The following is a 52,965-nucleotide window of genomic DNA, read 5'->3' on the forward strand; positions in this document are numbered from 1 at the left end:
AAAATATATACTTTTTTTAATGTTCAAATGCCACTCCTGTGAAGTAGTGACATGCGACATACACCTAGTGTCTTGAAACAGGTCACATAAATTAATTATGTATACAAATTGATTCTTAAAGAATGTAATTTATAATTGTCTGATGATCTTAGTTTAAGTGTCACAACTGCAACAAAAAAAAGATGCTTGTTTTACTTCAATGTTTGTAAACAATGTAAATAAACACTACATACCCTCAAAACATGGTTAGAGAAATAATGTTGATGGCATCCATCCATATCTCTGTCTATGAATCTGAGAGTGGGTTACATTTCTCTTGGCCCATCCATCAGCGTTTGACCAAAACAGAGGCGGGGTGATCGCTTTGTTATTGTTATTGTTAATGGCATGTTTCTTTGAGAGTTATTAAAGGGATACTTTGAGAGTTATTAAAGGGATACTTTGAGAGTTATTAAAGGGATACTTTGAGAGTTATTAAAGGGATACTTTGAGATTTATTGAAGTTACCATATTGTTAGCGCAATTGCTGGAAGTCTCTTGGTGCCTTAGCCAGCTCCTCTCAAAAGCAGGGAAATATACCTTCTATCTACTTCAAAGCTGGGTGGTTTGTCAATAGGAATATCCAATAAACACAATAGACTAACAGGGAAGGTGATTCACCACAGTTCAAGTTCCACAAAAAGATCTACGACGCTGATATTTTTTGCAAACTCTTCATATTTGTAATCTGTGGGCGTCACCGAGTTGGCTGATACCCCATTTCATGGACCCCGGATCCATAGGTAAACCTGTACATTGTAAAATAAATAAATATATACCCTCAATGAAATTCTGAAAACTGATTGATTGTCTTGTATTGAATTGATATAACCACATTCCGACCTTGTTTAGTATTATCTTGTCCGATTTCACTATTTTTTTGCGTCACTTTCAAGGGGGGGGGGGACTTTTATTTTGAAGGCGAAGCGCCGATTCCACTATTGTTGCTCACCTGTTGTTCTCGACCATAGAGATAGATAGAAGACTAATATTTATTTCTGTGCCATTATAGCGTATGTGACAGTTTGGGCAGCGCCATTGAGGACACAACCCATAGGAATCCCCCCTGAATTCTGTCCCGTCTAATGGCTGATGGTTCTAGACTAACGTGCGGATAAGGCCACCAACTATTTGTTGTTGAACAGGAAATGACTGTCTTGGGACAGAACCAGATACTGTTCCCTCACTGGTTGCTTTGATAAACATAATGTTGTCCTTACACTGTACACAGTCATTTAAAAATCCACATGAGTATAAAACACAAAATTGTCCGCCTTTGGTCCTGGATATTTACTGGATTTGAAGACTTTTGTTCCAACATTAACAAACCTCATTACAATAAGAAGCATTTTACATTTGTCCATTAAAAAAAAAAATCATTTAAAAATGTTTATTAAAGTTGTCTTCATTAGTAGCTGTACCCTAGCCGACTGTCGTTCCTTTAGGTTATAAGGTCAACGACGTTCCGTTCTCTTAGGTTATAAGGTCAACGGGTGAATGACGTTCCCTATGTGGCCAATAGAAAAGAGGAGCTGTAACCTCTAACATAAAAAATTTAATCTAACTAGGCAAGTCAGTTAATAACAAATTGTTATTTACAATGATGGTAACAGTGGGTTATTAACTGCCTTGTTCACTGGCAGAACGACTTTTTTTTTTTTTTTACCTTGTCAGCTCAGGGATTTGATCCAGCAACCTTACTGGCCCAACGCTCTAACTACTAGGCTTCCTGCCAACCCCTACTTCACATTCCCACTATGCACATGGAATAGGAAACTATGTGAATTATATTAAATCAAATGTATTTATATAGCCCTTCTTACATCAGCTGATATATCAAAGTGCTGTGCAGAAACCCAGCCTAAAACCCCAAACAGCAAGCAATGCAGGTGTAGAAGCACGGTGGCTAGGATAAACTCCCTAGAAAGGCCGGAACCGAGGAGGAAACCTAGAAAGGAACCAGGCTATGAGGGGTGACCAGTCCTCTTCTGGGTGGAGGGGCAGTGAGTCAAAGCAGACATTATTGCCTCGCTAAAAAGTAAAACCTTCTCTAACGGAGGACTCAGCTCTCAAACTACAAAACCCAGGACAACTAACTGAACGTCGTGAATGATCTAGCTACGCACGGTAGTTATTTGATACGTGGAACGTCGGACAGAGACTTGCTCGTAGCTAAATATAGCCATGGATCAGGTGAGTTAACTAGCATGCTATCTAGCAATGTTACTCGTTTATTCTGTTGTGGGTTCTGCTCTGACGATAGATTTACTTAAATGAAAAGTTAGCGTCAAAATAATCACCCATAGTTAGGGTAGCTATCTTATCATTAAATCGCCATTTTATGCATCCGACCGATTTACTAGTTATCTCGGCATTTAGCTTAATAAACCCCTGGAATGTGGAACAGATGCTCACTCACTATCTGGCCTAGTGGCAAAGACAGAAGCCCCATTTAGTTCAACTATTTATTTTCTTAAAATCAGAAAAAAGCCTTAACCACACTGCTAACCCTAACCTTCAATTAAAGGCGCTACACCTAATTTATCCCATATGTGGAAACTAGGTGGGTTACAACAACACGAGGCTTCATTCAAAACAAATCTCCTCCCTTTTCCCCTGTAACATGGCGGAGACTTGCTCTTGAGCCTTTTCCTTTCGGTTTTGGTCCACCAGCTTCAAATATCTGTTATTGAAAAGATATTTCACAGCGATTTCATGGTACAATGATTCCCTATGTTATTCAGTGCTTGAATTCACGCACAACTGAAATTGAGCAAACAGTGTTGAATTTTACCAACCAGGAAATTACTTTTTCGACATTGGGCGCTTGACCCGATTTCCACTATATAACACAAACACAACAGCTTTCCCATTTTGACAACAGATGCAGGACGGGTGGGAGAAATTAATATGCGAATATCACAGCCAATCACAACACTGGTGGGTAAGTAACATTGTGAAACACTATCATTCCACTATTATTGCAGATATACGAAGGACATTTTCAGAAATTAGAATGCATTTTTAAAAATATAAATATGTGTAGCACCTTTAAAAGACCAAAACCCAAATGTTTGTTTCCATACATTTCTATGATCTACCCTTTGACTTTGCAGCTTGGCCATCTAGTGGGAAAGGGAGAGGCTATACGGACACGCCTGCTGGCCAAATGAATGACGTATGTCGTGCAGCTGAAAGTCGTGGAGACGATTGGATTCGGGTTCAGTCAGGCGTCCTGAAGAGCCCTTCCCCACTTCCCAGCAAGCTAGTTTCTGCTCGCTAGTAACCATATGGGTGTCACCATGACCAATTAGCTAATGTAACGACAATCCGGTGTGAATCAGTAGTGCAATGGGGCTTTTCGGAGGTGCTTGATAACAGCTTACATGAGAAATAACTTGTAATATTGGTAGTAAACCATCTGCATATCACCGTGATAGGCTACTGCTCAGTCGGGAGAGTTTGCGTTGCAAGCCGGTAACACGACAACACGTATGGCAGTGTCCTCCTGCTGACCGCAGTAAGGAGAGAGGGGGAAGTAGCTAGACACTGTAGCCAATATCAGGCCAGGGTGGAGTGCATTTATTGTAATGATTTTCACTGAAAATGTTAAACTACGGCATCAATGTCTATTAAAATAAACACATACTAACAATTACTCCGATTTAAACACGCTTCCAAGTCCCAACTTCAACAGACAAGTTTCAAATTCTGCCTGAAGTTGCTACCCACATCTATAAACTAGCTAGCTGGGAAGGGCTCATCAGGACAGCTGAATGAACAGAATCTGTTTGTCTCCACTCAAATCTCGCAGTAGAAACGCGAACGTCAACTAGCCTATTGTATAACCCAGGACAACTTTTTAGAGCTCCATTTTGTCCCACACTGCTACAGTCAATATAATACCCCCTAAATGGCCCTTCAAAAAGTACTCTAATAAAACCAACACTTTGTTTGTCTACAGTATCATCAAAGATGGTTTAGTATGAAGATATGTAGAAACTGCTTATCCACCAGAAATCCTTGATCGTGCTTATAGACGATATCAGGGCGACGTTGGCTACCTAAGCTCATGCGCAGAAACGCAATCAAAGCATTGAGATGCAGTACATTCTGTGGTGAGAGTGTCCATGGGGGCTGTATGGAATGTGAATTATCGTTAAACATTCCTCCCCTTCTGTGGTTTCCAGGACAACGCTAGCCCGCACCCTTCCGCCCTCCCGGAATCCCCGAGTCGCGCCTCTCCGAGTAGCGCCTTACTGCTGGGTCTGAAGAGGGTGTCTGTGCGGCTGGTCGACTGCAGGAAAATAACGGGGCTGAATGGAACTACGAGAGGAGGAGACAAAGCGGAAGATTTGACTGATCAAAGTAAAAGACTGCTGGGTCTGAAGAGGGTGTCTGTGCGGCTGGTCGACTGCAGGAAAACAACGGGACTGAGTGGAACTATGAGACGAGGAGGAGGAGAAGAAGAAGATGATGAGTGAGATTTGACTGATCAAAATAAGTAGGAGGGTTATGTAGGAGCAGAATGTGTTTACTTTGGACTTCAACCTACACATTAATAATATGGAGAAGAAGCAGCTGCTATCCTAGGAGCATGAACAACGACTCATCTCCTGGTGGCACACACAACATTTAAAATAACATGTTTTTATAATAAATATTCTGCACTAGCATTTAAACAAAATACAAATATTCTGACCATTATGAATAACTTCATTGTGTTGTAGATCTTAAATAATCCTTAAACGTGATTAGGAAGTGGAATCTGGTCCAGTGGTGAGAATCCTCATTCAACATAAACGTGATTAGGAAGTGGAATCTGGTCCAGTGGTGAGAATCTTCATTCAACATAAACGTGATTAGGAAGTGGAATCTGGTCCAACAGGTCTTACAGGAAGTACAGGTCGTAAAAACATTGTCTTGAGGCACCATGATACGTCAAGACACAAGAAAACTATATTTAGGGAACTATCTTCAAGACATTTTCCAGGCCAACTTTTCTGGACCTCTCTTCCCGACAGCTAAAGGGATTCTTTACTTTACGCTCAGTCTCTGCTCTACTCATTTGGCTAATCAGAGAACAGGCTACTCTGGGGAGAAAAGTTAAATCAAAGCTCAATCATTGTCCTCAAGATTACATAATGATAGGATTCTACATAACATAACCGAATATAAACAGAACACACTGTGTGTGTGTGTGTGTGTGTGTGTGTGTGTGTGTGTAAAGTAGAGAATCCCGTACATCCACATGTGCAGAAGCTTCAGGACATTTAGCTGTCGGGAAGAGGGGTCCGGGACAGTCGGATCTGTAGCCTCTCCGTTGTTTTTATATTAGTGGTTTGAGAGGGATACCATAAAATGTTTTCAGACACATTTGGAAGACATGTCTTGATACATAATGGCATCTTAAAGATGTATTTTTTAATAAGTATCTATGTCTTGAAGCGTCTCAAGATTTCTCAACTTGTGATGGCTGGGTATGTAGGTTTATAAACGATCAGAAACATGTTTTCTCAGTCTTCACTTTGGGCTTCCATAGTCCGATTGTGATGGCTGGGTACGTAGGTTTATAAGCGATCAGAAACATTTTTTCTCAGTCTTCACTTTGGGCTTCCATAGTCCGATTGTGATGCCTGGGTACGTATGTTTCTAAACGATCAGAAACATATTTACGCAGTCTTCACTTTGGGTTTCCATAGTCCGATTGTGATGGCTGGGTACGTAGGTTTATAAACGATCAGAAACATATTTACGCAGTCTTCACTTTGGGCTTCCATAGTCCGATTGTGATGCCTGGGTACGTAGGTTTATAAACGATCAGAAACATATTTACGCAGTCTTCACTTTGGGCTTCCATAGTCCGATTGTGACGGGAGGTAATAAAGGGAACAACGACGGTGGGATGAACGTATCTTCTGTCGTTGGCTTTGATCCTTTTTATGGAAATAGGGAGAACGTGCATTTTTTCTGGCTTATAAAAGTGTTGGAACATTGTCGGACGGTTCTGAATGACTTAAACATCAGCTCTTTGCTGTATTCGTTGGAGTCGTTCTCTAGTCATGTTTTTAAACATTTTGAAATCTCACAGTATCCAGTTTGCTGTGCGTTCGAGGTTTCTTTTTACAGTCTGTGGCTCGTGGAAGCACAGATCACTGTGTCTGCAGTTATCTGATTGGCCAGCGGTAGGCCTATAAGTGCACTTGATTTGCTCTCTGGTCCTGTCAGGTAGGCGTAGTTCTACCTTCAAACACATTAAATGGTTAAAAATGGGAACACGTTGCCTTTTCGGTGCTAGGGCTGTTGAATTTGGGTGCACATACAACCAACAGCGTGCAATAAGTAAATAGGAACAGAATGTTTTTATTTTCTTTACAGAAATGTTTAATGATCAACTAGGAATGCCTTGGAGATCGACCAGTCGGCGACCACTGTAGTAAGATGTTCTCTCAATTGACAAGTCTGAAAAGACTCCAGCGGACACACACACTGGAGAGAAGCCATACCACTGCTCTGACTGTGGAAAGAGTTTTGCTAACTCAAGAAGCCTGAGAGTTCACCAGACAACACACACTCGAGAGTTTTTCACAAACAAGTGAGCTTAAGGTTCACCTGCATAAGGTATCAACTTCAGAAACACAGATGGGAGAAGCCTTACTTCTGCTCTGAATGTGGGAACCACTTTTCACAATCATAAGCATTAAAGATGAGAGAACAGACACTGGAGAGAAGCCTTAACACTGCTCAGACTGGAAAGAAGTTTTCACAATCAAGTGGGCAAAACTGCAAAGATATTGATATATGGGGCTTTGGTGACAAAACGGATGCCACTGTGATAGACTGCATCCAATTAGTTGAGTAGGGTGTTGGAGGCTATTTTGTAAATGACATCGCCGAAGTCGAGGATTGGTAGGATGGTCAGTTTTACGAGGTATGTTTGGCAGCATGAGTGAAAGAGGCTTTGTTGTGAAATAGGAAGCCGATTCTAGATTTAACTTTGGATTGGAGATGTTTTATGTGAGTCTGGAAGGAGAGTTTACAGTCTAACCAGACACCTGGGTATTTGTAGTTGTCCACATATTCTAGTCCGAACCGTCCAGAGTAGTGATGTTGGACGGGTGGGCAGGTGCGGGCAGCGATCGGTTGAAGAGCATGCATTTAGTTTTGTATTTAAAAGCAGTTGGAGGCCACGGAAGGAGAGTTGTATGGCATTGAAGCTCTGAAGCTCGTCTGGAGGGATGTTAACAGTGTCCAAAGAAGGGCCAGAAGTATACAGAATGGTGTCGTCTGCGTAGAGGTGGATCAGAGACTCACCAGGAGCAAGAGCGACATCATTGATATATACAGAGAAGAGAGTTGGCCCAAGAATTGAACCCTGTGGCACCCCCCATAGAGACTGCCAGAGGCCCGGACAACAGGCCCTCAAATTTAAGACTGAACTCTGTCGGAGAAGTAGTTGGTGAACCAAGCGAGGCAATCATTTGAGAAACCAAGGCTGTTGATCAATGAATAAGGCTGCACATTATTGTTTCTTATCAATGGCGGTTACGATATCATTTAGGATGTTGAGCGTGGCTGAGGTGCACCCATGACCAGCTCTGAAACCAGATTGCATAGCAGAGAAGGTACGGTGGGATTCGGAATGGTCAGTGATCTGTTTGTTAACTTGGCTTTCGAAGACCTTAGAAAGGCAGGGTAGGATAGATATAGGTCTGTAGCAGTTTGGGTCTAGAGTGTCTCCCCCTTTGAAGAGGGGGATGACCGCAGCTTCTTTCCAATCTTTGGGATTCTCAGACAGCACGAAAGAGAGGTTGAACAGGCTAGTAATAGGGGTTGCAACAATTTCGGCAGATAATTTTAGAAAGAAAGGATCCAGATTGTCTAGCCCGGCTGATTTGTGGGGGTCCAGATTTTGCAGCTCTTTCAGAACATCAGCTGACTGGATTTGGGAGAAGGAGAAATGGGGAAGGCTTGCTGTGGGGGGTGCAGTGCTGTTGACCGGGGTAGGGGTGGCCAGGTGGAAAGCATGGCCAGCCGTAGAAAAATGCTTATTGAAATTCTCAATTATAGTCGATTTATCGGTGGTGACAGAGTTTCCTATCCTCAGTGCAGTGGGCAGATGGGAGGAGGTGCTCTTATTCTCCATGGACTTTACAATGTCACTGAACTTTTTTGAGTTAGTGTTGCAGGAAGCAAATTTCTGCTTGAAAAAGCTAGCCTTGGCTTTCTAACTGCCTGTGTATATTGGTTAGATCACAGCTGAATGGTGCTCCTTAATGAATGGTGCTCCTTAATGAATGGTGCTCCTTAATGAATGGTGCTCCTTAATGAATGGTGCTCCTTAATGAATGGTGCTCCTTAATGAATGGTGCTCCGTAATGAATGGTGCTCCGTAATGAATGGTGCTCCGTAATGAATGGTGCTCCGTAATGAATGGTGCTCCGTAATGAATGGTGCTCCTTAATGAATGGTGCTCCTTAATGAATGGTGCTCCTTAATGAAGTTAGATCAAAGCTGAATGGTGCTCCTTTAATGAAGTTAGATCAAAGCTGAATCCATGTCTGCAAGATCACATTATGATACACAGCAAAATAAACAGGTAGGCTTTGGTACAGTAACACACGTCTGCTCTAAAATTCACTGTACATCATTCAGAACATCACTGTAAATCATTCAAAACAACACTGTACATCATTCAGAACAACACTGTAAATCATTCAAAACAACACTGTACATCATTCAAAACAACACTGTACATCATTCAGAACAACACTGTACATCATTCAGAACAACACTGTACATCATTCAGAACAACACTGTACATCACTCAAAACAACACTGTACATCATTCAAAACAACACTGTACATCATTCAGAACAACACTGTACATCATTCAGAACAACACTGTACATCATTCAGAACAACACTGTACATCATTCAGAACAACACTGCATCATTCAGAACACTGTACATCATTCAGAACAACACTGTACATCATTCAGAACACTGTACATCATTCAGAACACTGTACATCATTCAGAACACTGTACATCATTCAGAACAACACTGTACGTCATTCAGAACAACACTGTACGTCATTCAGAACAACACTGTACGTCATTCAGAACACTGTACGTCATTCAGAACAACACTGTACGTCATTCAGAACACTGTACATCATTCAGAACACTGTACATCATTCAGAACAACACTGTACATCATTCAGAACAACACTGTACGCCATTCAGAACAACACTGTACGCCATTCAGAACAACACTGTACGTCATTCAGAACAACACTGTACATAACTGCATGGTTGGTATGCAGATGCTGCATGGATGTTTTATCCATGAAACTTTATAATTCACCATTGAATGCAGTGGCGTTTTGCCTTACAGTAATGTTATACTATGCTGCTATTATATTTCTCTATATGTACAGTGCCTTGCGAAAGTATTCGGCCCCCTTGAACTTTGCGACCTTTTGCCACATTTCAGGCTTCAAACATAAAGATATAAAACAGTTTTTTTGTGAAGAATCAACAACAAGTGGGACACAATCATGAAGTGGAACGACATTTATTGGATATTTCAAACTTTTTTAACAAATCAAAAACTGAAAAATTGGGCGTGCAAAATTATTCAGCCCCCTTAAGTTAATACTTTGTAGCGCCACCTTTTGCTGCGATTACAGCTGTAAGTCGCTTGGGGTATGTCTCTATCAGTTTTGCACATCGAGAGACTGAATTTTTTTCCCCATTCCTCCTTGCAAAACAGCTCGAGCTCAGTGAGGTTGGATGGAGAGCATTCGTGAACAGCAGTTTTCAGTTCTTTCCACAGATTCTCGATTGGATTCAGGTCTGGACTTTGACTTGGCCATTCTAACACCTGGATATGTTTATTTTTGAACCATTCCATTGTAGATTTTGCTTTATGTTTTGGATCATTGTCTTGTTGGAAGACAAATCTCCGTCCCAGTCTCAGGTCTTTTGCAGACTCCATCAGGTTTTCTTCCAGAATGGTCCTGTATTTGGCTCCATCCATCTTCCCATCAATTTTAACCATCTTCCCTGTCCCTGCTGAAGAAAAGCAGGCCCAAACCATGATGCTGCCACCACCATGTTTGACAGTGGGGATGGTGTGTTCAGGGTGATGAGCTGTGTTGCTTTTACGCCAAACATAACGTTTTGCATTGTTGCCAAAAAGTTCAATTTTGGTTTCATCTGACCAGAGCACCTTCTTCCACATGTTTGGTGTGTCTCCCAGGTGGCTTGTGGCAAACTTTAAACGACACTTTTTATGGATATCTTTAAGAAATGGCTTTCTTCTTGCCACTCTTCCATAAAGGTCAGATTTGTGCAATATACGACTAATTGTTGTCCTATGGACAGAGTCTCCCACCTCAGCTGTAGATCTCTGCAGTTCATCCAGAGTGATCATGGGCCTCTTGGCTGCATCTCTGATCCGTCTTCTCCTTGTATGAGCTGAAAGTTTAGAGGGACGGCCAGGTCTTGGTAGATTTGCAGTGGTCTGATACTCCTTCCATTTCAATATTATCGCTTGCACAGTGCTCCTTGGGATGTTTAAAGCTTGGGAAATCTTTTTGTATCCAAATCCGGCTTTAAACTTCTTCACAACAGTATCTCGGACCTGCCTGGTGTGTTCCTTGTTCTTCATGATGCTCTCTGCGCTTTTAACGGACCTCTGAGACTATCACAGTGCAGGTGCATTTATACGGAGACTTGATTACACACAGGTGGATTGTATTATCATCATTAGTCATTTAGGTCAACATTGGATCATTCAGAGATCCTCACTGAACTTCTGGAGAGAGTTTGCTGCACTGAAAGTAAAGGGGCTGAATAATTTTGCATGCCCAATTTTTCAGTTTTTGATTTGTTAAAAAAGTTTGAAATATCCAATAAATGTCGTTCCACTTCATGATTGTGTCCCACTTGTTGTTGATTCTTCACAAAAAAATAGTTTTATATCTTTATGTTTGAAGCCTGAAATGTGGCAAAAGGTCACAAAGTTCAAGGGGGCCGAATACTTTCGCAAGGCACTGTATGTAGTTCTGTCCTTGAGCTTTTCTTGTCTATTAATGTTCTGTATTGTTTCATGTTCTGTGTGGACCCCAGGAAGAGTAGCTGCTGCTTTTGCAACAGCTAATGGGGATCCTAATAAAATATCAAATATATACAGGTTGAAACCAACAAGCTTGTCAGTTCCAATTCCCAGTTACATCTTTTGTTTTCCAACCTTATCGAACATTCTTAACTAATCCCCTGTCAAATCTACCTCTGTTATAATCTACCTTCTGACTGGTGCTGGGATAGGCAGGGTAAGGTCACAGGTGTGGAGCCTCCCTCCTGCTGGGAGGTGGACTAAACTACTAATCTACCTTCTGACTGGCGCTGGGATAGGCAGGGTAAGGTCACAGGTGTGGAGCCTCCCTCCTGCTGGGAGGTGGACTAAACTACTAATCTACCTTCTGACTGGCGCTGGGATAGGCAGGGTAAGGTCACAGGTGTGGAGCCTCCCTCCTGCTGGGAGGTGGACTAAACTACTAATCTACCTTCTGACTGGCGCTGGGATAGGCAGGGTAAGGTCACAGGTGTGGAGCCTCCCTCCTGCTGGGAGGTGGACTAAACTACTAATCTACCTTCTGACTGGCGCTGGGATAGGCAGGGTAAGGTCACAGGTGAGGAGCTCCTGCTGGGAGGTGGACTAAACTACTAATCTACCTTCTGACTGGCGCTGGGATAGGCAGGGTAAGGTCACAGGTGAGGAGCTCCTGCTGGGAGGTGGACTAAACTACTAATCTACCTTCTGACTGGCGCTGGGATAGGCAGGGTAAGGTCACAGGTGTGGAGCCTCCCTCCTGCTGGGAGGTGGACTAAACTACTAATCTACCTTCTGACTGGCGCTGGGATAGGCAGGGTAAGGTCACAGGTGTGGAGCCTCCCTCCTGCTGGGAGGTGGACTAAACTACTAATCTACTTTCTGACTGGCGCTGGGATAGGCAGGGTAAGGTCACAGGTGTGGAGCCTCCCTCCTGCTGGGAGGTGGACTAAACTACTAATCTACCTTCTGACTGGCGCTGGGATAGGCAGGGTAAGGTCACAGGTGTGGAGCTCCTGCTGGGAGGTGGACTAAACTACTAATCTACCTTCTGACTGGCGCTGGGATAGGGTAAGGTCACGGGTAATAATCTAGCTGATGCCCAATCGCAAAACAATTTGTCAAATTGAGGTAAAAACACATTTCACTCATATTGTTAGTCAATGTCTTTTTTTATTGACAACTTGGAGGTAATAGATAACTGATTAACTCTACATGTACACCGGCACAGCAATAAAGAAAATGTAGTCTTTTGATGAAACCCAAAGTGACAAGATACTATTCCCATAGGACTCTGGTCAGATGTAGTGCACTATATGTCCTAGAGAATAGGGTTCTATTTGGGACTATGACTGTAGCTTTATATGTCCTAGAGAACAGGGTTCCATTTGGGACTAAGACTGTAACTTTATATGTCCTAGAGAATAGGGTTCCATTTTGGACTACAACTGTAGCTTTATATGTTCTAGTGAATAGGGTTCTATTTGGGACTATGACTAGCTTTATATATATGTTCTAGAGAATAGGGTTCCATTTGGGACTATGACTGTAGCTTTATATGTTCTAGTGAATAGGGTTCTATTTGGGACTATGACTGTAGCTTTATATGTTCTAGTGAATAGGGTTCTATTTGGGACTATGACTGTAGCTTTATATATATGTTCTAGAGAATAGGGTTCCATTTGGGACTATGACTGTAGCTTTATATATATGTTCTAGAGAATAGGGTTCCATTTGGGACTATGACTGTAGCTTTATATGTTCTAGTGAATAGGGTTCTATTTGGGACTGACTGTAGCTTTATATACATGTTCTAGAGAATAGGGTTCCATTTGGGACTATGACTGTAGCTTTATATGTCCTAGTGAATAGGGTTCTATTTGGGACTATGACTGTAGCTTTATATGTTCTAGTGAATAGGGTTCTATTTGGGACTATGACTGTAGCTTTATATATATGTTCTAGAGAATAGGGTTCCATTTGGGACTATGACTGTAGCTTTATATATATGTTCTAGAGAATAGGGTTCCATTTGGGACTATGACTGTAGCTTTATATGTTCTAGTGAATAGGGTTCTATTTGGGACTGACTGTAGCTTTATATACATGTTCTAGAGAATAGGGTTCCATTTGGGACTATGACTGTAGCTTTATATGTCCTAGTGAATAGGGTTCTATTTGGGACTACGACTGTAGCTTTATATGTCCTAGTGAATAGGGTTCTATTTGGGACTACAACTGTAGCTTTATATGTTCTAGTGAATAGGGTTCTATTTGGGACTATGACTGTAGCTTTATATATATATATATATGTTCTAGTGAATAGGGTTCTATTTGGGACTATGACTGTAGCTTTATATATATATATATATATGTTCTAGTGAATAGGGTTCTATTTGGGACTATGACTGACTGTAGCTTTATATATATATATGTTCTAGTGAATAGGGTTCTATTTGGGACTATGACTGTAGCTTTATATATATATATATATATATATGTTCTAGTGAATAGGGTTCTATTTGGGACTATGACTGACTAGCTTTATATGTCCTAGAGAATAGGGTTCTATTTGGGACTATGACTGACTAGCTTTATATGTCCTAGAGAATAGGGTTCTATTTGGGACTATGACTGACTGTAGCTTTATATGTCCTAGAGAATAGGGTTCTATTTGGGAATACAACTTTAGCTTTATATATAAACATATACTACCGTTCAAAAGGTTGGGGTCACTTAGAAATGTCCTTGTTTTAGAAGGAAAAGCACATTTTGTCCACTAAAATAACATCACATTCATCATGACAGTGTAGACATGGTTAATGTTGTAAATGACTATTGTAGCTGGAAACAGCAAATTTTGTATGGATTATCTACATAGGCGTACAGAGGCCCATTATCAGCAACCATCTGTCCAGATGCATCTGCACAATGTGTGCCTGAATACCTCCGGGGGTAGGCAGGAAGATCTGATCGCAACGTGTCCTTTAATTGTCTACACCCGGTCTTAAAATGTGGTCACAATCAGAATGTGGACCAGATCAGGACAAAAGGATGCATGTTAGAACCTGGTATAAAACAGATTTTTAGAAACATCCTAAATGTATAAACAAGTCAACAACATAACAATTCAGCTTGTAAATGCTGGGGGGGGGGGAGTATCTAACAAATCAGGGTAAACACATTCTGAAATCAATTCAAGAAATATAGCCTTGAAATTGGCACCATGTTACAACACTCAGCAACAAACCCATATTAAATAACAATATTGAATAATAAAAGTAATAAATGTTATTATGTGCCATTAACACTTTACACCCGAATACAGGTTGAAATCGGAACGCAATGGCTGTTCAGTAACATGTTATCAATGTGGCCTAAAGTACAGAAAAATATCAAATCAACAGTAATGTTTGGATTCAGTCTTGTGTCAGGTGAACTGTTGTGTGCTCAACATTTTCTTTCAATTGCTACCATGCAGTTCATATTTAAATTTGTAAGACATTTCCATTTTACCCTAGGCCTGGTGTGATTGGTTGATGGATAGGTCCTTCAACCCCGAGGCCTAGGGTGATTGGTCGCTCGAGGGCTGGTGTATCTCCTACATGTGTTTTCATGTGTTTCACCAGGCACCTATGATAGGAGAACCTCTCACCACATGGATCACACCTATAGGGCTTCTCTCCTGTATGTGTTCTCATGTGTGTAGCCAGAGTATCTGACCTGGGAAACCTCTTCCCACACTGACCACAGCTGTAAGGCTTCTCCCCAGTGTGTGTAAGCTGGTGCTTCTTCAGTGCCCCGGAGCGAGCAAAGCTCTTCCCACACTCAGAGCAGTGGTACGGTTTTTCCCCGGTGTGCGAGCGCTGGTGTAGAGTCAGGCTTCCCGATTCGGCAAAGCTCTTCCCACACTGGTCACAGACGTACGGTTTCTCTCCTGTGTGTGTCCGCTGGTGTGTTTTGAGCTGAGTCAGGGTGAGGAAGTTCTTGGGACAGTCGGCGCAGTGGTGAGTCTTCTCCCCGTTGTGTGTTCTCATGTGTGCATTGTAGATGTCTAGAGAGTAGTAGCCCTTACCACACTGCGGGCAGAGGTGAGACCTCACTTTAGCATGCGTCTGTTGGTGTACTTTCAGGTGGCCCATTTGGGAGAAACTCCTCCTGCACTGGGAGCATTGGTAAGGCTTCTCTCCGGTGTGAGTCCGCTGGTGTGCCTTAAATGTGGCCCTGTGGCTGAATGTCTTCCCACAGTGGGAGCACTGGAAAGGTTTCTCTCCTGTGTGAATCCTCTCATGGCTTTTCAAGCCAGACTGTTGGCGGAAGCGCTTCCCGCACTGGGAGCAGAGGTGAGGTTTCCCTCCGGTGTGGATTCTCTGGTGAGTTCTGAGGTCTGCCGACGAGGTGAAACTCTCCTCACACTGATCACAGCCATAATTAGTTTCTCCAGTGTGGACCCTCTGGTGTAATTTCAGACTATATTTTGACGAAAATCTTTTCTCACACAGTAAGCAGCTGTAAGGCTTCTCTTCTGTGTGGGTTCGCTTGTGCAATAACAGCTGACTTGAGGTACAAACGCTTATCCCACAGTCTGAACAGCTATAAGGCTTCTCGCCTGTGTGTCTCTGCAGGTGTACTTTAAACTGGCTTGAATAACAAAAACTCTTTCCACATTGATCACAGTTATAAGGCTTCTCTCCTGTGTGTGTACTCTGGTGTACTTTCAGTTCTTGTAACTGAGCAAAACTCTTCCTACACTGGGAACAGCTATAAGGTTTCTCTCCTGTATGGATTGTCTGGTGTTTTTTTAGTGCTGATGAAGATTTGCAACTCTTCCCACAGTCAGAGCAGCGGTGAGGTTTCATCCCTGTGGGTTTCCATTCATGTTTCTCAAGGTGTTCTGATCTGGAGAGACTTTTCTCTGCCTTGTCAGCGTCAGGATGTTGTTGAGGCGCCCCAGAGGATCCAGGATAGTCATGTCTCTCTCCTGTGTAAACAAAACAATGTATAAAACAATTAATACAGTGTAAGTCTTCATCATAAACTATCAGTCCTAGAGAAGTTGAATCACACAGCTGTGTTGTCAAAACAATATTACTTCCTCCTACAGACCACATTATTAATGCTCCAACACACCCCTTAACAATCCAGACCACATTATTAACACACCACTAAAACCTCCTACTTACTTTGATCAGTCAAATCTCCCTCTTCCTCCTCATCTCCTCTCACAGTTACACCCGGGCTGAGTGGTTTCCTGCAGTCGCCCAGCCACACAGACGCCCACTTCAGACCCCGCAGTAAGGCACTCCTGGGAGAGGTACAACCCAGGGACTGGAGGGAGGAAGGTGGCGAAGTAGGCTTGTCCTGGAAATATAAAAAAATAGAGACTAGATGAAGCAGGGAGGGAAACAATCCTATTTATTAAAAGAAGTGGTCACCATGCCAACGATAAAGCCTTGTAACTCCTGTTTATTTAAAGAAGTGGTCACCATGCCAACGATAACCATGCCGGTACCATCAGTGAAGTAATAATAAAAAAAGCACATTATTTAAATTTATGCTCAGCTTTGCCTTGCAAGTAAATACATCAACTGATCTCAAGTTCTGAAATATAATATGGCCTGAGAAAAACAATATTGGCAGGCCAAACATAGCCAATATGCTGTGATAATGTATTAAGTCTACTGCACAGACTACAGAACTGGTTTTATTAGGTTCATGTTGCATAGGCGGACATTTTTAGGGGGTGGCATGTTTAAAAATGTTTTTTTTAAAAGTTCAATTGAGCGCTAGATCTCGGCTGGCATTTTAGCACTGAGCGTAATCTTGACTCAGAGAAGGAAGGTGTCCACTGCTGTTTTTTCCATTTTGAAATCTCAAGTCTTTCCTTGATTCTTTCCTTTCCTTGATTCCTCAAATCGGGCTATTCTGCCTCCTCAAAAAGCATTGGAGGAGAAAGTCCAAGAGGAGGAACCTCAGATCTTCTCCTCCAATGTCTGTACAGTATAGAAGGATTCTGAATCAAGAAGAATCCAAGACAGACTGTTGAGAATCAGAAATACTTTCTGACTGGGATGTACTCACACCACTCTCCCTCTGCTCTGGGGTATGCCTCTCTGGAGATGACTCCGCCTCCAGCCCGTTGCTAGGAAACCAATCCTTGTCCTGCATGTCCCATTCCTCACCGCAGGTTGTAGCATCGTCATCATCATCTGACTGGCTGGGAATCATGGGTGCCACAGTAGATTCTTCCTGTATCCTCCTGATGTCATCTTTCAGTCGGAGTAACCAAGACATTCCCTGCTCCTCCGATTTGACTGAATCTGCATTTTCCCACATTTCCTCCATGATTTTACGGCGCAACGAGCGATGGTTCTTTCCTTTAACTTGGGAGCCATCTATTCCACAACGTTCACACAGGTATAGTATATTGTCCTTAGTTAGAGTAAATAAACTCTGTTCGATTTCATCTAACAATGCCTCCTTCTCTTCACTCATGTTGTCCTGCTGTTGGGAACAACAACAATGCAGTCAATGGCAAGACAGCAGGAAGTCCATACACTTTAGATGACCTGTAGTAGAAGAAGAGAGCAGGAAGTCCATACACTTTAGATGACCTGTAGTAGAAGACAGCAGGAAGTCCATACACTTTAGATGACCTGTAGTAGAAGAAGACAGCAGGAAGTCCATACACTTTAGATGACCTGTAGTAGAAGACAGCAGGAAGTCCATACACCTGTAATAGAAGAATGATACATCACAACACAGTATTGACAGTGTAATATGATTATTTACGACATTTACCAGTGTTCTCTTCTCATCACCTAATGCAACTACTGTAGATCTAGGTGTAGGCTGATCCTAGATCAGCCACAAGAGGCTGCCACTATTTGTGAGATTCAGATATTTGGTTGGAATTTTTTGGTGGCATTGCAAAATGACAATTAAGAAGAATTGCCAAGTTTGTCGACTACACAAGGAAGGGACTTGTTTAATACATTTAGATTCTTCACGTGAAGGTAAGTGAGTGTCCAAGGCCCCTTTGTAAGAGAGAACAGTATTTCCTTCATCTGTATGTTTATGTAATGTTTTCATTATTAACGTTAGTCTCCTAGTCCACAAGAACCGTTCGCCAGCTAACGTTAGCCTCCCTGGCAACGGACCCGTTAGCTAGCTGCCACGTTAGCCTCCCTGGCAACGGACCCGTTAGCTAGCAGCAACGTTAGTCTCCCTGGCAACGGACCCGTTAGCTAGCTGCCACGTTAGCTTCCCTGGCAACGGACCCGCTAGCAGCAACGTTAGCCTCCCTGGCAACGGACCCGCTAGCAGCAACGTTAGCTTCCCTGGCAACGGACCTGCTAGCAGCAACGTTAGCTTCCCTGGCAACGGACCTGCTAGCAGCAACGTTAGCTTCCCTGGCAACGGACCCGCTAGCAGCAACGTTAGCTTCCCTGACAACGGACCTGCTAGCAGCAACGTTAGCTTCCCTGGCAACGGACCCGCTAGCAGCAACGTTAGCTTCCCTGGCAACGGACCTGCTAGCAGCAACGTTAGCTTCCCTGACAGCAACGTTAGCTTCCCTTACAACGGACCCGCTGTGCGTATGAGAAACAGAACTGCGCAGGGAAAAGGCTTTATTTTGAACCCTTTTATTGGCAAACCCTTTGGAAACGTGTCATTTTACACAATTCAATTATAAAGGGCGTATTCATGAACTGCCGCCTGTCTACCATAGCGTATTGTGGCATCCTCTCCTGCCGCCTGTCTACCATAGCGTATTGTGGCATCCTCTCCTGCCGCCTGTCTACCATAGCGTATTGTGGCATCCTCTCCTGAAAACATTGCAAGGGAACTCAGGAGATTTTTGTGGCTCAGTTGGTAAAGAAAGCATGGTGCTTGCAACCCGCACGAACATTGTATCCACTCACTACTGTAAATCGCTCTGGATAAGAGCATCTACTAAATGACTGAAATGTCAAATGTAAATCCTGAACACCCACCTCCAGTAGTTGCTTTACACGTGTTGGAGAGATTACGTCAAGACCGGGAGGGGTTGATCCACCAGAGTTATTTAAAAGACGACTGGACAATATATACAATATCAAGATTTTATGGGCATATACAGTAGCAGTCAAAAGTTTGGACACACCTACTCAAAAGGTTTTTCTTTATTTTGACTTTTCTACATTGTAGAATAACAGTGAAGACATCAAAACTACGAAATAACACGTATGGAATCATGTAGTAACCCCCCCAAAAAGTTAACAAAATCTAAATATTTTAGATTGTTCAAAGAATCCACCCTTTAGCGTTAAGATTTCCCTTCGCTGGAACTAAGGGACCCGAACCATGAAAAACAGCCCCAGACCACTGCGTTCTCCTGGCACCTGCCAAACCCAGTCGTCCGTCGGACTGCCAGATGGTGAAGATAATAAATCACTCCAGAGAACGCATTTCCACTGTTCCAGAGTCCAATGGCGGCGAGCTTTACACCGCGATGGCCGATGCTTGGTATTGTGATAATACATCACCATCCACAAGCGATGACGCATCATTAACAAGATTTAATGTTGTCTTTACGTATACTAAATAATGTATGTGAAATTTGATTTAGAATGGACCAATTTCATGAACCTGTCTCAGAACATGGGCAGGTGAAAACGTCATCTGAGTTTTCAGAACCCTCCAGTTGACTGTTATTGGTAAACGGTGCTAGCGACAAATTCAGCTACATTTCAGGCTGCCTTTGAAGATTTCTATGGTTTGGATAGCATTTAGCGAGTTCTCCCACTCAATTCTGCCGCAAACGAGAGTTGGAGAAGCAGAAAAGAACAAATGGAACGGAGGTAGAAAACGCAATTGTGCAACAATAAGGCAAATTGGTTCTGTGACGTCACCGCGGCAACGTTAAAACTTCATCTAGCGATTAATCAAGGAGCCAATAGTCCGGCACAGTTGACACGTTATAATAACCATAAAAACACAGAAATGGCTCCAATAGTTTTTCCGCCATTCAGTTTTAACATGGTGAGTAAAAAATTAAAAGTAAACGTGTGTTTGGTGTAGGCTCAACTTGGCATGACGCTTTGATAGCCTTGTAATTATCTTAGGGCAAGGTGAATTTGATTAAAATATTAGCCTCAATTTGCTCTCCGAAATTAGCAATGCTAATTATTGATAAAAGTGACTTCATCCATTAGCGATTTGTGAGGTTATAAAACGTCACGCCAGACACAAAGTAGTTCTAAAATGCACAAATTCACGGTGAAAAAAATATTAAACAATTTCCGGGTTTTGTGACTGAGTCATAATACCCAGAAAGCCTAGTTGTCAAACAGGGAAATGTTTTTCCCCATAGGGGATTTTAGAACCACTTCAAATAAGGGTTGTGTTTTGTGTAGACTTACCCTGGCGTGACGTTTTGATAACAGTGTAAATCTTTCTATGACAAGGTGACTTATCAACATCGTCGCCTGTATTTAGCTGCTAATGTGGCTATCATAAGCAACTATAAATGCCATGGTGATCTGGACGAGCCTACCGAAATGATGCAAAAGTAAGAATATCTGGATTAACTAATGCTAGCTAAATGTAGTAATTAATAAATTGTAATTTCTTTAAATTGACAATTTTGTGAACTGTCTTGTGCACGTTTTAAGTTGACACAATACCTGTTAGCACAGGTGCCAGTTAGCTATGACATGAAGTTCGCTTGCAGGGACTTGTAGTCCTGCAGATTTACTTTGATACGAATTATTATTTGAAATTAAGAGTAAATAGAGCAGAATATATTGATAAGTCATCTTGTCCTAAAGAGATTTACACGGTTATCAATGTCACGCCAGGGTACGCCTACAAGAAACAAAGGGAATGGTGAAAAAAAACTTTCCTTGTTTGACCGCTAGGTTTTATGTGTATACGGTAGTACTCCAGCTAATCTTCCTTAAAAATAGTTGGCAACACCCATGGCACGTCAATATTGCCGCAACCAAATCAGCTGCTTGCGGCATTTCACAACGTTTAAAAGGCATCGACATGAAAATAAAACTATGGTTGATATGACACACTCATCTTTGCAACGGCGCATTATCTGGCTAGCTAAATTCACCAAGGACTAGTTACTAACAACAATGTTTGTGTGACAGTCACACTGCCGGGTTTATTTGCGCGTCACAAAACTGGAATTGGTATCATATGAACGCTGAAAACCCAGCTACGTCGTTCATAGGTGCACAAAAACATCCGGTTGTAGTACATAAGTAACCAACTTACCAGGTACCTTGTAGAAAACAGCTAACGTTAGGTAGCTACCAAGCGTCTGCCCACCGTTTTCCCCCCATGTGGAAAAGGTAGATAGCTAGCTACCCATAGCTCTTCAGTTTCAGCTAATGATCCTTTACGTCAAAACAAAGTTGACCTGTGGATATTGTATTTTGTTTATTAAGAGAATAACATATCGCTTGAAAGCTACATAAGTAGCACGACTGTCAGCTACCATATTTAGCAGCCACTTCCGCTTTGACTGACGTTATTACGTTCAGTCGCGCAGGCCACAGCAATCGAGTATCGAGAGAGTTTTGATATTCTATTTTGAATAAATACATGGATGACGCTTCGTGTAACTAATCTTACACTTCAGGTAAAACTTGATGCATTTTTATTTGTTCACTGAATAATTAGTAAAGTGAAACAAAACAGGTATTCCAAAGTTCATAAGATGTGTATTTGATCTTATTATAAAGTGGTATGTATTCAATTTGAATTAAAACATGGACTATTAATAAAACACTGGCTCCGAGCCGGCTCATTTGGCTCGGAAACGGCTCTTCTTTCAAAATACTTAAATCAACCTAGAACCATAAGATTTATCTCCAATGTAAAGCGCAAAAAGTAGGCTACCATTATGTCAGATCATGAAATGCGCCTTCACATATATTTTTCCTGGACAAATTAGATGTCTTTTTACAGCACTACAAAAATCAGCTTGGCGCCTTCTCCCCAGTGAGGATTCACCCTCTTTATATATATATTAATATAATAATAAATATTTAATAGGCAGGCTCGTCCAGATCACCATATTTAATCAATTATCTGCATATAATTGTTTTGAGCTCCTAAAGCAGTAGCAGCAGCATGCAAACCAGGGAGCCAAATGAACATATCTGTTTGAATGTTGAATGATGAGACAGAGGCATTGATGCGAGTAACCAGTCTTGTTCAGTATCTCACAACACATCCGGGTATCTCAAGCACCCCGGTAAAACAAGAGTTGCAGTAATGAACATTTACCAACAATGGCATCACTGTGCCATCTTACACCCATAACAAAATCGTTCACCTATGAGATTCGGTTCCCGACTTTCATCATAATGTTGCATGCGTCAACCAATGGCTGTGTGCATGTCATCAACTGGAAGATTGCTGCAGAGTGGAGTCTACAGTGTGCATGTCATCGACTGGAAGATTGCTGCAGAGTGGAGTCTACAGTGTGCATGTCATCGACTGGAAGATTGCTGCAGAGTGGAGTCTACAGTGTGCATGTCATCGACTGGAAGATTGCTGCAGAGTGGACTCTACATTGTGCATGTCATCGACTGGAAGATTGCTGCAGAGTGGAGTCTACAGTGTGCATGTCATCGGCTGGAAGATTGCTGCAGAGTGGAGTCTACAGTGTGCATGTCATCGACTGGAAGATTGCTGCAGAGTGGAGTCTACAGTGTGCATGTCATCGACTGGAAGATTGCTGCAAAATGGAGTCTACAGTGTGCATGTCATCGACTGGAAGATTGCTGCAGAGTGGAGTCTACAGTGTGCATGTCATCGACTGGAAGATTGCTGCAGAGTGGAGTCTACAGTGTGCATGTCATCGACTGGAAGATTGCTGCAGAGTGGAGTCTACAGTGTGCATGTCATCGACTGGAAGATTGCTGCAGAGTGGAGTCTACAGTGTGCATGTCATCGACTGGAAGATTGCTGCAGAGTGGAGTCTACAGTGTGCATGTCATCGACTGGAAGATTGCTGCAGAGTGGAGTCTACAGTGTGCATGTCATCGACTGGGAGATTGCTGCAGAGTGGAGTCTACAGTGTGCATGTCATCGACTGGAAGATTGCTGCAGAGTGGAGTCTACAGTGTGCATGTCATCGACTGGAAGATTGCAGAGTGGAGTCTACAGTGTGCAGAAGCGACATCACCATTCATTTTCTAGATTCAAGTTCATTTTTAAACATCGGACCCTGTTTTTGCCTATAAAATGACATACCCAAATGTAACTGCCTGTAGCTTAGGACTTGAAGCTGAAGGATATTCATGTTTTATTTTATTTAACTAGGTGAGTTAAGAACAGGCCTAAGACGGTTTTATGAATAAGCATCAACCAGTGGGTCTTGCGACTGGTATACAGAGATGATCAGTTTACAGAGGAGTATATAGTGCAGTAATGTGTCCTATAAGCAGCAGCATTGGTGGCAAATGTGATGGCCGAATGGTAAAGAACATCTACGAGATGAGTGCACTTATTTCTCAGTCGCCTTAACGAGAGCCAGTCAGCTTGAGTATGCGTGTGTGCCGAGCCTGTCGCCAAATCCATTTCTTGAGGTGGAGCAACTCTGCAAGAGTTACTGTTTTTAATTCTCATTTTCTGAATGGGGATGTGTTAACAATACCACTGAAAATATTTTTTAAAAGAAGGTCCCGAGTGTCTTCGACAGAGGGAATCAAGCTGATGCTATACCATTTTACAGAGGCCAGTTCATGAAGGAAGGTTTGCTCATTAAGAAGTTTTTTTAGCAAGCATCTATGACAAATCAGGACAGGGCCGTTTCACTGAGCAGCCATTACAAACACAGGTGGTGTTTTAAGCATGTCCCAGTTTAGGTCACCTAGCAGGACAAATTCAGACTTAGTGTAAGGGGCCAAGAGAGATCTTAGGGCAGGTAGGGTACAGGTCGATGCCGATGGAGGACAACAACATCCAGCCACAGTCAACAAAGAGCTATTTGAAAGTTTAATGCTTAAAAACCAGCAAATCAGATCGTTTGGGGACAGACTTGATGGAGACAACCGAGCACTCCCCCCACCTTTGGAAGATCTGTCTTGCCAAAAAAAGTGATAATCAGAAAGGTTAACATCAGTATTCAAAACACTCTTCCTTAACCAAATCTCAGTAATGACCAACACATCTGGTTTAGAGCTGTGAACCCACACTTTCAATTTATCCATTGTAGGTAACAGGCTTCTAGTGTTAACGTGCAGATAACCCGGGCTTTTACGAGAGCAGAAATCAGTGAAGCAGATATCAGAGCCCAATTGTGGCTAGCAACAGTAGAGGGGCCAGGCTGTACATGCACATTTCCAGATATCATCAACAGTAATACAATCAAGGCACGGCAGAGGACAGGGAGAGCTCTGCAGTGCTGATTTATGACATCTGAATGCGCATCAGATGGCAACAAGATCATATTGTACAGCAATTTCATCAGGTAACATGAATACCGAAAGAGGTGGTTAGAATAGGATGGGAGGCCAAAAGTCTGTGTAACCAATAGAGAGTCAGAGTTTTATTTTATCTTTATTTAACTAGGCAAGTCAGTTAAGAACAAATTCTTATTTTCAATGATGGCCTAGGAACAGTGGGTTAACTGTCTTGTTCAGGGGCAGAACGACAGATTTGTACCTTGTCAGATTTGAACTTGCAACCTTCCGGTTACTAGTCCAACGCTCTAACCACTAGGCTACCCTGCCGCCCATTCCTGAGTGTGGGAACAAACAGCCTGTCCCACAGTTGGGTAAAGAAAGTTTGTAGTCAAAGTATGCAGAAGTCATGAGGCAAATAGCTAAATTAAATATATAACGACTTGGGGCTAGCTATTGTAAGTTCAGAGACAAAGAAAGTTGAAAAAGATTTATTGTTTTGTTGAATCGTCATGACTGGTTCGAGCCATCTGTAGTTGTTTTTTTTGCTACTTAACACAGACCTAAGATCAGTTTAAAGATCCACCGACGTCATTGACGTAGGGGTTTAGCTGGACGTTTCTGACTGGTCTTGGAACTGTGACAACGGGCAGCCTCTCCCTACTTGGCACGATGGGATATGTAGTGATTTTGCAACACAGCCACCAGATATGTACAGTCTTGGACCCGTAACCTTTTTTAATTTAATAAAACAAATGATCGTATTTGTTGATTGAATCAGACTTCATTAATATAATGAGTCATCCAGGAATGTCACAAGTTCATTGAGAAAATAGCAGCTCTACAGAGCGCGGCTAAACTACTTCAGGACACAGTCTACAGAGCTCCTCCTCCTCACCAGGCTATAACAATGTGGTTGGTTAGCTGATAGGTGAAATACCTATCCAGGCGTTGTAAGAGCTGTCAGTAGTCAGCAACGTCTAAGCGTAGGAACACACCCCTATTGCATCACGGTTCAGCCGTTATATATCTATATCTATATATCTATATATATCTATATCTATATCTATATATATCTATATATTTATATCTATATATCTATATATATATATATATATATATATCCTTCTCCTCAGAAGGAACACATTTGCCTCAGAACCAGAAGTGCCGCCATGATGGATTTTCTGCCATTTGAATTGAATGAAAAAAAACACACAAAAAAACACTTAACAACCGTTACTCCTCTGCAACCGAATGACCTGATCTGCAGGAAACTTGATAATGGTGTCCCTCTATGGACAAAAGTCTCGTAAGGCAATATATTCTAGGCTGGTAAATTTAAAAACCATGGCCACTATTGACCAATAAGAATTCCCGGTGGACGTGGTCAGGCACAAACGCACATTAAAATCACTTGCGGATATTCGTATTGTAACAAAATACTAACCAATATGACTTGGTGTGTCTTACATATCCAACAGCACTTCATACTCTGCCACCTCCAATGTACACTGTATATGGAATACAGAGTGGGCTATTTTACCCAGAGTCGGCAGAGGGGATCCTGTGATGTTTACCCAGAGTCGGCAGAGGGGATCCTGTGATGTTTACCCAGAGTCAATACAGGGATCCTGTGATGTTTCCCCAGAGTCAATACAGGGGATCATGTGATGTTTACCCAGAGTCGGCAGAGGGGATCCTGTGATGTTTACCCAGAGTCGGCAGAGGGGATCCTGTGATGTTTACCCAGAGTCAATACAGTGATCCTGTGATGTTTACCCAGAGTCTACAGAGGGGATCCTGTGATGTTTACCCAGAGTCTACAGAGGGGATCCTGTGATGTTTACCCAGAGTCTACAGAGGGGATCCTGTGATGTTTACCCAGAGTCAATACAGGGGATCTTGTGATGTTTACCCAGAGTCAATACAGGGGATCCTGTGATGTTTACCCAGAGTCAATACAGGGGATCCTGTGATGTTTACCCAGAGTCAATACAGGGGATCCTGTGATGTTTACCCAGAGTCAATACAGGGGATCCTGTGATGTTTACCCAGAGTCAATACAGGGGATCTTGTGATGTTTACCCAGAGTCAATACAGGGGATCCTGTGATGTTTACCCAGAGTCAATACAGGGGATCCTGTGATGTTTACCCAGAGTCAATACAGGGGATCCTGTGATGTTTACCCAGAGTCTACAGAGGGGATCCTGTGATGTTTACCCAGAGTCAATACAGGGGATCCTGTGATGTTTACCCAGAGTCAATACAGGGGATCCTGTGATGTTTACCCAGAGTCAATACAGGGGATCCTGTGATGTTTACCCAGAGTCAATACAGGGGATCCTGTGATGTTTGCCCAGAGTCAATACAGGGGATCCTGTGATGTTTGCCCAGAGTCAATACAGGGGATCCTGTGATGTTTACCCAGAGTCAATACAGGGGATCCTGTGATGTTTACCCAGAGTCAATACAGGGGATCCTGTGATGTTTACCCAGAGTCAATACAGGGGATCCTGTGATGTTTACCCAGAGTCAATACAGGGGATCCTGTGATGTTTACCCAGAGTCAATACAGGGGATCCTGTGATGTTTACCCAGAGTCAATACAGGGGATCCTGTGATGTTTACCCAGAGTCAATACAGGGGATCCTGTGATGTTTACCCAGAGTCAATACAGGGGATCCTGTTATGTTTACCCAGAGTCAATACAGGGATCCTGTGATGTTTACCCAGAGTCCACAGAGGGATCCTGAGAACTGATGCCTTAGAGGATGGAGGTATGGTGGTGATTCAGTCTGTCTGTTTGACTTCTTTCTCTGCCTGTGTGGGTTTTCTGATGACTCTTCAGGTTTCCTGACTGAGCAAATCTTTTCCCACATATATCACATTTATAACGTTTCTCTCCAGTGTGTGTTCTCTTGTGTACAGTCAGCAGTCCTGACTGAGCGAATCTCTTCCTGCATAGATCACAGCTGTAGGGTTTCTCTCCAGTGTGCACTCGTTGGTGCATTTTCAATTCTACTGGCTGAATAAAGCTCTTCCCACATTGATCGCAGCGGTAGGGTTTCTCTCCTGTGTGCCTACGCATGTGTACATTCAGGGATCCCATGTGTGTGAAGCTCTTCCCACATCGATCACACAGGAAGAGAGAGTTCTCTCTGGGGTGTACAAGCTGGTGCGTTCTCAACTCTCCTTTGGAAACACATCTCTTCTCACACCGTTCACAACTGTAAGGTTTCTCTCCGGTGTGGATATGCTTGTGTTTAGTCAGGAATCCAGATGAGGCAAAGCTCTTCCCACATTGATCACAGACATATGGTTTCTCGCCGGTGTGTATACGCTTGTGTATATTCAGGTTTCCCGAACTAGCAAAACTCTTTCCACACTGATCACAGACATATTGTTTCTCACCTGTGTGTATACGCTTGTGTATATTCAGGTCTCCAGAACTAGCAAAACTCTTCCCACATTGATCACAGACATGAATACCCTCCCACATGTGTTTTCTCTGGTGGTGTCTTGCTAGGTCTTCTGAATGAGCAAAACTCCACTCACAGTGCTTACAGCTGTATATAGCACAGCTACGAGGTTTCTCTCCAGTGTGTGTTGGCTGATGTAAAGTCAGTGTTCCCGAGTTAGTAAATCTCTTCCCACATTGATCGCAGACATATGGTTTCTCTCCTGTGTGTGTTAGCTTGTGTTCAGTCAGGGAATAACCTCTCGCAAAACTCTTCCCACATTGATCACAGCGATAAGGTTTCTCTCCTGTGTGCGTCTGCTGGTGCCGTTTCAACTTGACTGATGTAGGGAAGCTCTTCTCACAGTCTGAGCAGTGGAACATCACGCCAGTGTGTGTTCGCTTGTGTTCAGTCAGGGAACAAGCTTGAGTAAAACGCTTCCCACATTGATCGCAGCGATAAGGTTTCTCTCCAGTGTGTGTTCGCTCGTGTATAGTCAATTGTCCTGACGTACGGAAACGTTTTCCGCATATAGGACAGCCGTATGGTTTCTCTCCTGTGTGTGTTCTCTTGTGTCTTGACAGTGTTCCTGACAAAAGGAAACTCTTTCCGCATATAGGACAGACATATGGTCGCTCTCCTGTGTGTACTGTTTGGTGTCTTCGTAGGTTTCCTGATTGAGTGAAACTCTTCTCACATACATCACAGCTGTAAGGTCGCTGGATCACTTTCAACCCTGGAGCCTTCCCAGATGATAAGACCCTCCCACTGAGCGAGCGACCGTTAGGGTTGTCCCCTGTGAAACAAAGACATGAAATTAAGGTTCCTCATGTGTACCAAAGTATTTCACAATGACCTAGTGTTGAAGTATCTTCCCCATCCAACACAGATGAGCTGCTATACAACACCTTAAGCAAATTTGCCTCAATTAATAAATATTGACCAATCCATGAACTGCTTCAGAAGCAGATTGTAGTCTAATACACACCATTGTTCCTACTTGATGACATCGAATCTGAATCTTCATATCCCTTCTCTTCTTCTCCTCCTCCTCTTGTAGTTCCACTCAGCCCCAGTGTTTTCCTGCAGTCAACCAGCCGCACAGACACCCTCTTCAAACCCAGTAGTAATGTGCTAGCGGGAGAGGCAGGACCTGGGGACTCTGGGAGAGACATGTCCTGAAAACCACAAAAAGGGAGCCAGTATAAATCAGGAAGGAAACTCTCCTACTGGTCAAGGAATTTAGATTAGATTTTATTTTATTTAACCTCAAGTCTCAGCAGTATATCCTCTCACTTCTCTGGGCCTCCTGCTATAAAATGCATTAAGGAGACTCCCTGAGGTTCCTCCTTGGACTTTCTCCTCCAAATTAATTTATAACAGGAGGTCCAGAGAATGAGAGGAATCAAGGAAATACTGCTGAGACTTTCTGGGAAAATACTCACCCCCCTCTGCCTCTGCTCTGTGGTGTGGTTCTCTGGAACTGACGCTGCCTCCAGCCCGTTGCTAAGACACCAATCCTTGTTTTCCATGTCCCATTCTTCATCGCAGTCTGTAGTATCATCATCAGACTGGCTGGGCCTCATGGGTGCCACAGTAGATTCTTCCTGTATCCTCCTGATGTCATCTTTCAGTTGGAGTAACCAAGACATTACATGCTCCTCCGATTTGACCGAATTTGCATTTACCCACATTTCCTCCAAGATTTTACGTTGCAATACACAATGGTTCTTTCCTTTAACTTGGGAGCCATCTATTCCACAACGTTCACACAGGTATTGTAAATTGTCCTTGGTTAGACAGTGTAAACTCTGTTCGATTTCATCCAACAATGTTTCCTTCTCTCCACTCATATTGTCCTGCTGGTGGGAACAACAACCACAATGCAATCAATGGCAAGACAGCAGGAAGTCCATACACTTTAGATTACCTGTAGTAGAAGAAGAGAGCAGGAAGTCCATACACTTTAGATGACCTGTAGTAGAAGAAGAGAGCAGGAAGTCCATACACCTGAAGTAGAAGAATCACAACACAGTATTGACAGTGTAATATGATTATTTACAACATTTATTTACCAGTGTACTCTTCTCATCACCTAATCCAACTACCTAATGCAACTACTTCTAATCAGCGAGAAAGAATCTTTCAACAACAACAAAAAATGCTAGACTTCCTGTAGCAGTTTGGCCCAGATCCAGACGCTGCCTGTGCCTCCAGTTGAAGAACTACACTTCCTCCCCAGTTACTGACACACAGGTGTCCAGAGCACGTTAGATAGCTAATTAGCACAGGTGGCCACCTAGGTCTTCCGTCTGTCTTCAGTACAACAAGCGATGTAAACATGAAGACCAGGCCGTGTGGGAACCCTCAGTACAACAAGCTATGTAAACATGAAGACACCTCAGTACAACAAGCGATGTAAACATGAAGACACCGCCGTGTGGGAACCCTCAGTACAACAAGCTATGTAAACATGAAGACCAGGCCGTGTGGGAACGCTCAGTACAACAAGCTATGTAAACATGAAGACCAGGCCGTGTGGGAACCCTCAGTACAACAAGCTATATAAACATGAAGACCAGGCCGTGTGGGAACCCTCAGTACAACAAGCGATGTAAACATGAAGACCAGGCCGTGTGGGAACCCTCAGTACAACAAGCGATGTAAACATGAAGACACGGGCCGTGTGGGAACCCTCAGTACAACAAGCTATGTAAACATGAAGACCAGGCCGTGTGGGAACCATAACCATACAAAACAATATGTACTCGGTTAAACGTTTAAAAAAATATCTATGATATCATTTGTATTGAGATGTCGTGAGGCTACCCTCAAGTATCTGAAATTACATGATCAACTGATGTTTACTGCTGTTGCCAATGTAGCAGTGTGATGTTGTTCCCCTAGATGATGCACCAAGTTGCACACAAGGACCAATTCAAATAGGCCAGGTCAAGAGGGGATGTTAATAATTTGATAATAATAATTCAGTGTATTTTTTAGTTAATTACAGCTGCATAGCTAATGTTTTTCTTTGGTGTACAAACACTTTTTCATATCAATATTGTACATACAAGTTTTGTAGATTTTGGTTTGGTTCATCGCGGGTCCATCTGTATTTCTGTACCCTCTTATTGTTCTCTTTTGCCTGACCTTCAGCTTGTAAGGTATGTTGTCCTTGGCTCCGAAATTGTTCAATATAAAACCGTGGTAATGTTACACAATCTACTGTTACGCTACCATAAGTTTGTTACAATGTGGATAATATAAATATTTATGTTTACAAGTTTTAAAGCTCGCTAACTAGGGTATCTATTGTAACTTGTGAGTACTTGGGACAGTGTTTGAGTGAGTGTCCATGTGCTTGCGCAGGTGCCTGAGAGCTAGGACTGCGCCAATGGTTAACATAATGTGTGTTGTCTCTTCATGTGCAGGTGTCTGAGAGCTATGACTGTGCCAATGGTTAACATAATGCGTGTTGTCTCTTCGTGTGCAGGGCAAATAAAAATAATTCAACTAGCAGACCTTCAGTTGTGACAACGTCCTAATTAAAAGTACACAATGCAGAATGAACCACGCTACACCTATCTCAAATGATGATAGAGCAAACAGCTGGCCAAACCCTAACCTGGACGACGCTGGGCCAATTGTGCGCCGCCTCATGGGTCTCCCGGTCGCAGTCGGAGCCCGGTTTCGAACCAGGATCAAAAGCTAGCACTGCGATGCCTTAGACCGCTGCGCCACTCCGGAGGTCTAATGGCGCCCTTTTCTTGAGCTCAAAACAATTCACATTTCTTGCCCCCATTCATTTAACGCGGAGCACCTGCTCCCGCTGACCAGCAGAAACACAAAAAATGATCACAAGACCACTTCTGGTTACCCTCACCGATTCCACAGCACCCAACTCTGTTGTCACTCTCCCTGAAAACACTAATGGATCAGCCAAAAGGCAAGAGTCCAATTTTTTCTAAATCTTCACTCCTACTATCACAGACTCATCTTTATCCTGACCCTCAATGCCTCGGGCTCCGAGAACTTCACCACAGCTACCACCTCCGATACATCGCCCTCATTCAATTCCATTTCTCCTCCTATCTTCAGCTCACTCTACTTATACTTTCTACCATTCTTCTTTAACAAACCATCTCAATTTCCCCCACCATTTTTAACCAACTCAAGTTCAGCCTCTTCCTCCCTCTCTCTCTCAAACCTCCTGCCTCTCTTTTCCCCTCCATATTCCAAGTACAAGTCTCCTTATGATAATTACTGCACTTCTCCTGACACAGCTTCACAGCGTTTGATTGACAATCAGCACAGATCAAAAAAACGATAACACTTAATGAGGAAACAAAATAGCAAAATGAAGCATTGCAATTGAGTTATCGAATTTGATTGATCATTTGAATTTTGAGTCTCAAACCACAGAGTATGGAAAAGCATTGTCAATTGAGAATTATTTTTATTTTTGTCACAATTCATGCGATCACAACAAGGAAATGAAATGGCAAACATGATAAATGATTTGTCATTTAAGCCATTTACAAATGTATCCGTGTTGTACTGGATGGTACCATGGAACTTAAATATCAAACACACTTTGCGAATTATTTTGCAAATTGGCAGACAATATGCATACTCAATCATGAAAATACAAATTTTAGGAAATGCATACCAGTTAGGAAAAGTAATAGCAAACATGATATTGATTTATCATTTGGCCATTTGCAATTCCAATTGAGTTTTGGCAGCAAAACGCTTCCATACACTCCGCGGATGTAAAGAACTGAACTCAGACTGAATAATGACGTCATCAACATGGCCGCAACCTAATCATCTACAAAACTTCATCCGGTATAATTTTTGGAGCAATTCATAACGACGTTTAAAAGGCATCGACATGAAGAAAAAAATTACGTAATGGTTCATTTGAGCTATTTATCTTTTAAAACGGAGCAATATCAGACCTGCTAACGTTAAATATATATATATATTTTTACCTTTACCAAGTACTAGTTGGGCATAAACTTCCGTGTCATACTCACAATACCGGGTTTGTTTGGACCTCACAAAACTAGAATTGGTAACATTACCGCCATAACTAGACTAAACATTCGTCGTTCATAAGGGCACAAAAACATAAATCCGGCTAAAGCTGTTGTTGAACAAAAGCTAGCCAACTGACCAGATTCCTTGTAGAAAAGCCAACTCCTTAGTTAGCACGTCTCTGTCCTCCGTTTTCTTCCACGTGGAAAGGCAGGTAGGCTATATCTCGTCAGTTACGACTAATGGTCATTTTCTACGGCGCTGTATGTTTTATATTGAGATGAATATCCTGCTTGAAAGCTACTAATTAGCTCGATTCTTAACTGGCTACCATCTTTAGTAGCAGAGCAGCAACTTCCGGTTTGTCTGGTTTTGTTGCGTTCAGTCACAGGCCAGAGCAATCGAGTATCGACAGATCAGAGATTTCACATTCGCAGTGTGTTTTTTGTGGGACTCCCGAAAACACGCCACTTCAATACAGCAACGACTTTACCCCGCAGGTTAGGATTATTAATGTAGCAGGTTATGAAAATGCTTTACCTACCTGCTACGAAGTCACTTAAATTGAAGTGGGGTGTTATTAGGGTGTCACGTTTTTTTTCTGGTTCAATTAAAGTCCATGAGTGAAGTAGATCAGAACAGAATTTCCCCCCCAAATGGTTTTCAATTGTAAACGGGGCCTGAGTGAACTCTATCCACCCTACTTTATTTTAGTAAACTTATTTTTTGGTGGAGTTTGTTTGGTTTCCAACGTTAATAGTGCATTATCACCACCCCACCTGGAGGGTGGGCCAGAGACAACCTGCCTGCCTAATTTCTCTTAAAAAATGATATAAAAAGATTGGCGATTGTAAAATGATGTTCTACTCAGTAAACACTCAACTCTGTAACCTATTCTCCCTCATACTGGATCTCAGTCTCTCTCATACTGACCACAGTGTATCAGTCTCTTTTTTTTGTCAGAAGTTATGCTGGACCTGCACGAGAGTTTGGATATGTGTACCTAAACGCCCTAAAAAAAGTAGCTACTTGGACATAAATAATGGACATTATCGAACAAATCAAGCATTTATTGTGGAACTAGGATTCCTGGGAGTGCAGTCTGATGAAGATCATCAAATCAAATCCAATTTATTTATATAGCCCTTTGTACATCAGCTGATATCTCAAAGTGCTGTACAGAAACCCAGCCTAAAACCCCAAACAGCAAGCAATGCAGGTGTAGAAGCACGGTGGCTAGGAAAAACTCCCTAGAAAGGCCAAAACCTAGGAAGAAACCTAGAGAGGAACCAGGCTATGTGGGGTGGCCAGTCCTCTTCTGGCTGTGCCGGGTGGAGATTATAACAGAACATGGCCAAGATGTTCAAATGTTCATAAATGACCAGCATGGTCGAATAATAATGAGGCAGAACAGTTGAAACTGGAGCAGCAGCACGGTCAGGTGGACTGGGGACAGCAAGGAGTCATCATGTCAGGTAGTCCTGGGGCATGGTCCTAGGGCTCAGGTCCTCCGAGAGAGAGAAAGAAAGAGAGAAGGAGAGAATTAGAGAACGCACACTTAGATTCACACAGGACACCGAATAGGACAGGAGAAGTACTCCAGATATAACAAACTGACCCTAGCCCCCCGACACAAACTACTGCAGCATAAATACTGGAGGCTGAGACAGGAGGGGTCAGGAGACACTGTGGCCCCATCCGAGGACACCCCCGGACAGGGCCAAACAGGAAGGATATAACCCCACCCACTTTGCCAAAGCACAGCCCCCACACTACTAGAGGGATATCTTCAACCACCAACTTACCATCCTGAGACAAGGCTGAGTATAGCCCACAAAGATCTCCACCATGGCACAACCCAAGGGGGAGCGCCAACCCAGACAGGATGACCACATCAGTGAATCAACCCACTCAGGTGACGCACCCCTTCCAGGGATGGCATGAGAGAGCCCCAGTAAGCCAGTGACTCAGCCCCTGTAATAGGGTTAGGGGCAGAGAATCCCAGTGGAAAGAGGGGAACCGGCCAGGAAGAGACAGCAAGGGCGGTTCGTTGCTCCAGAGCCTTTCCGTTCACCTTCCCACTCCTGGGCCAGACTACACTCAATCATATGACCCACTGAAGAGATGAGTCTTCAGTAAAGACTTAAAGGTTGAGACCGAGTTTGCGTCTCTGACATGGGTAGGCAGACCGTTCCATAAAAATGGAGCTCTATAGGAGAAAGCCCTGCCTCCAGCTGTTTGCTTAGAAATTCTAGGGACAATTAGGAGGCCTGCGTCTTGTGACCGTAGTGTACGTGTAGGTATGTACGGCAGGACCAAATCAGAGAGATAGGTAGGAGCAAGCCCATGTAATGCTTTGTAGGTTAGCAGTAAAACCTTGAAATCAGCCCTTGCTTTGACAGGAAGCCAGTGTAGGGAGGCTAGCACTGGAGTAACATGATCACATTTTTTGGTTCTAGTCAGGATTCTAGCAGCCGTATTTAGCACTAACTGAAGTTTATTTAGTGCTTTATCCAGGTAGCCGGAAAGTAGAGCATTGCAGTAGTCTAACCTAGAAGTGACAAAAGCATGGATTAATTTTTCTGCATCATTTTTGGACAGAAAGTTTCTGATTTTTGCAATGTTACGTAGATGGAAAAAAGCTGTCCTTGAAATTCAAAAGAGAGATCAGGGTCCAGAGTAACGCCGAGGTCCTTCACAGTTTTATTTGAGACGACTGTGCAACCATTAAGATTAATTGTCAGATTCAACAGAAGATCCCTTTGTTTCTTGGGACCGAGAACAAGCATCTCTGTTTTGTCCGAGTTTAAAAGTAGAAAGTTTGCAGCCATCCACTTCCTTATGTCTGAAACACATGCTTCTAGCAAGGGCAATTTTGGGGCTTCACCATGTTTCATTGAAATGTACAGCTGTGTGTCATCCGCATAGCAGTGAAAGTTAACATTATGTTTTCGAATAACATCCCCAAGAGGTAAAATATATAGTGAAAACAATAGTGGTCCTAAAACGGAACCTTGAGGAACACCAACATTTACAATTGATTTGTCATAGGACAAACCATCTACAGAGACAAACTGATATCTTTCCGACAGATAAGATCTAAACCAGGCCAGAACTTGTCCGTGTAGACCAATTTGGGTTTCCAATCTCTCCAAAAGAATGTGGTGATCGATGGTATCAAAAGCAGCACTAAGGTCTAGGAGCACGAGGACAGATGCAGAGCCTCGGTCCGATGCCATTAAAATGTCATTTACCACCTTCACAAGTGCCGTCTCAGTGCTATGATGGGGTCTAAAACCAGACTGAAGCATTTCGTGTACATTGTTTGTCTTCAGGAAGGCAGTGAGTTGCTGCGCAACAGCCTTTTCTAACATTTTTGAGAGGAATGGAAGATTCGATATAGGCCGATAGTTTTTTATATTTTCTGGGTCAAGGTTTGACATTTTCAAGAGAGGCTTTATTACTGCCACTTTTAGTGAGTTTGGTACACCTCCGGTGGATAGAGAGACGTTTATTATGTTCAACATAGGAGGGCCAAGCACAGGAAGCAGCTCTTTCAGTAGTTTAGTTGGAATAGGGTCCAGTATGCAGCTTGAAGGTTTAGAGGCCATGATTAGTTTCATCATTGTGTCAAGAGATATAGTACTAAAACACTTGAGCGTCTCTCTTGATCCTAGGTCCTGGCAGAGTTGTGCAGACTCAGGACAACTGAGCTTTGAAGGAATACGCAGATTTAAAGAGGAGTCCGTAATTTGCTTTCTAATCATCATAATCTTTTCCTCAAAGAAGTTCATGAATTTATCACTGCTAAAGTGAAAGTCATCCTCTCTTGGGGAATGCTGCTTTTTAGTTAGCTTTGCGACAGTATCAAAAAGGAATTTCGGATTGTTCTTATTTTCCTCAATTAAGTTAGAAAAATAGGATGATCGAGCAGCAGTAAGGGCTCTTCGGTACTGCACGGTACTGTCTTTCCAAGCTAGTCGGAAGACTTCCAGTTTGGTGTGGCGCCATTTCCGTTCCAATTTTCTGGAAGCTTGCTTCAGAGCTCGGGTATTTTCTGTGTACCAGGGAGCTAGTTTCTTATGAGAAATGTTTTTAGTTTTTAGGGGTGCAACTGCATCTAGGGTATTGCACAAGGTTAAATTGAGTTCCTCAGTTAAGTGGTTAACTGATTTTTGTCCTCTGACGTCCTTGGGTAGACAGAGGGAATCTGGAAGGACATCAAGGAATCTTTGTGTTGTCTGTGAATTTATAGCACGACTTTTGATGTTCCTTGGTTGGGGTCTGAGCAGTTTATTTGTTGCAATTGCAAACGTAATAAAATGGTGGTCCGATAGTCCAGGATTATGAGGAAAAACATTAAGATCCACAACATTTATTCCATGGGACAAAACTAGGTCTAGAGTATGACTGTGACAGTGAGTGGGTCCAGAGACATGTTGGACAAAACCCACTGAGTCGATGATGGCTCCGAAAGCCTTTTGGAGTGGGTCTGTGGACTTTTCCATGTGAATATTAAAGTCACCAAAGATTAGAATATTATCTGCTATGACTACAAGGTCCGATAGGAATTCAGGGAACTCAGTGAGGAACGCTGTATATGGCCCAGGAGGCCTGTAAACAGTAGCTATAAAAAGTGATTGAGTAGGCTGCATAAATTTCATGACTAGAAGCTCAAAAGACGAAAACGTCATTTTTTTTTTGTAAAATGAAATTTGCTAACGTAAATGTTAGCAACACCTCCGCCTTTGCGGGATGCACGGGGGATATGGTCACTAGTGTAGCCAGGAGGTGAGGCCTCATTTAACACAGTAAATTCATCAGGTTTAAGCCATGTTTCAGTCAGGCCAATCACATCAAGATTATAATCAGTGATTAGTTCATTGACTATAATTGCCTTTGAAGTAAGGGATCTAACATTAAGTAGCCCTATTTTGAGATGTGAGGTATCATGATCTCTTTCAATAATGACAGGAATGGAGGTGGTCTTTATCCTAGTGAGATTGCTAAGGCGAACACCGCCATGTTTAGTTTTGCCCAACCTAGGTCGAGGCACAGACACAGTCTCAGTGGTGATAGCTGAGCTGACTACACTGGTAAGATAATATTTATCATGTTATTTCTAGTTTCTGTTGACTCCAACATGAAGGATAATTTATTATTTTTCTGAACACCGTCTCAGATTATTGCACGGTTTGCTTTTTCCATAAAGTTTTTAAAATCTGACACATCGGTTGCATTAAGTGGAGGCATATCTAGAATGACATGTGTATAACTTGTATTTTCATCTACATTTATGACGAGAATTTCTGTTGAATCGATGTGGCTATGCAAAAATCACTGGATGTTTTTGGAACTAGTGAACGTAACGCGCCAATGTAAACTGATTTTTTTATATAAATATGAACTTTATCAAACAAAACTGGTTATTAGAGGGGAACCTGTGGAACACTGGTTATTAGAGGGGAAACTGTGGAACACAGCCAGTTAACTGGTTATTAGAGGGGAACCTGTGGAACACAGCCAGTTAACTGGTTATTAGAGGGGAACCTGTAGAACACAGCCAGTTAGAGGGGAACCTGTGGAACACAGCCAGTTAACTGGTTATTAGAGGGGAACCTGTGGAACACAGCCAGTTAACTGGTTATTAGAGGGGAACCTGTGGAACACAGCCAGTTCACTGGTTATTAGAGGGGAACCTGTGGAACACAGCCAGTTCACTGGTTATTAGAGGGGAACCTGTGGAACACAACCAGTTAACTGGTTATTAGAGGGGAACCTGTAGAACACAGCCAGTTAACTGGTTATTAGAGGGGAACCTGTGGAACACAGCCAGTTAACTGGTGATTAGAGGGGAACCTGTGGAACACAGCCAGTTAGAGGGGAACCTGTGGAACACAGCCAGTTAACTGGTTATTAGAGGGGAACCTGTGGAACACAGCCAGTTAACTGGTTATTAGAGGGGAACCTGTGGAACACAGCCAGTTAACTGGTTATTAGAGGGGAACCTGTGGAACACAACCAGTTAACTGGTTATTAGAGGGGTACCTGTGGAACACAACCAGTTAACTGGTTATTAGAGGGGAACCTGTGGAACACAGCCAGTTAACTGGTGATTAGAGGGGAACCTGTGGAACACAGCCAGTTAACTGGTTATTAGAGGGGAACCTGTGGAACACAGCCAGTTAACTGGTTATTAGAGGGGAACCTGTGGAACACAGCCAGTTAACTGGTTATTAGAGGGGAACCTGTGGAACACAACCAGTTAACTGGTTATTAGAGGGGAACCTGTAGAACACAGCCAGTTAACTGGTTATTAGAGGGGAACCTGTGGAACACAGCCAGTTAACTGGTGATTAGAGGGGAACCTGTGGAACACAGCCAGTTAGAGGGGAACCTGTGGAACACAGCCAGTTAACTGGTTATTAGAGGGGAACCTGTGGAACACAGCCAGTTAACTGGTTATTAGAGGGGAACCTGTGGAACACAGCCAGTTAACTGGTTATTAGAGGGGAACCTGTGGAACACAGCCAGTTAACTGGTTATTAGAGGGGAACCTGTGGAACACAACCAGTTAACTGGTTATTAGAGGGGAACCTGTGGAACACAGCCAGTTAACTGGTGATTAGAGGGGAACCTGTGGAACACAGCCAGTTAACTGGTGATTAGAGGGGAACCTGTGGAACACAGCCAGTTAACTGGTGATTAGAGGGGAACCTGTGGAACACAGCCAGTTAGAGGGGAACCTGTGGAACACAGCCAGTTATATTTGAGTATTGCATTTTAATTCAAGTGGGTCGCCAGCGCGATAAGTGTAACACAACACTTTTCTGTTAATTAGTCCCATCGACATCCCGTTGAAATCAAACTAAAACTATTCAAAAGGCCAGACGCAATATGGAGAATCATTTTTTGTTTTCACTGGTTAGAAGAGAATCTGCTGAAGACAAGTCACCTACATTTTTTTTAAACATGGAGATTCTGCTTGGCTGATAATAAATAAATCAGTTGCTTTTTGTTATTTAACTTGTTGTTTAACTCTACATCAGTATAGAAAGTGACTGTGCAGCAGCCCGTTCATGACACTTCCCCAATAAGGAGATGAAACACTTCACTTAACACACGACGCTGTGTGGTCTTACTTCAGGAAACAACCTGCTGCATTTGGTCTTGTTCTCTGAAGAATAGGTCAAGTCAATCAATCAAATTTATTCATGAAGCCCTTCTTAGATCAGCTGATATATCAAAGTGCTGTACAGAAACCCAGCCTAAAACCACCAAACAGCAAGCAATGCAGGTGTAGAATCACGGTGGCTAGGAAAAACTCCCTAGTAAGGCCGGGAACCTAGGAAGAAACCTAGAGGGGAACCAGGCTATGAGGGGTGCCAGTCCTCTTCTGGCTGTGCCGGGTGGAGATTATAAACCTAGAGAGGAACCAGGCTATGAGGGGTGGCCAGTCCTCTTCTGGCTGTGCCGGGTGGAGATTATAAACCTAGAGAGGAACCAGGCTATGAGGGGTGGCCAGTCCTCTTCTGGCTGTGCCGGGTGGAGATTATAAACCTAGAGAGGAACCAGGCTATGAGGGGTGGCCAGTCCTCTTCTGGCTGTGCCGGGTAGAGATTATAAACCTAGAGAGGAACCAGGCTATGAGGGGTGGCCAGTCCTCTTCTGGCTGTGCCGGGTGGAGATTATAAACCTAGAGAGGAACCAGGCTATGAGGGGTGGCCAGTCCTCTTCTGGCTGTGCCGGGTAGAGATTATAAACCTAGAGAGGAACCAGGCTATGAGGGGTGGCCAGTCCTCTTCTGGCTGTGCCGGGTGGAGATTATAAACCTAGAGAGGAACCAGGCTATGAGGGGTGGCCAGTCCTCTTCTGGCTGTGCCGGGTGGAGATTATAAACCTAGAGAGGAACCAGGCTATGAGGGGTGGCCAGTCCTCTTCTGGCTGTGCCGGGTGGAGATTATAAACCTAGAGGGGAACCAGGCTATGAGGGGTGGCCAGTCCTCTTCTGGCTGTGCCGGGTGGAGATTATAACAGAACACGGCCAAGATGTTCAACTGTTCATAGATGACCAGCAGGGTCAAAGTTCAAAACAGCTATTTATAATAAGAGGAGCTTTTATTGAAATCGTATTTAAAAGTAAAATAACATTTGAATTGAATATAATTAAAACTAACTTTTATTATAACAATTATAAAATATTCTACATGATTTAATTGACAATATGAGCCCATGAAATAAGATACAAATAAGCGAAAGTTCATCGCACATACATCACAGCTGTATGGTTTCTCTCCGGTGTGAACGGAGAAATCGTATCTGTGCTTTGTCAGGTTGAGTCAGGTTTATTGACTGAGTGAAGTTCATACAATATTAGAGCACAGCTTTAGGGTTTCTCTCCGGAGTGAACACGTCTGTGCTTAGTCAGGTTTGTTGACTGAGTGAATCTCTTCCCACACTGGTCACAGCTGTACGGTTTCTCTCCGGTGTGTACTCTGATGTGTATTTTCAAATCACCTGGATGAGCGAATCTCTTCCCACACTGGTCACAGCTGTAAGGCTTCTCACCGGTGTGTCTGCGCATGTGTACTTTCTGGGTGTTTCGTCGAGAAAAACTCATTCCACAGACATGGCAGGGAAAAGGTTTCTCTCCTGTGTGTGTACGCATGTGTTCATTCAGGGCCGTGGCATCTTTGCAGCTCTTCCCACATTGATCACAGCTGTAAGGTTTCTCTCCAGTGTGTACACGCTTGTGAATAGTCAGGGCTCCTGAATGAGAAAAGCTCTCCCCACACTGATCACAGCTGTAAGGGTTCTCTCCTGTGTGTGATCGCTCGTGCTCTTTCAACTTTGCTGGTGTATAGAAGCTCTTCCCACAGTCTGAGCAGAGGTAGGGCTTCTCTCCTGTGTGCGTTAGCTTGTGTGCAGCCAAGCAGTTAGGCCGAGTGAAGCCCTTTCCACATTGATCACAACTATGAGGCTTCTCTCCAGTGTGTGTTAACTTGTGTTCAGCCAGGTAATCAGTTCGAGCAAAACTCCTCCCACATTGATCACAGCTATAAGATTTCTCTCCTGTGTGTATTCTCTGGTGTCTCTTTAGATCTCCTAAATGAGGGAAACTCTTCTCACATACATCACAGCTATAAGGTCGCTGGATCACTTTCAACCCTGGAGCCTTTCCAGATGATAAGGCTCTCCCACTGAGCGAGCGACCGTTAGGGTTGTCCCCTGTGAAACAAAGACATAAAGTTAAGGTTCCTCACATGTACTAAAGATTTTCATAATGACCTAGTGTTGAAGTATCTTCCACATACAACACAGATGAGATGCTATACAACACTGAATAGTTAGTTACATTTAGCAAATTTGCCTCAATTAATAAATATTGACCAATCAATGAACTGCTACAGAAGCAGATTGTAGTCTAATACACACCATTGTTCCTACTTGATGACATCGAATCTGAATCTCCATATCCCTTCTCTTCTCCTCCTGTCGTAGTTCCACTCAGTCCCAGTGTTTTCCTGCAGTCAACCAGCCGCAGAGACACCCTCTTCAAACCCAGTAGTAATGTGCCAGCGGGAGAGGCAGGACCTGGGGACTCGGAGAGAGGGGAGGCGGGTGGGAGAGACATGTCCTGAAAACCACAAAAAGGGAGCCAGTATAAATCAGGAAGGAAACTCTCCTACTGGTCAAGTTATTTAGAAACCTCAAGTCTCGGCAGTACTTCCTTGACTCCTCTCACTTCTCTGAGCCTCCTGCTATAAAATGCATTAAGGAGACTACCTGAGGTTCCTCCTTGGACTTTCTCCTCCAAATTAATTTATAACAGGAGGTCCAGAGAATGAGAGGGAATCAAGGAAATACTGCTGAAACTTTCTGGGAAAATACTCACACCCCTCTGCCTCTGCTCTGGGGTGTGGTTCTCTGGAGATGACTCCGTCTCCAGCCCGTTGCTAAGACACCGATCCTTGTTTTCCATGTCCCATTCTTCATCGCAGTCTGTAGCATCATCATCATCATCAGACTGGCTGGGCCTCATGGGTGCCACAGTAGATTCTTCCTGTATCTTTCCTGTGTGGGTTCCCTCTCCACCCGCCTATTTTTTCTCTCCGCCTGTGTGGGTTTTCTGATGACTCGTCAGGTTTCCTGACTGAGCGAATCTCTTCCCACACTGGTCACAGCTGAAGAGTTTCTCTCCTGTGTGTGTATGCATGTGTACATTCAGGTTGCTTTGTCGAGAAAAACTAATTCCACAGACATGGCAGTGAAAAGGTTTCTCTCCTGTGTGAGTACGCATGTGTTCATTCAGGGCTGTGGCATCTCTGCAGCTCCTCTCACATTGATCACAGCTGTAAGATTTCTCTCCTGTGTGTACACGCTTGTGAATAGTCAGGGCTCCTGGATGAGAAAAGCTTTTCCCACACGGATCACAGCTGTAAGGTTTCCCTCCTGTGTGTACATGCTTGTGAATAGTCAGGGCTCCTGGTTGAGCAAAACTCTTCCCACAATGATCACAACTGTAAGGTTTCTCTCCTGTGTGTACCGTTTGGTGTCTTCGTAGGTTTCCTGATTGAGTGAAACTCTTCTCACATACATCACAGCTATAAGGTCGCTGGATCACTTTCAACCCTGGAGCCTTCCCAGATGATAAGACCCTCCCACTGAGCAAGCGACCATTAGGGTTGTCCCCTGTGAAACAAAGACATGAAGTTAAGGTTCCTCACATGTACCAAAGTACTTAATGACCTAGTGTTGAAGTATCTTCCACATACAACACAGATGAGCTGCTATACAACACTGAATAGTTACGTTGAACAAATACTGGTCCATTAATAAATATTGACCAATCAATGAACTGTTACAGATTGTAGTTTATTTTTCAATTTTTTTGCTTCTTGACAATATGTTTTATTTATTTATGTATTTCACCTTTATTTAACCAGGTAGGCTAGTTGAGAACACCTTTATTTAACCAGGTAGGCTAGTTGAGAACACCTTTATTTAACCAGGTAGGCTAGTTGAGAACACCTTTATTTAACCAGGTAGGCTAGTTGAGAACACCTTTATTTAACCAGGTAGGCTAGTTGAGAACACCTTTATTTAACCAGGTAGGTTAGTTGAGAACACCTTTATTTAACCAGGTAGGCTAGTTGAGAACAAGTTCTCATTTACAATTGCGACCTGGCCAAGATAAAGCAAAGCAGTTCGACAGATACAACGACACAGAGTTACACATGGAGTAAAACAAACATACAGTCAATAATACAGTATAAACAAGTCTATATACAATGTGAGCAAATGAGGTGAGATAAGGGAGGTAAAGGCAAAAAAGGCCATGGTGGCAAAGTAAATACAATATAGCAAGTAAAACACTGGAATGGGAGTTTTGCAATGGAAGAATGTGCAAAGTAGAAATAAAAATAATGGGGTGCAAAGGAGCAAAATAAATAAATAAATTAATTAATTAAATACAGTTGGGAAAGAGGTAGTTGTTTGGGCTAAATTATAGGTGGGCTATGTACAGGTGCAGTAATCTGTGAGCTGCTCTGACAGTTGGTGCTTAAAGCTAGTGAGGGAGATAAGTGTTTCCAGTTTCAGAGATTTTTGTAGTTCGTTCCAGTCAATGGCAGCAGAGAACTGGAAGGAGAGGCAGCCAAAGAAAGAATTGGTTTTGGGGGTGACTAGAGAGATATACCTGCTGGAGCGTGTGCTACAGGTGGGAGATGCTATGGTGACCAGCGAGCTGAGATAAGGGGGGACTTTACCTAGCAGGGTCTTGTAGATGACATGGATCCAGTGGGTTTGGCGACGAGTATGAAGCGAGGGCCAGCCAACGAGAGCGTACAGGTTGCAATGGTGGGTAGTATATGGGGCTTTGGTGACAAAACGGATTGCACTGTGATAGACTGCATCCAATTTGTTGAGTAGGGTATTGGAGGCTATTTTGTAAATGACATCGCCAAAGTCGAGGATTGGTAGGATGGTCAGTTTTACAAGGGTATGTTTGGCAGCATGAGTGAAGGATGCTTTGTTGCGAAATAGGAAGCCAATTCTAGATTTAACTTTGGATTGGAGATGTTTGATATGGGTCTGGAAGGAGAGTTTACAGTCTAACCAGACACCTAAGTATTTGTAGTTGTCCACGTATTCTAAGTCAGAGCCGTCCAGAGTAGTGATGTTGGACAGGCGGGTAGGTGCAGGTAGCGATCGGTTGAAGAGCATGCATTTAGTTTTACTTGTATTTAAGAGCAATTGGAGGCCACGGAAGGAGAGTTGTATGGCATTGAAGTTTGCCTGGAGGGTTGTTAACACAGTTTCCAAAGAAGGGCCGGATGTATACAGAATGGTGTCGTCTGCGTAGAGGTGGATCAGGGACTCACCAGCAGCAAGAGCGACCTCATTGATGTATACAGAGAAGAGAGTCGGTCCAAGAATTGAACCCTGTGGCACCCCCATAGAGACTGCCAGAGGTCCGGACAGCAGACCCTCCGATTTGACACACTGAACTCTATCAGAGAAGTAGTTGGTGAACCAGGCGAGGCAATCATTTGAGAAACCAAGGCTGTCGAGTCTGCCGGTGAGGATGTGGTGATTGACAGAGTCGAAAGCCTTGGCCAGATCAATGAATACGGCTGCACAGTAATGTTTCTTATCGATGGCGGTTAAGATATCGTTTAGGACCTTGAGCGTGGCTGAGGTGCACCCATGACCAGCTCTGAACCCAGATTGCATAGCAGAGAAGGTATGGTGAGATTCAAAATGGTCGGTAATCTGTTTGTTGACTTGGCTTTCGAAGACCTTAGAAAGGCATGGTAGGATAGATATAGGTCTGTAGCAGTTTGGGTCAAGAGTGTCCCCCCCTTTGAAGAGGGGGATGACCGCAGCTGCTTTCCAATCTTTGGGAATCTCAGACGACACGAAAGAGAGGTTGAACAGGCTAGTAATAGGGGAGGCAACAATTTCGGCAGATAATTTTAGAAAGAAAGGGTCCAGATTGTCTAGCCCGGCTGATTTGTAGGGGTCCAGATTTTGCAGCTCTTTCAGAACATAAGCTGAATGGATTTGGGAGAAGGAGAAATGGGGAAGGCTTGGGCGAGTTGCTGTTGGGGGTGCAGTGCTGTTGACCGGGGTAGGAGTAGCCAGGTGGAGCGATGGTTCTTTCCTTTAACTTGGGAGCCATCTATTCCACAGCGTTCACACAGGTGTCGTAAATTATCCTCTGTTAGAGGGTGTAAACTCTGTTCGATTTCTTCCAGCAATGCTTCCTTCTCTCCACTCATGTTGTCCTGCTGGTGGGAACAACAACAACAATGTCAAGACAGCAGGAAGTCCATACACTTTAGATGACCTGTAGAAGAAGAAGAGAGCAGGAAGTCCATACACTTTAGATGACCTGTAGTAGAAGAAGAGAGCAGGAAGTCCATACACTTTAGATGACCTGTAGTAGAAGAAGAGAGCAGGAAGTCCATACACTTTAGATGACCTGTAGTAGAAGAAGAGAGCAGGAAGTCCATACACTTTAGATGACCTGTAGTAGAAGAAGACAGCAAGAAGTCCATACACTTTAGATGACCTGTAGTAGAAGAATGAAACATCACAACACAGTATTGATACACAGTAAGGCTGGGTATGAGGTTCTCATCCCTCAACAGGTAAAGGGCTGGGTATGAGGTTCTCATCCCTCAACAGGTAAATGGCTGGGTATGAGGTTCTCATCCATCAACAGGTAAATGGCTGGGTATGAGGTTCTCATCCATCAACAGGTAAATGGCTGGGTATGAGGTTCTCACCTATCAACAGGTAAATGGCTGGGTATGAGGTTCTCACCTATCAACAGGTAAATGGCTGGGTATGAGGTTCTCATCCATCAACAGGTAAATGGCTGGGTATGAGGTTCTCACCTATCAACAGGTAAATGGCTGGGTATGAGGTTCTCATCTATCAACAGGTAAATTGCTGGGTATGAGGTTCTCATCCCTCAACAGGTAAATTGCTGGGTATGAGGTTCTCATCTTTCAACAGGTATACATGTAGTATACCCAAGATTGTGTTGGTTTGTCTTTTAGAAGAGAGCAAATGGTAGGTGCTGCCACGGCTATTGTCCCAGTTTCATTGATTTCAACACAGTATTGATGCGAGTGACTCATTTCTGCGCACTATAGATTACATTAGAAAAAGCGAATCAATTTCAGTCTGGAATGACCACTTGGTAAATGATGTGTGAGTAGTTAAGATACTTGTATTTTGTTAAATAATAATGGAAAAATTGATGTAATAAATGTATCACTAGTCATTTTAAACAATGCCACTTTTATATGTTTACATACCCTACATTACTCATCGCATATGAATATACTGTACTCTATACCATCTACTGCATCTTGCCATCTTTATGTAATACATGTTTCACTAGCCACTTTAAACAATGCCACTTTATATAATGTTTACATACCCTACATTACTCATCGCATATGTATATACTGTACTCTATACCATCTACTGCATCTTGCCATCTTTATGTAATACATGTTTCACTAGCCACTTTAAACAATGCCACTTTATATAATGTTTACATACCCTACATTACTCATCTCATATGTATATACTGTACTCCATACCATCTACTGCATCTTGCCTGTCGTTCTGTATATGTACATATTCTTATTCATTCCTTTACACTTGTGTGTAAAAGGTAGTTGTGAAATTGTTAGGTTAGATTAATCGTTGGATATTACTGCATGGTCGGAAATAGAAGCACAAGCATTTCGCTACACTCGCATTAACATCTGCTAACCATGTGTATGTGACAAATAACATCTTCTAACCATGTGTATGTGACAAATAACATCTTCTAACCATGTGTATGTGACCAATAACATCTAACCATGTGTATGTGACCAATAACATCTAACCATGTGTATGTGACCAATAACATCTAACCATGTGTATGTGACCAATAACATCTTCTAACCATGTGTATGTGACCAATAACATCTGATAACCATGTGTATGTGACCAATAACATCTGATAACCATGTGTATGTGACAAATAACATCTGATAACCATGTGTATGTGACCAATAACATCTTCTAACCATGTGTATGTGACAAATAGATTTGATTTGATTTGTGTAGTAACAAAATACAAGTCATCTGAGCACAAGAGTGATACGTGTTTGTAGGGAGTAATTTGTATGTCTTGGGTCTTCAACATATCACAACTCATTTCAGCATATTGATGATGAATTTGGACATTTAAAACCGGTGTTTTTGACACTTTAATTACAGGAAGCAGCAACAGTATGAATGTCAACTTGTTTTTCTACTTAAAATCAGTTTTGTTTTTTTTAACTGCGATGATTTATTGACTTTGATGATATTAGTGAAATCGTGAAAATGTCATCTTGAGACACCTTCTCCAGAAGAAGAAGAACAATTAAAAAAATGTTGTAGGGAGGACGAACGCACGGGCTGCTTGCATGGCCACTATGACAACTCTTTCTAGAGCTCCTGGTTAAAATGGTTAAAAATCTCTAAAATGGTTAAGAGTTTCATTTAAGTACACCAGCCAAAGTGTGATTAATGCTCAAAGGGATTTTCAATGTCTGCTCGGGTTAGTCGAGGTAATGTGTACATGCAGGTAGGAGTAAAGTGACTAATGCATCGATAATAAAACAGGTTAGTCGAGGTAATATGTACATGCAGGTAGGAGTAAAGTGACTAATGCATCGATAATAAGCAGCACAAAAAAAGGGGGTTCAGGCAAATAGTCTGGGTAGTAGTTTGATGAACTGTTCAGCAGTCTAATGGCTTGGAGGGTAGAAGCTGTTCAGCAGTCTTATGGCTTGGAGGGTAGAAGCTGTTCAGGAGCCTAATGGCTTGGAGGGTAGAAGCTGTTAAGGAGCCTTTTGGACCTGGACTTGGTGCTCTGGTACCGCTTGCCGTGCAGCAGCAGAGAAAAGTCTATGACTTGAGGTGGCTGGAGTCTTTGACAATATTTAAGACCTTCCTCTGATACAAGCCTAGTATAGAGGTCCTGTAAGCGCCAACCTCTGTAGCGTATTGCGGTCGGATGCAGGTCTCTGACCTCATCCCTATCGGCTGTCTCGACGTTGATCAGGCATACCACCATTGTGCCGTCGGCAAACTTAATGATGGTGTTGGAGTCGTGCTTGGCCACTCAATCATGGGTGAACAAGGAATACAGAAGGGGACTAAGCACGCAACCCTGAGAGTCTACCATGTTGAGGATCAGCGTGGAAGATAAGGGTAAGCAACAACCTACCACCTGTGGGCGGGCCATCAGGAAGTTCAGGATCCAGTTGCAGAGGAGGTGTTTAGTTCCAAGGTCCTTAGCAATGAGCTTTGAGGATCACTATGGTGTTCAATACTGAGCTGTAGGTGTTCCTTTTGTCCAGGTTGTGAAAGGGCAGTGTGGAGAGCAATAGAGATAATGTCATCTGTGGATCTGTTGGGGCAATCCTTTCAAAGCTACAGATGTGGGTGCTACGGGTTGGTAGTGATTTAGGCAGGTTACCTTGGTGTTCTTGGGCACAGGGACTATAGTGGTCTGCTTGAAATGTGGAGGTACAGACTCGGTCAGGGACAGGAAGTGAAGACACTTGCCAGTTTGTCAGCGCATGCTCTGACTGCACGTCCTGGTAATTCGTCTGGCCCTGCGGCCTTGTGAATGTTAAACTGTTTAAAGGTTTTACTGATATTGGCTACAGAGCGTGTGATCACAGTCATCCGGAACAGCTGGTGCTCTCATGCATGCTTCAGTGTTGCTTCCCTCGAAGCGCAAATAGAAGCCATTTAGCTCGTCTGGTAGGCTCGTGTTACTGGGCAGCTCGCAGATGGGCTTCCCTTGGTAATACGAGCGTCAGAGCCGGTGTAGTAGGATAATCTTAGTCCTGTATAGACGCTTTGCCTAAACTATAGCCTGGAACACTTAGGGCAGCACAACGTCCTGTGGCCAGCCGCCAGTGTGGACGAGGAGGTGCTTCTTCATGTGGTGGTTCATCAGAGGGAATAGCGGGATTTCTTATAAGTGTCTGGATTAGTGTCCAGCTCCTTGAAAGCGGCAGTTCTAGCCTTTATCTCATGTGGTTGTTCCCTGCAATCCATGGCTTCTGGTTGGGATATGTACGTACGGTCACTATGGGGATGACGTCAACGATGCACTTATTGATGAAGCCGGTGACTGATGTGGTGTATACTCCTCGATGCCATCGGGTGAATCCCGGAACATATTCCAATCGGTGTTAGCAAAACAGTCCTGTAGCTTTGCATATGCGTCATCTTACCACTTCCGAAATTGAGCGAGTCACTGGTACTTCCTGCTTTAGTAGGATAGAATTATGGTCAGATTTGCCCAATGGAGGGCAAGGGAGAACTTTGTATAGGTCTCTGTGTGGAGTAAAGGTGGTCTAGAGTCCACCCCCCCCCCCCCTCTGGTTGCACATGTGACATGCTGGTATAAATGAATGGTTGCACATGTGACATGCTGGTATAAATGAATGGTTGCACATGTGACATGCTGGTATAAATGAATGGTTGCACATGTGACATGCTGGTATAAATGAATGGTTGCACATGTGACATGCTGGTATAAATGAATGGTTGCACATGTGACATGCTGGTATAAATGAAGTCAAACAGATTTGAGTTTCCCTGCATTAAAGTCCCCGACCACTAGGAGCACCAATTCTGGATGAGCGTTTCCTTGTTTGCTTAGGGCCTTATACAGCTCATTGAGTGCGGTATTAGTGACAGCATCGGTTTGTGGTGGTAAATGAATGGACCGCTACAAAAAAAACTTGAAATGAAAACTCTTGGTAAACAGAGTACCTCATGATAAGCTGTAGACGACACTATCTCTGTCGAACGAAAACCTTGAGATGTCCTTAATATCAGAGATCGCGCACCAGCTGTTATTGACAAATAAGATGCACGGAAAATCCAGCCAACTGTATATTATCCATGTCGTCATTCAGCCACGACTCAGTGAAGCATAAGATATTACAGTTTTTAATGTCCCGTTGGTAGGATAGTCTCGAACGGAGCGCATCCAGTTTATCCTCCAATGATTGCACGTTCGTCAATAGGACGAATGGTAGAGGCGGTTTACCCACTCGCCGAAGGACTCTCACAAGACACCCGGATCTGTGGCCCCTGTATCGGCGTCATGCGAATGAAGGGGATTTGGGCCTGGTCCGGGCGCAACAGTAAGTCCTTTGCGTTCGACTCACCTCCAGTTCGAGGTGAGTAATCGCTATTCTGATAACTATAAAGCACTTTATGGTCATTAGAGCAGGTGGCAGAAACAATATTTACAAAATGTATTAAACAACGCGGAAAAAACAAACACGACAAATGGTTAGGAGCCCATAAACGGAAGCCATCCCCTCCGGCGTCATCATCAATATAATTTTGTTAGATAGTAAATTGTACGTTTAGGTTTTCAATATATCACGAACTGTTCCTGCGTATTGGTTATAGAGTGACATTAAAACTGTGTTATGACATTAGGCTATTTATCAAAATGTCTCGTGAACAGGAAGCAATGACCGCATCATTTTCAATTTAAGATTTATGAATTATAAATGCAACTTTCAACATTCATTGCCAATGGTAACGTACTTTCTATCAGATAAAAACTGCTGAATGATTCCAAAAACGTGATTTATTTATTTTTGATGATAACCAGATATCTCCAAAACGGGTTTGTCTTGCATATTTTTAGCCAAATAAGGGAACTCTGAGATCGACTAATGACGTCATTTCAACATGGACGCAACCAAATTAACTACAAAACTCGTTAGTATTTTGGCAGAAATTCATAACGTCGTTTAAAGGCGTTGACTTGAAAATAATACATTTGAGCTGTTAATCTTTTAAAGGGAACGAACAGTATAAGGCTAACATGCACCGACGACTAGTTGGGCGGGAACATAACTTCCGGATGATAGTCGCACTGCGGTGTTTGCTTGCACTTCACAAAACACAAATGAGTAACATTGTCGTCATAAATAGCTAGACTATTAGTCGTCCTTAAGTGCATAGAAACTGGCCAACTCACCAGATTCCTTGTTGAAAATCCCAGCTAACGTATTTTTTTCCGCGTGGAAAATGAGGTAGGTATGTAGCTAGCTATATCTATTCAGTTAAGGCTAATGGTCCTTTACGACGTCCAAACAAAGTTGTCCTGTGGCTAATGTATTTCGGGGATTCAGAGGAGGATACCTTGCTTAAAGGCTAGTACGAGCACAAGTTCAGCTACCATATTTAGCAGGATAGCAACTTCCGCTTTGACTGGCGTTGTTGCGTTCAGGCTAGAGCAATCGAGTATCGATTTATTAGAATGGGTAGGGAAAAAAATCTACTATCTATTCTATACTTATACAGTGCCTTCAGAAAGTATTCACACCCCTTTTCTTATTTAGTTGTCTTACAAAAATGGATTCAATATATGTTTGCCTCACCCATCTACACCCATCATGACAAAGTGAAAACATGTTTTTAGCAATTTTAGCTAAATTATTGAAATTGAAATAGGAAATGCATAAGTATTCAAACCCCAGGGTCAATGCTTTGTAGAAGCACCTTTGGTGGTGATTACAGCTTTGTGTCGTCTTGGGTATGTCTGGATCAGCTTTGAGTCGTCTTGGGTATGTCTGGATCAGCTTTGAGTCGTCTTGGGTATGTCTGGATCAGCTTTGAGTCGTCTTGGGTATGTCTGGATCAGCTTTGAGTCGTCTTGGGTATGTCTGGATCAGCTTTGAGTCGTCTTGGGTATGTCTGGATCAGCTTTGAGTCGTCTTGGGTATGTCTGGATCAGATTTGAGTCGTCTTGGGTATGTCTGGATCAGATTTGAGTCGTCTTGGGTAT

The 52,965-nt window shown here is 43.0% G+C and overlaps 4 protein-coding genes across 6 annotated transcripts; all 4 read right to left on the reverse strand.

Moving 5' to 3' along the window:
* Positions 1 to 14,128: 14,128 nt before the first annotated feature.
* On the reverse strand, positions 14,129 to 21,705 carry LOC109877179 (zinc finger protein 883). The gene is made up of 4 exons (XM_020469486.2): positions 21,430 to 21,705; positions 17,242 to 17,893; positions 16,344 to 16,521; positions 14,129 to 16,141 (listed from the first exon to the last, which is right to left on the reverse strand). The coding sequence occupies exons 2-4, from the start codon at positions 17,653 to 17,655 to the stop codon at positions 14,673 to 14,675; spliced, it is 2,061 nt and encodes a 686-aa protein (XP_020325075.2). The 5' UTR covers positions 17,656 to 17,893; positions 21,430 to 21,705; the 3' UTR covers positions 14,129 to 14,672.
* Positions 21,706 to 24,362: 2,657 nt separating this feature from the next.
* On the reverse strand, positions 24,363 to 33,474 carry LOC116352680 (zinc finger protein 883-like). Of its 2 annotated transcripts, none has more exons than XM_031811642.1 (5): positions 33,211 to 33,470; positions 29,992 to 30,038; positions 29,474 to 29,887; positions 29,017 to 29,206; positions 24,363 to 28,824 (listed from the first exon to the last, which is right to left on the reverse strand). In XM_031811642.1, exons 3-5 carry the CDS (start codon positions 29,879 to 29,881, stop codon positions 27,335 to 27,337), a joined length of 2,088 nt encoding a protein of 695 aa, XP_031667502.1. In that variant the 5' UTR covers positions 29,882 to 29,887; positions 29,992 to 30,038; positions 33,211 to 33,470; the 3' UTR covers positions 24,363 to 27,334. The 2 variants fall into 2 exon arrangements, with proteins under 2 accessions (XP_031667502.1, XP_031667503.1); XM_031811643.1 differs by having other exon boundaries at positions 24,716 to 28,824; positions 29,474 to 29,655; positions 30,004 to 30,038; positions 33,211 to 33,474.
* A 7,758-nt stretch (positions 33,475 to 41,232) lies between these two features.
* On the reverse strand, positions 41,233 to 52,394 carry LOC109881743 (zinc finger protein 664-like). 2 transcript variants are annotated; one of them, XM_031811651.1, is made up of 4 exons: positions 52,156 to 52,394; positions 42,967 to 43,763; positions 42,507 to 42,708; positions 41,233 to 42,299 (listed from the first exon to the last, which is right to left on the reverse strand). In XM_031811651.1, exons 2-4 carry the CDS (start codon positions 43,111 to 43,113, stop codon positions 41,458 to 41,460), a joined length of 1,191 nt encoding a protein of 396 aa, XP_031667511.1. In that variant the 5' UTR covers positions 43,114 to 43,763; positions 52,156 to 52,394; the 3' UTR covers positions 41,233 to 41,457. The 2 variants fall into 2 exon arrangements, with proteins under 2 accessions (XP_031667511.1, XP_031667512.1); XM_031811652.1 differs by lacking the exon at positions 52,156 to 52,394 and having other exon boundaries at positions 42,967 to 43,939.
* Positions 43,153 to 49,206, reverse strand: LOC116358847 (gastrula zinc finger protein XlCGF49.1-like). The gene is made up of 2 exons (XM_031811087.1): positions 49,125 to 49,206; positions 43,153 to 43,793 (listed from the first exon to the last, which is right to left on the reverse strand). Exons 1-2 carry the CDS (start codon positions 49,204 to 49,206, stop codon positions 43,171 to 43,173), a joined length of 705 nt encoding a protein of 234 aa, XP_031666947.1. The 3' UTR covers positions 43,153 to 43,170.
* Positions 52,395 to 52,965: the final 571 nt, after the last annotated feature.

The sequence above is a fragment of the Oncorhynchus kisutch genome, unplaced genomic scaffold (assembly GCF_002021735.2).
Source record: "Oncorhynchus kisutch isolate 150728-3 unplaced genomic scaffold, Okis_V2 Okis01b-Okis20b_hom, whole genome shotgun sequence".
In the NCBI taxonomy this organism is placed as follows: domain Eukaryota; kingdom Metazoa; phylum Chordata; class Actinopteri; order Salmoniformes; family Salmonidae; genus Oncorhynchus; species Oncorhynchus kisutch.

Coding starts and splice junctions, on each gene's coding strand:
- LOC109877179 (XM_020469486.2), bottom strand. CDS start 17,655: ATGAGTGAAGAGAAGGAGGCATTGTTAGATGAAATCGAACAGAGTTTA. Junction 16,522..17,241: donor CAGAGCAGAGGGAGAGTGGT/GTGAGTACATCC, acceptor TTATATTTCCAG/GACAAGCCTACTTCGCCACC. Junction 16,142..16,343: donor GGGAGATTTGACTGATCAAA/GTAAGTAGGAGG, acceptor TTGTTTACACAG/GAGAGAGACATGACTATCCT.
- LOC116352680 (XM_031811642.1), bottom strand. CDS start 29,881: ATGAGTGGAGAGAAGGAAACATTGTTGGATGAAATCGAACAGAGTTTA. Junction 29,207..29,473: donor CAGAGCAGAGGCAGAGGGGG/GTGAGTATTTTC, acceptor TGTGGTTTTCAG/GACATGTCTCTCCCAGAGTC. Junction 28,825..29,016: donor GTCATCAAGTAGGAACAATG/GTGTGTATTAGA, acceptor TTTGTTTCACAG/GGGACAACCCTAACGGTCGC.
- LOC109881743 (XM_031811651.1), bottom strand. CDS start 43,113: ATGAGGCCCAGCCAGTCTGATGATGATGATGATGCTACAGACTGCGAT. Junction 42,709..42,966: donor CAGAGCAGAGGCAGAGGGGT/GTGAGTATTTTC, acceptor TGTGGTTTTCAG/GACATGTCTCTCCCACCCGC. Junction 42,300..42,506: donor GTCATCAAGTAGGAACAATG/GTGTGTATTAGA, acceptor TTTGTTTCACAG/GGGACAACCCTAACGGTCGC.
- LOC116358847 (XM_031811087.1), bottom strand. CDS start 49,206: ATGGTGGTATGCCTGATCAACGTCGAGACAGCCGATAGGGATGAGGTC. Junction 43,794..49,124: donor GACCGCAATACGCTACAGAG/GTTGGCGCTTAC, acceptor GGTACATGTGAG/GAACCTTAACTTCATGTCTT.